Source organism: Nicotiana attenuata, unplaced genomic scaffold (assembly GCF_001879085.1).
Source record: "Nicotiana attenuata strain UT unplaced genomic scaffold, NIATTr2, whole genome shotgun sequence".
Classification (NCBI taxonomy): domain Eukaryota; kingdom Viridiplantae; phylum Streptophyta; class Magnoliopsida; order Solanales; family Solanaceae; genus Nicotiana; species Nicotiana attenuata.
In genome coordinates, this window is record NW_017670772.1 from 286,485 (window position 1) to 358,573 (window position 72,089).

Here is a 72,089-nt window from a genome sequence, read left to right on the forward strand (position 1 = left end):
AACATAAAGGAAAGTAACATGTTTAATACAAAAATATGAGCAACAAAGTAGACAGGAATATGGCAATTGTGAAGTAAACACATATAGAAGAAAGCTGGAATCAAAATTGAGACATACCAGTTTCAGGGGAAACAAGTAAGTAAAACAGGAGTCTTGAAAAGTCAATGTTGCAAGCAAAGCAGTACAAAAAGTCTCAGAAGAGAGTTGAGAGTTTGAAAGAATATTGTGATTGAGAGTATGCGTGTGAGAGTATTAGGATTAGAAGTTCAAAGTTTTAAAACCTGTGTCAATGCAGAAGGGTCGAGCCCCTTTTATATTGCAACAAATAAGTAAGAAAAAGGAAAGGAAAATATTGTAATCAGTCTCCCTTTAGTTAAGGAATTCTGATTTCAAACGGGTAAAAACAATTAAGGAAAGGGATTTAAAAAAAATATTTTCCCAAGCAGTACAATAAAGGGTAAATACATAGAAGATAAATAAGGAAACAACCCAATGGTACACGATTTATGTGAAATAAGGAAAGGGAATCAATCAAACAACCAGTAAAATCAAAGTTACAGCTTTTACTCGAATGAATCAAGTCAAGAAAACGGTAAAGAAAGGTTCAATTAGGGAAAATCAGTAACAATCAAGTAAACATCATTAAAGGAATTCAGAATCAATTAGTAGTTGGCAAAAACCTTTTGAAAGAAGAGTTCTCTTATATAAAGCACACAAATATGTGAATCAAGAGGAGACTGTCAAGTTATTTAGAAGAGAGTTTAATCCAAGAGAAGTTCAGAATCATAACCAAAGAGATACAGGTTCAATTTGCAGATTCATAGTGAGTCTGAGAGTCCAGGGTCCCAATGTGGAACCCTAACTCGAACATAAAAAATCAAAAATCGTCAAAGGAAACCCCCCAAATCCTAGGGGTTCAAATTGAATCAGACATAGAGGTGAGAAAACAAACCATTTGTTTCAGAGTCTCAACAAAACAAATATGATGGCATGTTTGAACGACCAAGGAAGAAAAATCATGAAGAGCATATTTGAAAATCTCGGAACCTAAACAAGTTCAGAAGAAAGAGATGATACAGACTTGAACACAAGCAGATGAAGCATGTAAGAACATGAACAGAGTTTAGTAAACAGAAATCAAATAACTTAACGGTAAACACATATAGTAAAAGAGTAAAGAAAACATAGCAAAGATTAACAGGAGTAACATGTATAGTAGAAAAGAAAAAGTAAAAAGGACAATACATGCGTAATAAAAGAAATCACACGAGTTGGGTATAGACAAACATACATAAAGCAAAGAAGAAGAAAAATCAAAAGATTTTTCCGAAAAATCCTTTCAGAAACCCTAAAATCGAAGAGAAACGATTTTGAAAAGAAAGTTTTTGAGGAAAACACTTTAGATGGCAAGAACAACATGTATACAGTATAGATCTAAACAAACACCAGTGAAAGAACCTCGAATAGTTTAGGGTTTTGGAGAAACCTTAGAAATGAGAAAGGCTTGGAAACAGGTCTGATCTTGGGTCGGAGAGGTCAAGAATCAGGCTCCTGAGCCTTAAATATGCCGGAGCATGGCCGGAGAAGCCATGGAATCAAAGATCGGAGGGAGAACCATCGAAGTCAGCCTTCAAAAACCTCGAACACCCAAGGTCTAATGACGGAGAGGGGTGAGTAGAGACCATCCATAGCTTGGGAAGCCATGGATTCCGGTGAAAACATGGTGAAATAAGGTAGGAGGATGCTAGGGTTCCGGAGAGCTTGAGAGGATTTGAGAGGGTTTGGGATTCAAAGGCGGCGGGCCAGGTGAGAATGAGGGATTAGGGTAGGTCTTTGGGGGTTAAAAATGGTAAGGGGATTTATGGCCGTTGATCAACGGCCTGGATCAAATAGCGGGGAACAAGGCGGGTTTTAAAATTGGGTCGGGGCCGGGTATAAAATGAAATTGGGCTAATTTAATTGGGGTAGAATTGGGTCAATTTAAGGGCTACAATTGAAATATTAAATAGATTGTAATTGAAATAAATGAGGCTAAATGTTAAATAGCCAGTTTTACCCTTTTATTTATAAAAAATAGTAAAATAATTTTTAAAATAAATTAAAAGCACTGAACCAATAATAATACATAAATATTAATTTAAAAATGCTGGAACCAATTTTATAATTATAGAAATGCTATTAGTCTTAAAATAGGCTAGAATTGCAATTATACGCAATTTAGCTTTTAAAATACCAAATAAATTTGTAAAAATATGAAAAAATCACCTTGACTATATTTTGGTATAAATATGAGAATAAAATAAGTTATTCACCAATATTGATAGTTCTGGGAATAATTGCTGATTTTTGTACTACTAAAATGGATAATAAATTAATTTTAGAAATCTTTTAAAAATAAGGAAAAATACCAAAATACTTGGGCATGCTTATATATGCATGTACATGTTATTTTGAAAGTATATTTGTGTAAAAATACGTAGGGAAAAATTGAGTATCAACAAGTGTTTTCCATGGAAAATGAGTGATTTTATCACTTATTTTCCCTTGTTTGATTGGTGAGTGAAAATCTTTTTCCGGAAAATATTTTCTAGTGTTTGTTTAGAGAGTAGAAAATATACTTTTATGGTACTCTCGTCACCCCCCTTACACAACGTTTTCAGGACTCTGTTTTCTTCTAAGAATTTATGGCCGTTGATCAACGGCCTGGATCAATAGCGGGGAACAATGCGGGTTTTAAATTGGGTCGGGGCCGAGTATAAAATGAAATTGGGCTAATTTAATTGGGGTAGAATTGGGTCAATTTAAGGGCTACAATTGAAATATAAAATATGCTGTAATTGAAATAAATGAGGCTAAATGTTAAATAGCCAGTTTTACCCTTTTATTTATAGAAAATAGTAAAATAATTTTTAAAATAAATTAAAAGCACTGAACCAATAATAATACATAAATATTAATTTAAAAATGCTGGAACCAATTTTATAATTATAGAAATGCTATTAGTCTTAAAATAGGCTAGAGTTGCANTCTAGGTAATTCATGTCCATTGAAAAATGCCTGCACCATAGCAACAACATCTTCCCCAATTATTTCCCAACATGACTGATAAAAAGCACCTGTAACATAAAAACCACAGGTTTAGGGTTTTTTTTTAAGCAATCCGCTAGGCATAGCCTAGGGCTAATTTTTATATATATAAATAAAGAACAAACAAGCTGTCATGAGTTCGTACTTAGAGTACGAGAAGGATAAAATTGAACTACTACATAAATCCTATTATCAAAGTTGAGTATAGTACTCAAAATTGATAGTACATATTGCCTCCTAAAATTTATTAAAATCAAGCTACAAAGTAAAATAGTACTAGACCATGTAACTATACTTCCAAAATGCCCAAGATCCAAATCATCAAGCCCATGAAATATTGTCCAATTTTGCTCTTCAAATCTGAAACCAAACACGCCTCTGACTTGCACAAACAGCCTCTCCTTTGCAACAACAACCAAACTACACAAATAATTGAATTGAAAAAATAGCCACATATATGTAAACAAATAATGGCTATTCAAAAACTCCATATTAAAACAATAACCATCCAGCCCAAATACAGAAGCAGATCTGCCCGAAATACCTTAGCAGATATGCTACTGTTTTGCAGAAATAGCCTCCACCTTGTACCACCAGCCAAATTAGTCAAATTATTGAATTTAACAAATAGCCACATATACGTAAACCATATACAATAGCTATTTATATAATCCAATATTGACACCTTCCCAAACCAGCCCATATAACCATCTGACGGCCCGCTAAAACCAGCCCAAATGAGAGCCATCTTGCACTGATAGCCACTGCCCAACCAATTGTATTTACGTGAGTAGCCAAATTCCCTTTCCACCTTAATAAATTGCACAAATGGCCTCTGATGTACCCTTCTCTTCACCCAACACGTGCAGCTGTATAACATATTCAAGACACCCCACCATTTCATTACACACCGACTACCCATTTCATATTCCCAATACATTTCCTCTGTCCTCAGACTCCTCAGCTCCCCCTGAAGATCATCTAGGTAATGTCGCCTCTCTCTCTCTTTCGTTTGAGTTCTATCTTCTTCATTCCTGCTCAAATCTACTGTTCTAACTTCATTTCTGCTTTGTATCTTCATGAATCTGTATGCCTCGTCTGATGGGAGTGATTTTGGACCTCTTGATTCTTCATCCTAGCTACTGCAGCTACTGTGAATCTCTCCTCACCCCCCTTACCCAACGTTTTCAGGACTCTGTTTACTTCTAAGAATTTATGGCCGTTGATCAACGGCCTGGATCAATAGCGGGGAGCAAGGCGGGTCTTAAAATTGGGTCGGGGCCGGGTAAAAAATGAAATTGGGCTAATTTAATTGGGGTAGAATTGGGTCAATTTAAGGGCTACAATTGAAATATAAAATAAGCTGTAATTGAAATAAACGAGGCTAAATGTTAAATAGCCAGTTTTACCCTTTTATTTATAAAAAATAGTAAAATGATTTTTAAAATAAATTAAAAGCACTGAACCTATAAATAATACATAAATATTAATTTAAAAATACTGGAACCAATTTTATAATTATAGAAATGCTATTAGTCTTAAAATAGGCTAGAATTGCAATTATACGCAATTTAGCTTTTAAAATACCAAATAAATTTGTAAAAATATGCAAAAATCACCTTGACTATATTTTGGTATAAATATGAGAATAAAATAAATTATTCACCAATATTGATAGTTCTGGGAATGATTACTGATTTTTTGTACTGCTAAAATGGATAATAAATTGATTTTAGAAATCTTTTAAAAATTAGAAAAAATACCAAAACATTTGGGCATGCTTATATATGCATGTACATGTTATTTTGAAAGTATATTTGTGTAAAAATACGTAAGGAAAAATTGAGTATCAACAAGTGTTTTCCATGGAAAATGAGTGATTTTATCACTTATTTTTCCTTGTTTGATTGGTGATTGAAAAAATTTTTTCGGAAAATATTTTCTAGTGTTTGGTTAGAGAGTAGAAAATATATTTTTATGGCACTCTCCTCACCCCCCCTTACCCAACGTTTTCAGGGCTCTGTTTTCTTCAAGAATTTAATTATTCTTCTAAAAATTCACACAAACCCAAATGAACTAATGTGATGCTTTACGTTTTTACGCAAAAACGACGTTGAAATTTGTGCTCCATAGCTAAAAAGTAAATACTTTTTTTTGTTAAAAAAAAGTACTCTTTCTACAACATGAAGAAGTATTCATTTTATTGAAATAAAAGAAAATACTTTATCTATATCATGAAAAGAAAATACTCATTTTGTTGAAATGAAAAAAAAAATACTTTGTTGAAATGAAAGAAAATACTTTTTCTACATCATGGAAAGAAAATACTCTTTCTAATACTTTTCCACATCATGAAAAGAAAGCAATTGTTTTTTTGTTAAAATGAAAAAATAATACTTTTATATCATAAAAAAAAAATACTCATTCGTTGAGATGAAAAAGAAAAAAAAATTCTATCTATAACATAAAAAAGAAANTGATAATTATAGAAATGCTATTAGTCTTAAAATAGGCTAGAGTTGCAATTATACGCAATTTAGCTTTTAAAATACCAAATAAATTTGTAAAAACATGCAAAAATCACCTTGACTATATTTTGGTATAAATATGAGAATAAAATAAATTATTCACAAAATATTGATAGTTCTGGGAATAATTACTGATTTTTTGTACTGCTAAAATGGATAATAAATTGATTTTAGAAATTTTTTAAAAATTAGGAAAAATACCAAAACACTTGGGCATGCTTATATATGCATGTACATGTTATTTTGAAAGTATATTTGTGTAAAAATGCGTAGGGAAAAATTGAGTATCAACAAGTGTTTTCCATGGAAAATGAGTGATTTTATCNGGCTAAATCTGCTCTAGTTTTAAACTACAGCATCTGCCACATAAGTGTGTGCTGAATTATGCAACAAAGACGGACATCATTCCGTTACCCTTACAATAACAACAACAACGACCTAGTAAAGTTCCACTCAGTGGGGTCTGGGGAGGGTAGTGTGTACGCAGACCTTACCCCTACTCCGATAGGACAGAGAGGCTGTTTCCGATAACCCTTACAATAACAGCTTTCTGAATTATGTGTCTTCTAATTGGGAGTCCAAAGTACTCTTTCAGATATTTCATAGTTAGTTTCTGAAAATTTTCAGAATACAAATAGTTTCACACATTCAAGATTGAATAATTCTAACTTCATTTCATCTCTGAGAATTCTATACAGAGCACCCTTAACATAAGACATCCCTATTCTTGACCTTATTTAACCTTTTATGATTGAAACAGCATAGTTTCTTTGAATCCTGTCTTCCTTCATTCTATATCCCAACCACAAAAAGAAGAACCCATAAGGTGAAGGAATATAAGCATGACTAAGTAATTTGATGCCCCTATAGTTGTTACAACACTGGATATTCCCTTTGTTTTTATACAAAGGCACGACTGTACTCCACCTCCACTCCTCCGGCATCCTCTTAGTCCTGAAGATCACATTGAACAACCTAGTCAGCCACTCCACACCTGACCTACCCACGCATTTCCAGAACTCCACGGGATCTCGTTTGGCCCGGTTGCTCGACCCCTACTCATCCTACGCAAAGCCCCCACGACCTCCTCCACCCTAATGCGCCTGCAGTACCCAAGGTCTCTATGACGCTCTGACTGCCCCAGCTCCCCTAACTCTATGTCTCGATCCCCCTCCTCGTTAAGCAGGTCTCGGAAGTACGACTGCCACCTCTGCTTGACTTGAAACTCACCCATCATAACTCTACCATCCTCGTCCTTGATGCACCTAACTTGGTCTAGATCCCGAGCCTTCCTCTCCCTCACTTTAGCCAACCGGAATAACTTCCTGTCCCCGCCTTTCTCCCCCAATTCCTCGTACATACGACCAAACGCCGCATTTTTAGCTTCCGTGACCGCCAGCTTCGCTTCCCTCCTCGCCACCTTGTAGCTCTCCCTGTTCAGTCTCCTTTCTTCCTCGCTCGTACTCCCTGCCAACTTAGCAAACGCCGCCTTCTTGCCTCACACTTTTCCTTGGACTACATCGTTCCACCACCAGTCACCCTGATGTTTGCCTGAATAGCCCTTTGCTACACCAAGCACATCCTGCGCTGCCTCCCTAACCAAGTTCGCCGTCTCTAACCACATTGCGTCCGCATCCCCAGAACTTCTCCAAGCTCCAGCATCAGCTACCCTCCTTTCCAACTCCTGGGCTTTCTCCTTTGACAAAGCTCCCCATCTAATCCGCGGTCGGCCCCGAGCACCCCTCCTCTTCCTCTTCACCCAGAGAATGTCGGGTATTGTATTTGGGGGTAAATCAGTTGTACTTAAGACACTTCGCTGAAGTTGTCTCCGTATGACTTATAGGTCACCGGTTCGAGCCGTGAAAGCAACTACTAATGCGTGCATTAGGATAGACTGTCTTCATCACACCCTAAGGGGTGCGATCCTTCCCCAAACACTGCATGAATGTGAGATGCTTTGTGTACTGGGCTGCACTTTTTTTTTTTTATTTTTTTTTATGACACTTCTCTCTGAAGTTGGTGAATGGATGCACAAGTCAGTACAAGTGGTGAATTGGTAGGTTATTTCAACCATATGCATCAAACCAATTCTTTCATTCGAAATTCAAAAACTTTAGACTCTCCATTCTCCATGTAATAATAGTTCTTCAGAGTAATCTCATTCTCTTTTAGTCGAAAAACAGATAAAAAATAGAAAAATACTACAAAGCATATCTGGCATGTAGTTGAACTATGAAAAAGTTTGTCCTCCAGTTATCTCTGAGAAGGACAAAGACCAGAAGGTTCTGTTAAACACTTTCTTTTCCTTTGATTATGTGACTAAGTTAAAAAAAAAATTCAACCAACAATGATTTTTGCATTTCTCTTAATGGGTTCACACTGTTTGACTATTTTAACCTAGAGTCATTTATCGATGCACTTGATCACATGTATTTTCCTCCCCTGCAGGCTATGAGGTTTGGTGACCTACCAGGGTGGGCAGTTGAGCTCTCCAGCTCTATCCATGAGGCGATTCTTTTCGATAATTGTGTTTCAGAGTTGGAGAACTGTGAAAAGGGCAAGGAAGCGTGTATCCTTCCACAAGATCTGTTATGGAGGAAACCTCTATTTGATCAACTTATAGTTAACATGTATCGACCAGGTGAGGTGCGGTTTTATCCTTTCATAGAACTGTTTTTTCATCGATCAGTGTTTTACCACAGTACCATTATGCAGCTAAAATGCTACAAACTGTTCAACTAGTAGAACCATCAAGTTAGATGATGCAGTATAAGATGCCAACAAAAAGGATCAGCGCATTAAGTATTGTTACAAATCTTGGTAATTGGTGTAAAATCCCTAGATATCGTATTATGATTTTGTGGTACTGTGTGCAGTCTACCAAATGCATGCTTGACGGTTAAGAGTCGCTCCTTGGACATCCGATAAAATTGGAACGATACAAAGAAGACTAGTATATGGGCCCTTGCGCAAGGATACAACAACAACAACAAACCAGTGTATTCCCGTACTGTGGGGTCTGGGGAAGATAGTGTGCACAGGCTTTATTGCTGCCTTATGAAGGTAGAGAGGTTGTTTCCGGAAGACCCTCGGCTCAATAAAACATTTTTTCAATAGTTTTGGAAAAGAAAAACAAGAACAGTAATAATACGACAACCGAAGCATGGGTAAGAATATGTAATAATAGAAAACGAAGAATAAAAATAATACGAGAATGGAATGATGGTGCATATACGGTTTCCCAAACTCGACTACCTACTAACCTTCTACGGTGATCATCGACATCCAAATCCTTGTATCTAGAGTCATGTCTTTGGTAAGCTGATTTTTGGTACGAGGAACTTATTGTGAATCCACTGATTTCTGCCGCTTCCGTTATTGCTACTGGATTGTCCGTAGGGCTTGCTTCTATTGGACCTGGAGTTGGTCAAGGGAAAATATGTCATGTCCTCTATAATCATTTCTCACCAATACTTCTTTGGCCTTCTCCTATGTTAAGAACCCGAATTCACAAGACAAAATAAACGAGGGAAATGATAGGTTTAATTCATAAACTCAACGAGTCAATCATTACAATTACAGAAACTAGAACTAAGGAGGAGATTAAGAGAAGGGAGATGAGAGAGCAGAGATAGTCCAGAGGAAGAAGGGAGATGAGAGGGGAACAGAGTTCTTCAACAATACGCATAATCCCAAAATCACCGACCGCTGCTCTTTTTAATAGAATTGTTCTGGGCTCATTACTCAACCCGGATCCCAAATTAACATGGCCCTATTATTTGTTCTCGGCCCAATAGCTCTTCTCAGCCCAATAGCTATTTGTGTGTTGACATCCTTATTGGCTGGGGTTGATTCATAACAATACCCCCGTCCTCAATAAGAACCTTGTCCTCAAGGTTCGAGTCATGAACAGTGAAACTAGCTTGCTCCCAATCAATTGTCTCAATATCAAGGCATGCTTTATGATGTGAGGAAAATATATGATCTAGTGCACCTGTTATGAACCAATCACTTAGGTCATTGCGGCTCCTAGTAGACAGTAACAGATTTGTTAACGGGAATGCCATTAGAACATGCCCTGCATAGTCACCTCGCCTTGCTTGCCATCTTTCGGAAACAGTTAGCGTTCAACTAAATGAGAGAACCAAGGCAAATATTCCAGTAGCAAACCTCCACAAAAGCATGAATTCAGTAAAATATAAACTGCCTAGTTGTGGCACTTGAAACTCTTCCTCCAAGCATATGTACTCCGAAATCAGTCCAAACAGTAAACTTGAATGGATTATTAGAAAATAATAAGCATGGATTATCACGCCATGTAATAGATACATAAGCAAACATCCTCAGATAGCATATCAAAATGAAAATGGTATCAGCAACAACCCTTTTTGTGCATTCTTCTTTAGCATAAATTCCTGATGAAAAGGAAAGACCAATTATGTTAGCTTGCACTGCTGGAAAGGGGCCCCAAATGAATCCTTCTTGGTCACCATAGAGACAATTCCTTCTCTATCAAAAGCACTATTCACGTAATAGGCCACAGTGTAGGAAATAGCCTCAGATAATTGGAAGTATTGAAATCCATCAAGAACGCTCCTAAAACCAAAAGGTGTTTTGAAAGCACTTGAAATATAATACAAGCAATACTCATTAACATGTTCAGACCCAACGATGCTAGAATTATCCATAAAGCACTGATAAACAGTTTTAGAGGCTCGCACGCCACCTAAGCCCATCACACCAGCTATCAACCAATTACAACCCTGATCTTTTATATTTGCAGTAAAGCTTTTTAGCAATATCAAATGGAGTTCAGTTATAACATGACCTGGAACCTCATAATTCTCACCGACGCCAGAAAATGTGTAACCAGCCCCTTGCACTACTTGAAGCTTCACTTTATATCCACTCCTTGGTTCTAATGCTTTCCACTCATGTAACATGGCAGTTAGTACAGCTGTTGCAGGCTGCGTCTTCATGTACTGTTGTGTGGTGTAAAAAGTTTCTGTAGTGAAGCCTTTCACTAGTTTAAAGAGCAGTTGCTCGCTCGCCTCACAAAAGGAAGTATTAACTCCACCAGGATCAAAGATAATATACGACGAAGTAGACCTTGCTTTATGGGCTAGACCAAACATAGCAAACAAGCGTTTAACAACGTTATTGACCCAAATATTTGGTGATTGCGTGGAGTAAGTTTCAGTGATTGCCTGGGTCATTCGCTGTATCTTTTCCTCCCTAACACGCACTCTCGATTCAAACAACAAGAATCCAGAAGGACTGCGCTCATGTACAGTATCACGCCAATAGTCTAAATGGACGTTGAAATTATGGTGGAACCACAATATATTTTTAATAACTTCATTTAGATGTATTTCACAATGAAAGCCTAAGAGTAGAAAACTCCATTCGGCGTGTCTATCTTCCAAATTGGCCATGTTACAGGTAAAAACTTTTGTCTTTGGAAAATCCTCTTGAGTAAGAACTTCAGATTCAATAGATAAAGGCACACATGAATCAACCTTAAAATCTTGCCCTGTGTCAAATCAATTGTCCCCACAACTACAAAATGGGGTAGTCCCTATTGTTGAATCAGGCACATAGTGGAGATATATGCAAGCCCTCACATGAAAGCAATAAGAAGAATCGAGCATATGGCCATCGTCCAAATTGACACTAAAAGGCAATGCGAGCATTTGATAAATTGAAAGATTAACACCTCGGACCAAACAAATAAAAGAATCCATAAGCATAGTGGCAAATTGACTGCATTGTTCAGTGGTATCTCGCTTAGGACTTTTAACGAAAACCTGGTTCACATAGCTTGTGGTGTCTTCCTCTAAAGCAGATTCAATCCCAGGGAACAAGACCTGCGCATTTAGTTGTTCAACACTGGATAGAAGCAAGGGTGAGTCGTCAAAAGAAATTGGAAAGGGAACATCGTCTGCAGAATGGTACCACAAAACAGTGCCAATTCCTTGTGAAATTTGGTCAAACACTTTGTCTTCCTTATTTGATAAAGTTGTAGTGGCACTAGCAGTATAGTCTATAGGGTCAATTTCAATAGAGTCCAGACCAACCAGAATGTCAACAGCAGGAACCGATGATGTCGAGTCTAGAGAATCACACTCGACTGCTTTGGTGAAAATTCTAGGAGACATTTCATCGAACACATGCTTGGCTTCTGAGTTACCAACTTCGGATGCATATTCTAACTCATAGAAGTTGGAATTATGGCGCAAATCAACTATAGGAGCTACCTGAACCTCAGATGAATCCAAAGTAGAGTAACTAATGTAGTTATGATAAGCCATGGAAGAATCAGCTAGACTCCTCTTTGAATTTGCGACAGGCTGTTTCCGAAATCGCAAAAATAATTTTTCCTTGAAATGGTTCCAATCATAGAATTGTTTGTTGCGAAATAGCCAATCGAACCAAGCGAGAGCATCACCTTCAAGGTAGAAATAAGGAAGAGGTAACCAGTCTTTCTCCGAAAAACCAAGGAAATTGAAGTAACTCTGTGCCCGATAAACCCAGCCCTCTGGGTTGCCATTGCTGAATTTATCCAGTATCACTGCTGCCATTGGAGTCCGAATCGATGAAAGCACCAATGTTAAGAACCCGAATTCACAAGACAAAGTAAACGAGGAAAATGATAGGTTTAATTCATAAACTCAACGAGTCAATCATTACAATAACAAAAACTAGAACTAAGGAGGATATTAAGAGAAGAAGGATTGAGAGAGCAGAGATAGTCCAGAGGAAGAAGGGAGATGAGAGGGGAACAGAGTTCTTCAACAATACGCATAATCCCAAAATTACCGACCGCTGCTCTTTTTAATAGAACTAGTATTAGTACCCGCGCGATGCGCGGACTTCAAACCATGTCAAAACTGACTTGGATTATTTGAATTGTAATAACTTTAAAATATAAACCTTTAGAAGCAGGACATGAAACTATTTTTCAAAAATGTCATAATCGGTGATCTATTTTCTTTTTCTATATATGTAACAACAGAACCCCTTGATTTTAGTATTTGCATTTCGTTTTGCTATCAACATTAAAGAATACTAAAAACTGTCATATTGTGATATGTGTTGTTTGAGTTAGAAAATTTTGTTAGGAAAGATTCTGGGATTCAAAGCGTATTTATAGACTTTCTGGCACTGTTTTTGAACAAATTTGCAACCTTTCAGAAACAGCCATGGCTTTTAGGGAATATTTCTGTTTGAAATATTGCAGGAATATGGATTTAAAATAATCTGGGAAAGAAAACGGTACCAGACCGGGTCGCGTCGCGGGTCATGAGTTATACTGGATTGAAAACTTTGTTAATTAATTAAATAATTGAAAGGAATTTTGTCCAAAAAGATTAATCAATCAATATTTAGACCTAAATCNTATAAGTACCCTCACACTATCTTTATTTTTCTCTATATATATTCTCTTTCCTACTATGAAATTTTAAATGATGTTTTGTACATTAATATTTGCCTATAATAAAAATATTATCATATTTTATTTTAAACAGTAACTTTTAATTGTCTAAAATATTAATGCATAAGTTTTTTGATTATTATGTTTCAAATCTATTGAGTTTTCTAATAAATATTTTTCTAATACATCCAATTAAATTTTGTTTCTCTTTTAGTTTGAAGATACAAATTTGATTTTTAATTTTCATATGTAAATTGCCTACATTAGATATTTATTTTGTGTTATTAAATTTTGTGGTCCTATTCATAGTTTGAGCATTCTCATCATAATATTAAGAATTTTCTAATTTTAAGTTCAAATAATATTCTCATTCCATTTTTAATTATTTTCCTTAATTTTGCTATTATTATTATCTAGTGTATAGTATTATCATGTTTTCATGTGACCTTTTATTCATTACTATCCTTTAATATAATGTAGATATATATTGTAATTATTTTAATCTTGAAATAAATATTTATTTTATTTAAAAAAATTTCTCGGAATTCATAAATAGTTTAAATTTATCGATACTATTTTTAAATATTGTATATCTTCTCTCGATAGCTCTAATTTATTTTAATTATTTAATAAAATTAATTTTTTATTTTATCTATTAGACTTGAATTATGTGGCCATATGCACAACATGACCTTTCTTATCATAATAAATAAAATAACTTTTTCAATTAAGGAAACTCCGTAACGAAATTAAAAAAAAATGATTCTAAAATTACATTTTATCTCAAATCAAGCTATGTTCTCTGTTGATCCATCATGACTTTTTTGTTAACATCAAGTTCATTAGGCAATAAAAAGGCAAAAGAATTACAGCGAAAACATGATAGGGTAATCTAGGTAGAATTATAATATCCTTCTCACTAAATTAATATTTAATTTAAACCAACTGACTCATCGTAACTTATATATAATCTTTTAGCGGCGAATGCTCTATCTACCTATTTAGGAAAATCTTCTGACGCTGCTAACAATAGATATACCCAATAATGAAATCTCTATTAAATCAAAGGTATTAGTGAATATTTTTTTTATTATATTAACCAATATTTAGTATTCGCTTTCTTTTTGTCATATATGAGAAGATTTATAATTTATTACTATTGAAATATTTTTTATTTTAAATTTTATTTTTTGTTCTCAGCCCAATAGCTATTTGTGTGTTGACATCCTTATTGGACTGGGGTTGATTCATAACATCCTACCTCTCCTTAGACCCACAATCCCTCCCTCCTTGCGCAAGGATGACATGCACAAATCGAGAAATGCGTGCCAGATGGTTAAGAAGTATAAACAGGGTTCTGGTTTATGAAGAGAAGCTTATTAGTATGATACAGATTCTCGTAGCAATGAACTAAGTCGGTCAAAGAAATTGAATAAATATCTAGTAGAGGAGAGCTTTCCTACACTAGTATTCTGAAATACTGGAATTTGTTTCTCAAAGTCTAGTCAATCAGATTTCAGCCATAGCACTTATATGACCGTACAAACAAAAGTTGTGTAATGACTGAACAACTTTGATCTGTTCCCAGGCAAAAGAACAATAGACTGTGAAGCTGGAAAGTTGTAGGATAAGATGCCTCTCTGCTGTGGATATGCTATAAGTAACACGAGCTGGTATTAACATCTAGGCTTAGCTGCTATTAAACATCATCTTTCCTTTCAGTGTTTCCAAATGGTAATATTTTTTTCTTTTTTGGGCTAAGGACTAACATTCTCATATAGTGCGCATAGTCTTCTTAAACTTAATCTCCTTACGAGTGCCTTTTAATTTTCTTTTATACTGAACAGAACAGTGATATCATGATTTCTTCCATTTGAGTCAAAATATTACTGCAAATTCTGGAGTGATTTTTATTAGCAGATTCGAACTGTATTGGATTTTAGACCGATAAGCAATGTTAATTAAGCAGCTTTGACCACATTGGATTTTAGTTGATTTAGCATCACCAGTTAAATCTGGGAGTTGCGTTTCTCATTTTAGTAGTATCCTGGTAATGAAATGGCATTGCTTTATAACAGGGTATCTGTCCACATGTTGATCTAATGCGCTTTGAGGATGGAATTGCTATCGTATCTCTGGAGTCATCCTGCGTGATGCATTTTACTCGAGTTGAGAATGAAACATGCAGAGACCAAGATCCACCACAAATCTTGATCCCAGGATGTCTTATTTTGATATGGGGATTGGAAGCATGAGATAAACCGAAAGCCTGGGTTTCAAAAATGGGAAGGCCAAGAGATTGATCAGAAGAGGAGAATTTCTGTGACACTTAGGAAGCTCAAACTCATTTTCTTGCTCGGGCCTGAATGATTTAAGTTCCCTCTTCTGATAATTCTTCCTCAACCATCACACATATTTTAGTGCCAAGCCAGCAGCTCAGGCTATATATTCGTCTTGCTTTTAAGGTTCTGATATGATCTAAGATTTTTCGATATGGCAGATTAATGGTTTTGGGTATAGAATCTGGTCAAACAATTTTGGGTACTTTGACTACGACTTACAAAAAAAAAAAAAAATTTAAGACGATATACAATTTAATTTCCAAAATCAACATTAAGAAAATATACATTCTAAAAAAATATCTACACTAATTATATATAAGTATTCCTCAAAAATTTTCATAATTTAAAAATATTTTTTATATTTTCTATTTTTTGAAATATTTTTAATCGGATTTTTGCACCCGTATCCTTATGGGGATTCATATCCCAAATCTTCTCAAAGGATCAGGTCATCTTAAAATTTACATTTCAAAAGATCCGACCTGTAGATTCGGACTCATGTCGGAGACTTGATCCGTGTCCGAGCAACTTAGGATATGATGAACATGAATTAACAAGTTTCCGCTGATCTCTATGGTTTCTGTCTCTGTACATTTTACTTGGGAACACCTGTCCCCTTTTAGATATTGGACATGTTCTACAAGGTTTAAATTCATGCTTGAAGCTTAAAGGCTCAGGTTCTCCCAGGAAAATTCCAGTATTTGCTTTTGTTCCCAAGTTAAGATGTTTTGAAGAACTCGTTCAAGAATTTACTACCTGGCCCTGCAAAACATTCTTACATTCTTACTCCACTGACACTATTTTTTTTCCCATGCATCTTTCTTACAGTACATTACATTACAGGCAAAAGAACAAGTGCGTCATGATGCATACCTTGTGGTATACAAGCTTAAGATTTGCGAGACTCAGAAGCACAGCCCATCCAAGGCATGGTTTTACCAGATCCCCTGCTATAGGATTCACGCTTTTAAAAGCCCTAGCACAAGCAATCAACACTCCAAACAAAGCCATGCACAAAACCAACCCTATCTTAGTAGTGTATAGGGTCAAATTCTGCCCCTTGCTGTGACCACGACCCTGCGCTAAACAGTGGTCGTAGTGAGGGTACGCTCCTAGAATGTCGGAGCGAAAGCGCGTTAACAAGTCTCGTCGTCCCCTCGAGGACGCACGACCTATTTTTATATTATTTTATTATCTCGAGGAGATCCTCCTGTTATATAAAGGAGGATCCCAATGTTGTAAAGGAGAGATTCTTTTCTCATACAGGCTCTCTCTCTACCTCCCTCTCAATCTCTCTCTCTCTCTCTACATTTTTACTCTCTGGAACACTCAGTATATCAAAAAGCAATAAAGGATATTATGCACATTTTCTAGGTCTCATTATATTCGATTACGATTTACCTTTGATCTATTTTTGATTGTATTTGCTTGCTAAGTATTAACTAACTTTCGAGTCAAACAATTTGGCGCCGTCTGTGGGGATTTCGGCAATCGAAATCATAGTCTGCACCTAGAATCTCAAGAACAAACCACCTTCCTTCACATCCTATCGATATCAAAAAATGGCAGAAAATGACGCAAGATTGAAAGCGATAGCCGGTGTCACAGCCAACCTCATTGGCCCCCTCAACGAAGCCGGTAGGGAAATATCTTGAGCACAACACCTGGCAGCATTCAAGAGGGAGAAATCTCACCCTCTCCATCCGAAGATCTGACGATCTTGCACGAAAAAGGAGCTTCCACGTCTGTGATCAAAGAAACCCCACCTCCAGTGGTCAAGAAACTACAAGAAGAGTGGCTGATGAACACCCTAGGCAGCTTACTCGAGAAATCACCCCAAAACAACGCTAAGAACCCATTGACGACTGATATCGCTACCACCAGCGAACACGATACTGTACGAACAAACAACAACCACTCCAATGACCACACCAGCGATGGCACACTTGCAGCCATCCTAAAGAAAATGGAAGAAATGGAAAGTGAAAATAAGGCACTTCGGGATCAAATGAAAGAGCATCAAGAAAGGGTGGACAAAATTCCCGGCGCTCCTAAGTTACTACCGAAGCACGACGTGAGAAGATTCGTCGAAGAACCCTATAGCGAAGAAGCTGCACCTCATCCGATCCCAAAAACTTTCAAAATGCCGCCTTACTTAAGGATATATGACAGGACGACAGACCCCGAAGACCACATGATCCACTATGTGACCGCTGTGAAAGGTAATGATCTGTCAAAGGAACAGGTACCATCTGTACTGCTGAAAACGTTCGGGGAAACGTTAACGGGAGGGGCGTTAACGTGGTACTCGCAGCTGCCAGCCAGAACGATATCAACGTTCGAAGAAATGGCGGATAAATTCGCCACCGACCATGCAGGATCAAGGAAAGCAGAGGCCAGGGTCAACGATATCTTCGCCGTCCGGCAAACCGCAGGTGAGGGACTCAGGGACTTCCTGGCCAGATTCAACAGAGTAAAGATGAGCCTGCCAAACGTGTCGGAGGGCATGGCGGTAGCAGCCTTCCAAAACGGACTAAGTAGAGATGGTTCAAGAGCAACCAAAAAGCTACTGAGCCGACTCATGAAGTATCCCCCCACCACTTGGGAGGAAATTCACAACGCCTACTGCGCCGAGGTACGAGCAGATGAAGATGACCTCAACGGACCAACCCAGCGGCTCACGATGATACAGTCAGAATCAAGAAGGGATCGACGCAGCGAGGGCCGGAGGGAACAATCCTCACGTTCCAACAAACAAAAGGCATCAGCCTTACACCAGATCCTCGCATCCACCACCGCCCAGACATACAGAAGCACTGCAGTGATATGTCGCCAACTTTTGCGTGTCTCCCTCAGAAATAGTGGACGCACTAGAGAAGCTGGGCACCAAAGTACAATGGTCGCAGAAGATGAAATCAGACCCCGCCACAAGGAAATCAAATGTCCTATGCGAGTTCCATCAGGAACGAGGGCACAAAACCGAAGACTGCATAGGGCTACGGCAGGAGGTAGTCAGAATGCTGAACCAAGGATACCTGAGAGAGCTGCTCAGCGATAAAGGAAAGATAAATTTCGCACGAGGACGGGAACAACCTCAGGGACCGCCAAAGCCACCTTCGCCAGCGCGCATCATCAATATGATCGTCGGAGGAGGCGATGATTCAGCGATCAATCATGTAAAATTCACCACCTCGCACAAATTAAAGCGAACAATCGCCCATGAACGGTATGACGACTTCGAAGAAAGTATCACCTTCAATAAGTCTGATGCCGACGGTTTGTCTTTTCCTCATTATGATGCTTTAGTCATAGCTTTACGTATTGCTGACACTGACGTTAAGAGGATCATGGTTGATGACGGAAGCGGCGCTTGTATTATCTATCCAAGAGTCCTCGCTCAAATGAGGCTCGAAGATAAGATAATAGCACACTGCATAACATTAACTGGTTTTAACAATGCAATGGAACGAACCTCCGGGGAGGTATCATTGCCGATTTTAGCAGGGGGAGTTACGCTGGAAACCACTTTCCACGTCATGAACCAGGAAACGGCCTACAACGCCATCATAGGACGACCATGGATACACGCCATGCGAGCAGTCCCCTCAAGCTTCTACCAAGTGATCAAGTTCCCCACCCTTTGGGGAATGTTTAGCATTCGGGGCGAGCCGCGCACAGCACAAGAGTGTTACCGAATCGCTCAAGACTGCTCACACACCAAACAGTTGAAAGGTGCAAGTGCGGAGGCATAGCAATCAGTCGTGTCGGGGACTAAGGTCAACCCGACAATGGACGCCATAAAAGATCCGGATATCATAGAAGCCTGCAAAGCAACGGTCGAGGATCTCGACCCGGTGCAACTGGACAGTACCGACCACACGAAGAAAGCCTACATCGGACACAGCCTCTGCGACCTATATAAGTACCATGAATTCCTTACTAACCACGCGGATCTTTTTGCTTTTTCTCATTCAGATATGCCGGGAATACCAAGAGACATCGCCACCCACAAACTGAACGTCGACCCATTATATCCACCCGTGCGGCAAGTCAGAAGGAAGTTCAACGCCGCAATCAACGAGGCCGTCAGCGAAGAGGTAGATAAGCTACTGGCCAACGGGTCCATAAGGGAATCAAAATATCCCCAATGGGTCGCCAACGTCGTGATGGTCAAGAAGAAAAATGGGAAATGGAGGATGTGCGTTGATTTCACCGACCTCAACAAAGCATGCCCAAAAGACTCATTCCCATTACCCCACATCGACCAGTTGATCGACGCCACAGCGGGACATGAGCTGCTAAGCTTTTTGGATGCCTACTCTGGCTATAACCAAATCATGATGGCCGAAGAGGACCAAGAGAAAACAACATTCATCACCCACCAGGGGACATACTGCTACAAAGTGATGCCGTTCGGACTCAAAAACGCAGGGGCGACATATCAGAGACTGGTCACCAGAATGTTCAAGGAACAGCTTGGCAAGACCATGGAGGTCTACATCGATGACATGCTGGTAAAATCGGCAAACAAAGAAGACCACCTCGATCATCTGAAAGAAGCTTTCGAGATACTGCGGCGGTATGGGATGAAATTGAACCCAGAAAAGTGCGCTTTCGGCGTAGCATCAGGGAAGTTCTTGGGGTTCCTCATATCACAACGAGGTATCGAAGTCAACCCGGACCAGATCAAGGCAATAGACGCAATACCTGAGACTTTGAACAGCAAAAAAACAGGTACAAAAACTGACAGGGCGAATAGCCGCCCTATCCAGGTTCATCTCGCGATCCTCCGACAGGTGCCACAAATTTTTTAACGTATTGAGAAAAGATCACGGGCTACAATGGAATGAGGAATGCGCCGAGGCTTTGAAAAAATTGAAAGAATACCTGTCTTCACCACCATTGCTAGTCAAGGCGAACCCAGGTGAACCCTTGCTGGTATATCTGGCGGTGTCCGAAGTCGCTGTCAGCGCAGTCCTGGTCCGCGAAAACAAAGGTACGCAATCTCCTATTTACTATATCAGCAAAACCCTAGTGGACGCCGAAACACGGTATCCACACCTCGAGAAGCTCGCCCTAGCACTGGTCGTAGCTTCACGAAAGCTTAGAGCTTACTTTCAGTGCCACCCAATAAGGGTTGTAACGACTTTCCCCCTGCGGAGCATCCTACACAAACCCGAACTGTCGGGAAGGCTCGCCAGATGGGCCATAAAGCTCAGTGAGCATGACATATCCTATCACCCAAGAAATGCCATCAAGTCGCAGGTACTTGCAGATTTTGTCGTCGATTTTAGCATAGATATTTTGTCGAAAGCGGAACTAGAGGCCATTCGCGCCACACCTGGTGCCGACCTCTGGACCCTTTACACTGATGGCGCTTCTAACACCTCGGGATCGGGACTGGGACTCGTACTCGAGGTCCCCACGGGCGAAATAATTCGCCAGTCCATACGATGCCCCGAGATGACTAACAATGAGGCCGAGTATGAGGCTGTGATTGCAGGTATGAAGTTAGCCATCAAATACGGGACTCGACGACTCATCCTCCATTGCGATTCTCAACTCGTGGTAAACCAGGTCACCGGGACTTACCAGATCAAGGAACAGAGGCTGCAGAAATATCAATCAGAAATCCACAAGTTGATGCCCGAATTCGACGAATGCCGCCTGGAGCAAATCCCAAGGGCGCAGAACGTCGAAGCAGACGGCCTAGCCAAGTTGGCCGCAGCCACCAAGAACATCAACAAGGGAAACATAGTCACCCTACTCCATTTAGCCATAGATCACACTGAGATACTCTCTTTAATCCTGACTTGGGACTGGCGCAACCAGTTTGTCTCCTATCTGCAGGATGGGACACTCCTACTCGACAAAAAGGCAGCCAAAAAGCTCCGTGTACAGGTCGCCCGATACTGCCTGATTAACCACGACCTGTACAAAAGAACGTTTGGCGGACCCCTCACTAAGTGCTTAGGGCCGCACCAGACAAGGCAAGTACTCGAAGAGGTACACGAAGGTCACTGCGGTGCACACACCGGTAATCGCGCTCTTGTCCGTTGCATTATCCGCGCCGGGTACTACTGGCCCACAATGAAAAAGGAGGCAGCAGAGTATGTTCGCAGATGCGAACAGTGCCAAAAGTACGCCCCAACCGGGAGAGCCCCTACACTCAGTAACATCACCTTGGCCCTTCATCAAATGGGGAATGGACATAATCGGCCCCCTGCCAGCAGGGCGAGGAAAGGTACGATTTCTGTTAGTTTTGACTGACTACTTCTCCAAGTGGGTAGAAGCAGGTGCGTACGCCAAAATACGTGAACGAGAAGTCATCGCCTTCATATGGAAAAACATCATATGCCGCTTTGGCATCCCCAAAGAAATCAGCTGCGACAACGGCCCACAATTTATTGGCAAAAAGATAACGGAATTCTGTGACAAATGGCGTATCAAACGGATACTCTCCACGCCATATCATCCCGCCGCCAATGGCCAAGCTGAAGCATCCAACAAAATAATACTGAACATTCTGAAGAAGAAACTCGAAGAAGCTAAAGGGCTCTGGCCCGAATTACCACCAGAGGTACTCTGGGCGTACCGGACAACACCCAAATCCAGCACAGGAGAAACACCGTACTCACTGGTCTACGGAATCGATGCGATTATACCAGTCGAAATCGGAGAACCGAGCCTAAGATACTCACACATCAGCGGACCAGACAACGACATGGGTAGGCTTCAAGACCTTGACGAAGCCGAAGAACGAAGGGATATGGCCCACATAAGAATGACGGCTCAAAAGCATCAAGTCGAAAGGTATTACAACAAAAAGGCCAAAATACGACCACTCAAAGTAGGGGATTACGTCCTTAAAGCAAAAACTTTGGCGTCAAAAGACCCGAGCGAAGGGAAATTAGGCACCAATTGGAGTGGGCCATATAAAATTATAGCAGACGCAGGCAAAGGAGCATTCCGGTTGGAAACAATGGAAGGAAAAACACTCCAAAAGAACAGGAACGTCGCCCACCTGAAATACTTCCACTTTTGAAGGGCATCTCCCGAGTCGTACTCTTTTTCCCTTACCCGAGTTTTGTCCCAATTGGGTTTTCTCGGGGAGGTTTTTAACGAGGCGGCGAAGGAGACACCCAGGGGCGCATGGAAACAGGTTTATCATACCGGCCAGTCGACACGTCTCTCCAGTCCGGTATAATAAAGGGACTAGCCTAGTTGCCTTCTCCATTATGTAAGCGGCTACGGCCACCTTCTCCATTATGTAAGCGGCTACGGCCACCTTCTCCATTATGTAAGCGGCTACGGCCACCTTCTCCATTATGTAAGCGGCTACGGCCACCTTCCCCATTATGTAAGCGGCTACGGCCACCTTCTCTATTATGTAAGCGGCTACGGCCACCTTCTCCATTATGTAAGCGGCTACGGACACCTTCTCTATTATGCAAGCGGCCATGGCCGTCGCCAATAATTGTCGACCCCGTTCAACGACGACGGATAAACACTTCAACGACAGTTGAAGTTACATCCCTTTTGGCCAAAGTCCATCGCCAATAATTGTCGACCCCATTCGACGACGACGGATAAACACTTCAACGACAGTTGAAGTTACATCCCCTTGGGCCAAAGGCCATCGCCAATAATTGTCGACTCTGTTCGATGACGACGGATAAACACTTCAATGACAGTTGAAGTTACATCCCTTTGGGCCAAAGGCCATCGCCAATAATTGTCGACTCCGTTCGACAACGACGGATAAACACTTCAACGACAGTTGAAGTTACATCCCTTTGGGCCAAAGGCCATCGCCAATAATTGTCGACCCCGCTCAACGACGACGGACAAACGTTTCAACGACGGTTGAAGTTACATTTTTTTAGCCAAAGGCCATCGCCAATAAATTGTCGACACCACTCGACGACGACGGGTAAACACTTCAACGACAATTGAAGTTACACCCTATGGGCCAAAGGCCATTACTAAGGATCGTCGATCTTATCCGACAGTGACAAATAGTGTATAAGCAAAAGAACAATACGAAAGGATAAGCAACACAAGTGTAACTCTTTTACTATAACAAAAATTATATACACTTAGTCCCACGAAGGACTCCCATTACATTCCAAAAAAAAAAGAGAAGAAGAAAAAACGCAAAAATCTATACAAGTCCTAAGGGGCCTCGCCAGGTTTGTCCTCGCCATCCGCTCGCCCCCTTTCTTGGTACTCACGGTAATCCTCATTAAACCACGAGCCGGACTCAAGCCGATTGACGTCCTCAGAAGTATAACCTTCTCGGTCGGGAGAGTCGGAGCTGTACCCACAGGCCGCACGGGCGGCACGAGCCTCACGCAAATGCTCTTGGACCTCCTCCGCAGAGGCACGTTCTACAGCAAGAAGTCTTTTATACACGTCCAACTTAGCTTCTGCGTATATCCACATCTCGTGTGCGTCTCGGGCCTCATTCCCGAACCGTGGCAAGGCAGCACGCTTGAGGACATCAATCTCAGCCGCCTTAGTTGCAAGCTCGGCTGTCAAAGCCGCCACCCTACCATGGAGGTTAGTTACCTCCGCCGCCACTCCGCGGCTAAGCTCCAACTCTTCCTCCCTCAGCCTGAGGAGCGATTCCAGCTCACTATTGCGAGCCACCGCCCTCATCAACTCTTCATCTGCTTTTTCCAGCTCCGCCGCCCTGCGGTTTAATTGAGCCTCCCTCTGTTCGAGGCCCTCCCAAAAAATCTGGAATTGCGGATCCTGCTGAAAAAGGTCCGCCGCCGCTTGGTGTTTGGAGCGACACCGTTTATATTTCTTGACCATCTTATCAAAAACGGTCGCTTTCTTTTTCTCGCGGCGCCGTCTCTCTACCTCCAGAACCAGGGTCTAAAAAGAAAAAGGTAGAAGAGTGCATGTACATACACATGAGTTAGTACTTATACAGAATCAACTACATAACATGCGGAAGAACGGAGAGGTTACCTGCAATGCCATACTCGCAACCCTCTGAGATAGCTCCGCGTCGCTGACAGCACTCAGTATCTTACGCTCAGGGGTCGCACAAAGTAGGGCCATCTCTAATGCGGCCCGCTCGCTGTGCTGCAGCAAGTTGTAAGCCTCTGGAATCACAATACGACGGCCAGATCCGTCTGCCATCATCTCCACCTGCGCAGGGCCCTCCGCCATCTCACCCGTGTTCCCATTGGTGACCTCAGCAGCTGTCCCCCCAGATTCACCACCAACAAGGGGCGATGAAATGCCCTCAGAAACGTGAGTCGTGCTGGTACCAACATCAGCACGTATCTGGGTGGTCGGCCTCCCAGAACGGATGGCGTCGGCCATAAGGACGGGCCTAGTTGGCTGGCGAGGCACGATCCTCTCTTCGTCTCCCGTCACCACCGCCTTGCCCGTCATGAGCCTCCTTCTTTTCCTATCCTCGGGCTCCTCTCCCTCAGAAGGCTCGTCCGCGGGGTGCGGAGACGACGTCGATGGCCTCTCCTCACTTGCGGCCATTTCCGCAGGCGCTGCCTCTTGCAAAGAGGCTACAGTCACCCCTTCCCTAACAGATGCGTAAAGTATTTCCTGCGCAGCTGGACCGGCATCTGGTTGGGAGGAGGTGGGTGCTGTCGCCCTCCTCTTTGGAGCACTTCGACCTGTCAACAACAGTGATTTAACCGATGAGGCTTACGAAAACGATTGACTAAAGTTGAGAAAAATACCTGAAGGGCTCGCAGGGCCGTAACGTTCAATGAACTCCGCCCACTTACGGGTCCCCTCCGCTAAAGGCAACAGATCGGATACCCACTGCCTTATATCGGTTATGAACCGAGGAGTGTGAGCTATCGCTGCAAAGTCACAGAAAAATTATATGGGTGGTATAATCGGAAACGCTAAAGTCCAAAATAATAAGCAATTTAACAGGAACGAATACTTACGTCTCGAATTCCACCTTTCAGGGAATCCGACGGGATTGGACACCAGGTGTTCCGTTCTAATGAAGAAATATCTGCGCCAATAGCCTCGGTTGGGCCGGTCGTCGGTTTCCACGATCAGCCCTTTTGAACCACGATTTTTTAAGTGCAGCATGGTGCCCCTCAGGTAGCTGGCGCCAAATAGCTGCAAAAGGTGGTGAACGGAGACTTCCAACCCCGCTAACTCCGCGTACGTAGACACTACCCTACACGCCTTTAGGGTATACAGAGTAGGTTGTGTAGGACATATATTATAGAAACAACACAGTTATTCCGCCAAGGGAAGAAAGGGGAGCCCATAACCGATCAGAAAGGGGTATTCGTAGAATGTACAATACCCCGGCCTATGGGTATTCGCGTAGTCCTCCCCCGCCAGAACCATTTCTACATGAGCGGGTATACCATATGAAGTACGAAGGAGGTCCAAATCGGCTTGTTTTAATTCAGACTTTTCCCAAGGCTGTTCGAGAGAATCTCTTTGAAAATCCCTCCTAGCAAGGAGTTGCTTTGGGAGTACATTATCTACGGTGATAGGGGTGAGATCCTTCCCCTTCTCCCCTTTATTACCGCCGGATGGAGGCGGTGCGTCGGTTGATTTATTACTACAATCTCCTAAAGTGTTACCACGTTTGGATTTCGTCATGATTTTCGAGTAAGAAACGGTGTATTACACGACCACGAATGTATTTTCACAGAAGCTGTGGGTTCTTATAAAGAGGAAGCACTTTCTTGAAATAGTCAGAAAACCTTTCACGAATGATCTAAAGTTATGTTGAAATTGAACCCATTCCCTATTTATAGGGTTGGGTAGCGTTGAAATCGAAGAGGCAAAACCCTAACAGGCGCGGGAAACCAAGCATCAGAACACCTTTTGTATTTCCTCGGGAACACGCGTAATGATGACGCCTGCACACGGTGACGTCATTTCAGAAAAGGGTTTACGCGCCAATACACCAACGAATTCAAATGGTCGCCCCCTTTACGTCGTCATCTCCGAACATGGTCAAAATTTTCCCAGCATGCGGTTCGAGTATCCGTCCATCGGCGACGCACGTCTCTACGTCACCAACGAACGGAGGGACTAACTGTATAGGGTCAAATTCTGCCCCTTGCTGTGACCACGACCCTGGGCTAAACAGTGGTCGTAGTGAGGGTACGCCCCCAGAATGTCGGAGCGAAAGCGCGTTAACAAGTCTCGTCGTCCCCTCGAGGACGCACGGCCTATTTTTATATTATTTTATTATCTCGAGGAGATCCTCCTGTTATATAAAGGAGGATCCCAATGTTGTAAAGGAGAGATTCTTTTCTAATACAGGCTCTCTCTCTACCTCCCTCTCAATCTCTCTCTCTACATTTTTACTCTCTGGAACACTCAGTATATCAAAAAGCAATAAAGGATATTATGCACATTTTCTAGGTCTCATTATATTCGATTACGATATACGTTTGATCTATTTTTAATGGTATTTGCTTGCTAAGTATTCACTAACTTTCGAGTCAAACAAGTAGCTCCAACCTTAAACACCACAGGATCCCAAGCCAAACTCAACCCCAATTGGCTCAAGTACAAGAGCATAGCCATAGGCTGGCGATGAAATCCACCGTCAGCCCAAACAAGCCAAGCAGAAAGGCCCATCAGAAAAGCAGAACCCAAACAAGCTAAGTGCAAAGCCCACAAACGTGGGATCCAAAAGGGTTTCTCCATTAAAAATAGTTAAATAAATACTACTAGTAGTTAATGTCAGAGTTGAATTTATAAATTAATAAGCTGTTATTATTTAAACTGAAATGTTGATATTGATGATAAAAGAAGTTTGTGTATAGCAAGATGAACGTTAGCAGCATAAGGAAAAGAGGACAGATGAGTGGAAAGAAGCAGTACACGTGGTGAGAAGTCAGTGCCAACAGTGATTGCTGCAGTTATCGTCTTTCTGTCAAAACAATTGAACTTCTGGTCAAAGGAACAACACAATGGCGTACCTATCATTAGTCTCGCTATGGTGCCGACTCCGATCCAGATGTTGCACGCTGCTTGGGACCAGTGGCCACTAACACGCATGCATGTAGGCCATGATTTAATTTTTTGTTTTCTTACAATTTATACAATTTATACTAATTATATATTATTAATTATAATTATATTTAGCATATAACACATAATTTTTCTGCTACTATTTCTAGAACGGCCAAAAAATAGAATTATTCCTCTATCTTTATGGACTTACTAAAACGTAATTAGTTTGGCCAAATATTTTAAAAATATTTTAGAAGTATAACAACACAACAATAAAAAATCAATGAAATTTTACAAGTGGGGTCTGGAAAGAGTAGTGTGTACGCAAACATTACTCATACCTTATGAAGGTAGAGAGGATATCTCTGAAAGACCCTCGGCTCACGAACAATAATAATAAAGCTATAGAAAAACAATAACAACAAGAAGGAAATAAGATAATGAAGCAAGTAATACAATGAGTAACAACATAGATCCAAGGATACGAAACTACGACGGTAGTGCAGATTCTACTGATAATAATGCCACACAGTATAAAAATAAGGGATTAGGAATAGGAAGATATACGATTAGTACTACTACTACCGGTAAGACAAGGCGAAAGTCTAGACTGTTTACCTACCCATCAGCCTAATTTCGACCTCCACACCTTTCTATCAAGAGCCATGTCCTCGGTAAGTTGGAGCAGAGTCATGTCCTGCCTAATCACCTCACCCCAGTTCTTCTTAGGCCTCCCTCTACCCTTCCCCTGACTCGCCATGGGAAACTTCTCGCACCTTGGTGACGTATAAATCTACCACTAAAAAGTAAATGGACACGGTCGCATATAATATAATTGTACCCAACTATGAGTCGAAGTCAAATTTTACAGAACAATATGAAGGCAATAAGGCGTGTAAGAGAATTATCACTTATTATGCTAAGCCAAGCACTTAGAAACGTATTGAGAAAATATTTATAACTAATTACGAAAATGTAAACTAATCTAGAAAGTAAGTAAAATTATCAACGGCTACAAGTATGGATACACGGAGAATTACTCTCAAGTAACGATCCACTCTATTTCACAATATTACAAATATGCGAGTTTATGTTAATTAGCCTCGGGTAATAATTCTATATTAGCTTCTTCCAAAGACTAACAAGACTTCCTAATTGAATTATCCCTAAAATAATTAAGAGATTAAGTACACCCGATTATGACTACAAGTAGTTCAATCCTATCCCTAGGTAGAATCTATAAAGTGAGGGTTAAAGCCTCAAGTTCTTGTTAATTAATCTTTCCCAACCCCAAATTATCTTTCCCAAAATTAATTCGAAGTAAATGGGAGATTCCTAGGGTTAGCTAATCCCTTTGAAAACATTAAAGAACAAGAATAACTAACGAAACAATAACTCACTTCATAATAAATAAAAATATTTCAATACATAAGCACAACAAGTTATTTAATCCACACTTTAAATATGAATATTCCTATAATTCAAGTGTTGGAAAAAATACTACACACATAGATATACAATATAAAGCAAGGAAATAAAGAAATGAACATAAATGGGTAAGAAATTCTCAATCAAAAGTTTCTAATCTTCAAGACCCAAGTGTATGTGAGAGAACCCTAGCTCCCAAACTTGTCTTCTCTAATCCAAAGACTGAAAAATAAGCCAAAGATGTTTTACAAATGAGCTAGGTCGTGTATTAAATGGTTTGGGGTCAAAGACGTGAAATTCCAGAACTGCCCAGTTTTTCAGCCAATTTTTTCTTAGCGTTCGCGATTATACCTTCACGTTCGCGAAGGTTATTTTTCTGCAGCTTCGCGTTCGCGAAGGGTGGCTTCATGTTGATTTGATTTCACGGTCTCTCCTTCGCATTCGCGAAGGGTTGACTTCCTGCTGGCTCGCGTTCGCGAAGGGTAATTCACTGGACATACTTCCATTGTCCATTTTAGCTCCTTTTTGACTCGTTTTCAATTGGTTTCTTCATCATCATTTCTAAATCACATACAACATGTAAAATAGAAGTAAATGGCATTAAACACACAATTGTATCACCAAACACAACAAAAATCTAAGTTTAAAGGCGAGATAAGTTGGTAAAATACCCACTTATCACACCTCCTAATCGGGGCATCAGAGTCTCACCTCTTCACATGTCCGAACCATCTCAGCCTCGATTCTCGTAGCTTATCTTCCACATGGGCCACATCCATCTTGTTCCTAATATATTCACTCATAATCTTGTCTTTTCTGGTATGCCCACATATCCATCTCAACATCCTCATTTCTGCTACTTTCTTCTTCTAGGCTTGAGATTTCTTGACTGGCCAACACTCAACTCTATATAACATGGTTGGTCTTACTACCGCTTTGTAGAACTTTCCTTTAAGTCTAGGTGGCACATTCCCATCACACAAAACACCAGAAACGAGCCGCCATTTCAACCACCTCATTCATATACAATGTGCAACATCCTGGTCAATTTTCCCGTTATTCTGTATTATAGACCCAAGATATTTGAAACTAGCTCTCTTGGGGATGACTTGTGTATCAAGCTTCACGTCCACTTCTGCTACATGCATACCAACACTGAACTTACACTCCAAGTATTTTGTTTTTGCCCTGCTCAATTTGAAACCTTTAGACTCCAGAATCTGACGCCACACCTCTAGCCTAGCATTATCCCCACAGTGTGTCTCGTCAATCAACACAATATATCTACAAATAACATACACCATGGCACCTCCCCTTGGATGAGTCGCGTCAGCATATCCATCGCCAGGGTAAAAAAATGGGCTAAGAGCTGATCCCTGATGCAACCCTATCACCACTGGAAAATAATTCGGGTTTCTTCCCACAGTCCTTACCCGAGTCTTAGCACCATCGTACATGTCCTTAATCACCCTAATATATGCTACCGGGAGCCGCTAACCTCCAAACATCTCCATAGAACCTCCCTAGGAACTTTGTCTTAGGCTTTTTCCAGGTCAATGAACATCATATGCAAGTCCTTCTTCCTCTCCCTATACTGCTCCATCAACCTCCTCACAAGATGGATGGCTTCAATAGTCGACCACCCCGGCATAAATCCGAACTAATTCTCTGAAATAGACACACCCCTTTTCACCCTCCTATGTACTACCATTTCATAGTGTGACTCAGCAGCTTGATACCCTTATAGTTGACCTAATATACTATTATTTGAGATAAAATAAGAACTTGTAAAGAACTAGTCTAAACCAATCGGCATAGAGAGAAGATGATGCAGTGTACAAAAGCTACGAAAAGAGTGATTCACTTACCAGGTTAATTACTAATTAAGTACAATTTATAAAGACATGAAAGCAAAAATTTGAAGCTTTTTATTTTCATTTTGTATGTCCCATAATTTAGTAGATTTGATCATTGCAGCTTTAACGACGAGTGGCTCTATGGTGGACATGAGTACGAGTGAGGAAATGCTCTCTACAACACCACCACTGACCCCCTCCTCTATTCCCCCAAAACCACCGAATTTAGTACCTCTCACCACTACAGATGAATCTATTCCGTTCTCAAACATCACTCCTAATGATTCAAATCCTTCCTTCAAAAAGATCCTCCTCTCAAACTCCCTTGAGCAACCTATCTCCATCCATATCCCAACAGTCCCCAGTGCAATGGAGATGGAAAACAGCTCTAAAGCCATGGAACAAGACCAGCAAAATAAGGATGAGGAATTGCAAATAAACCTCTCTTCAGGTGAAGTGCAACGTATCTATCATCCATGGAGGCATTCCCTAATTGTAAAACTACTTGGTAAAAGAGTCCAGCACCTCTATCTTAAAAAAAATTGCAGGATATGTGGAAATCCACAAAATCTTTTCCTCTAATCGATTTAGGTGCGGATTACTATATAGCCAAATTCAACCTTGAAGAAAATATGTTAAGAGCCCTTCAGGAGGGGGGGGGGGGACCATGGTTCGTTAATGTCTACTATTTATCCATACAGAGATGGTCCCCAAATTTTGTTGCCACCGAAGCAAAACCTCACATCATAGCAGTTTGGATCCGCCTTCCTAACTTACCCACAGAATTTTATGATGGGCTTATCCTCCAGAAGATTGGAAACAAAATTGGGAAGCTGGTGAAGATCGATGCTTGTACATTTGCAACCATTAGAGGCAGATACGCCAGACTCTGCCTGGAAATTCCTATGGACTCCCCGGTTAGGTCCTATATCTATATTGGTAAACATAGACAGTTAATACAATATGAAGGGGAACACTTTCTATGTAAGAATTGCGGCAGAGTTGGCCATACCAAATCCAATTGTCCATATGCAAAGATCGATACTAAAACCGCAATATCAGTGAAGCACTCAACCATGCAAGCAAACTTATCTGCACCAGTGACTAACACAATCGAAGAGGAATGGCATACATTCTCCTTTTCAAGAAGGAAACCCTCACCCCCACGGCCTCTAGCTCTTCCTGCTCTTGAAGAAAAAGGTATTAAAGTTAGGATTTTTGATGCAAATACAGGTAAGTTCTTAAATACTCTAGTTCTTAAATACGTTAATAAAGATGTCTCCGGGAAAATTGGCTCCAACGAGAATCGTTTACACTCCCACAAGCCTGACCCAAACCCCAACATCGTTGAAAATACTAACCAATTTGCAGACCTGCAAATTCAGCCCACTGATAATGCCAAAACCATCTCTAGCATAGGAAGAAACTTCGATGAGGACCAATGCATGGAGTCCGACTTGTAGCCTCTTTCCAATGGCATTTGCCATGTGGCAGCTACCCCTACTCACTCATTACCTATCACTTTTGCTAATAACCATGCTTAAATCATTCTACCTCTACTAATCCTACTACTAATTCCCCCACTCAGCAGGAAGCTTCTCTCGCCGATATCACCATTAGCCAGTTGCATGCAGTAACAATGGACAACCCGACCTCCACCCCTCTTACCTCTCCATATTTTTCAAATACCTCTACATGTATAAGCCAAGTGTCTACTAAAAATCACCAAAAATCTATTGATATCCCTCCTGAATATTTTGCTAATGCTATCACGCCTTCTCAAACGATCTGCATGCTCATAGATACTATAAGTATCCATCTACCTCTGCCTACTACTACCAACTTTTCGTCTCAAACCAAAGCTTCTATAAACCAGCCTGATAACCATGCCAAGGATACCTCTATCTCTTAGGAGAAGACTAAGGCTCATCCAAATCCTAAATTACCAGCACCAAACAGCCATGAACAACCTTCCTATTTCAATACCCAATCCCACTCATTACTACACATCTCCACCACCCCCTCAGAATCACCAGCCACTCTCTTGGTTGGAGATGGGGATCATGGGCCATGCGATCTCCTTCAATATGATGATCAATGGCCAAGAGACTGTCCTAGTCATTCAAAACCCTCAGTACCTAGTACAACTAGTATTAGAGGGAATGCACCTAGTGATGAACTATTATGTGAATCAAACTTGGCTCAGTCTTGCATGGAGATTTTTAAACTACCCAACATCCCCTTGGGCGAATCTGCTTATCACTAAATACATCAATAACACTCCCAAACACCCTTCTTTCATTTGGAAAGTTCTTAAAATAGGATAGAAAATTCGCTCAAAAGGAACGGCTTGTTCAATTGGTCACAATTCCAACATAGACGTTTGGAACTGTAGCTGGATTCCTAACTATTAGCCTCTCCGTCAAATTCTTATAAGACCTTTGAATAAAAGTAATCTCCTCCTTACTCCAAAAACTCTCTACTACTATAACTCTTGGGCTCTTGGTAAAATATCCTTTGACATACCCTCCTCAATAGCTAACAAGATTAATTCCATCATAATCTCTCAGAGTAATCTCCATGATAAAATCTATTGGAATAAAACTCCTAATGGAATCTTCTCCACTAAATCTTGTTACAACCTCCTCGATGATTCTCCTAATACCCCAACTGGGAAGAATTTTGACTGGATATGGTCCCTTAACTGTCCTAATAAAATTAAAATTTTCCTCTGTTACCATGGAAGAATTCCTACTAGAAAATACTTGCATTATATTGGCATAAATATCGACCCAAATTGTACTTGCTGTCGTAAAGAAGAAGAGAGCATTGAACATATTTTTCTACACTGTAACACAACAAAATTTTTTTGGCACTCCCTATTAAAAATCCCTACTCCTATAATCACCGCTCCCACCAATGAACACTGGCGTATCACTCTTAAAACTTGGAATCCCCCAATCATTAGTTGTTCAAATCCTCTTCCTACCATCATAAAATGGGAAGATCTTTTTCCCTTCATAATTTGGAACCTATGGCTTACTAGAAATAGTAACAACATTAATAATTCAAACCTACACCTCTCACCCTTTTTAATAATGATACATACCATAGAATATAGGTTCTATTCTGAAAAAGTAACCAACATTACTAGAACTATTCCTACTAAAATTTCATGGCATGCGCCCCCAACAGGTTGGTACAAACTTAATATTGATGGTGCTTTTCAGATTACTACAGATTCTCAGGTATCGGAGGATTGAATAGGAATGCAGAATCTAAATGGATCATAGGGTTCATGAAATCAGTCCATGTAGATTCCCCAATCCATGCTGAACTCCTAGCCATACACCAAGGATTGAGCTACGCAGCAACAAATAATCTAACACCAATAGAAGTGAAAACTGATTCCACGGATGTTATACACTATCTTGACAAAGGATCATAACTTACAATAATATTATTTTTGCTTGCAGATGGATAATGAACAAGCTGGGACAAGTAACCCTCAGATGTAGTTGTAGAGAAGGCAACACAACAGCTCACATTTTGGCAAAAGAAGGATCACGACAGCCAATCATGAATAATCTAGTTTGCTATCATAAACCTCCCATTTTTGTCGATTCCAGGATGTTGGGGGACGAAAATGGTGATGTAATAGTTCGTAATATGTCTCTTATTGTTTGTAACAAACTAGCAGCCCTAGGTGATAGTGATGCTATGATAAGCATCACTGAAAATGCCACTATGGCTTGTAATGACTTTATCCGTACTTAGTATTAAACAAATTCTCGTGCCTTTCCAAAAAAAAAAACAAGTGGCTTAAGCATCTTTCAGTACGTTTTATATTTAGGACAAATACTAAAATGCGATTCGCTTAAACATTAAATTAATTTACACCGGCAGAGAAACGCACTGGCTACCGTGTACACGTGATTTTTGCCCTATGTGAAATACTCCTACAAATTTAAAAATAGATTTTGCCCAATTCTTTGCAATTTTATAGGATTTTTGTAGGATTTTTTATTAATTGTTTGTATTTCTGTGCATGTTTACTCTTATTAAAATAATAAAAAATACCATGCATTATATTTAAATTTTGTTTTCACATTTAGGATTAATTAATTAATTAATTTCTTTATTAAAAATGAAAATCACCAAAAAAATGGCTCATTTTTACATTCTTAGCTTTTAATTTTGGATTATTAATTTTCTCTTTTAATTTAGGATCAACTAATTTTTATATATATTATAGTTTGATAATTAACTTATTTTACAGTTTAGATTAATTTATGAATTTAATTTAGGATTTTAATTAATTTAAGAAAGAAAAAGGAAAAAAAAGGACTTGGAAAATGGCTTAAATCAACTTTGGAGTTGGGCTGATTTTATGCCCAAACCAGCCCAAGATCCGGCCCAAAAATAAGTTACCCGGTCCAACCCCCCTCCCACTAAATTAAACGACCCCGTTTTTATTTCCTTCATCACAACCGTTGGATCATTGTGATCCAACGGCTGGGAACTAGCTCTCATTTTCATATATCAATGTCCGAATTAGAGCCCTCCCCCCATTCGAACTCCCTCCATTCAGTCTCACCCAAACCCTAGAGAACCCTAGCCGCCCTAAAATTTCCCGTCGCCTCCGCCATCAATCACCCACCGAAAATTGCCTCACGGAAGTTTTGTGCTCCAAACTTCCCCAAATTGATACCATGCAACCCATGTCCCCTCCTCTTCCTAAATCCATCATCAATTTTCCAAAAATACCCTTAAATTCCCCGAATTTTAGATCTGAGATTTGGAAGAAAACCCTAATTCTTCTAATTCCGATTCTTTGCCTCCCAGAGCTCGATTTGACTCAAGACTCGCGTTAATCAATCATTTTCAATGAGAACCCTTGACTGATACCCCACCGAGTTCTTTTCCCTCCTTGTTTGTTGGTTCAATTCCATCACCAGGCTCTTTCCGGTTAGCCAGTACCTCACTTCTTCCTCTTTGGTTTTGTTCTTTGATTTTTTTATTTTTTTGATTTTTTTGGTAATTCTAATTGTTTACTTGTCTGAATCAGCTTGAGTGTTCATTTGTCCCAATTCGTTGTTATTGTCCACTTGTTTGAATTAATTAGGTGTTATTTGTTTTACTATATACTTGCTTAGGTTAGTTTAGATTCTTAGTTGTTTAGGTTAGATTTGTCATGATTTTCTTTTCTTATTCTGGTTCTTCTTATCTTTCTGTTTCCTTTATATTCTGGTAGTTTAATTGCATGCTTTAGTTAGACTAGTTTTATGTGCAATACTTAATTAGATATTTGTTAGGTTTAGCCTATTAATAGGTTTTTAATAATGTTTCTTTGGAAACTTTGATATTAGGTTTAAATATTTCTGTTTTGTCTCATTTTTTATTTCAGTTCATGCTAAGAGAATTTAGGTCTAGTTAAAGGTTTAATTGAATTAGGATTTATGCCATTTGATCTTTATTTTCGTTTGATTCTGGTTTGATGTTGTTTGCCCTGGTTTGTAGATTGTTAGAAACTCCTAGGGTCTTAATTGAACAAATGAAAACTTAGGAGGTTAATTTGGAAAACAGGAATAGGATTTTCAGATAAGGTTAATATTGGAAGATTATAGAATAGGGGCAGCTGGCCTCATTTGGTTAGCACAGCATGCTTAAACCAATGAGGGGCAGCCATTTGTCCAAGTTGGTTAAAAAAAATGCCTTGTGGCTGAAGGAATAATTCCATTATTCTCTTCAACACATGATACACCTAAAAGGCTATATATAGACCCTTCTTTCACTCCTAAAATCAGAGATTCTGAACCCTAAAAGAACAAAAAAGGGTTTTGCATTACTTTCACGAAAATTAGCTCAAATTGTCTCTGATCTTTCCTTATCAAGAATTTTTGAAAGCTTTCATTGGGTTGTTGGTTTTTTGGGTTTGAATATGGATTAAATTGAAGTTGATGTTGCTGTTGACTAATTGTTGATCCTTACTCACTCTTGGTTTGAAGTTTTTTTTATTTCATTCTCTTTTGCTCACAGGTATGTTCATGAGCTTGAAGTGATAAAAATTTAATTGTAGCATGCTGATTTGGAATTTGATTCCTTATTTATACTTAATTAAATGTTCTTTTTTCATATTTATTTGTTTTTCTTCAATCTGAACCTGTAATTTCTTTTAATACCACTTAAGTACTGTCGATATTGATGTTAGCATATTTAGATGGTGCAGGCATTTTAAGGCTGTTTTAATTCATCCATATGTGATTTAACAATTCACTATACTCAGTAGTTGTAATTTTTGAGACTTTGCTGAAGGCTGCTTAATGTACATTTATGTATTTGAACTGTTGAGCATAACAGAATGCATAGATTTAAATTAATCCATGAATGAGTTTGAATTACAGTTTGAATTAAAGAGCTCAAGCCTCGATTGAGCTTGACAGTGGCCTAGATGAGGCAGCCCAGCTTAAGTTCGACTTGGGGTTTTTGACTATTATCTGATTCACGTTATGGGATAAATTTCAAGCCTTGTTGTATTTTTTTTTTGTTTATTTAGCTTGGTATAATGGACGTGAGCCTTAGTACTCAAGGCATGGTTATGCAGAGTTGGGCCTGGCATTTGTTGGCCCATGTGGAGCTAATTGACTGTCTGCTTGGCTTCACTTCTGGGCTTGATTTTGAGCCCAGTTTTCTTTCAAATAGTTTTGGGTTTAAGCTCAAACCAGGATCTGCTTAAATAATTAAAGGCCCAGCACATGTACCCCAAATATTTTACAACTAATATTTATATATTAAGTCCAAACCATTTGTAAATAAGAACATCCTTAGGACTAATTAAGTACGATTCTTTAGAGATAGATTGAGATGTTCCATCCATAATTGAGTCACCTATGGCCCTCACATTAGTATTATAACTTAGATATCAAAAATGAATGTTCGTAGTTTGCTTTAGGCACGTTTAATGTATTGTCATGATTGTGGACACGTTCGCGTGACATAATTACGATTTTAAAAACAAAATCGGAGTATGCGTTCGCGCAAATTCGACTAAACATTCTTAATAATAATAAAGCGTTATTAACCATGGACACGTTCGCGTGACATGATTTTTTACGCCCCAAATAAATGGGTACATGTACGTGTGACCTGTTTTAAGATAATTTCTTAATTAAAAGAGGCAAATGCACATAGGTTCTAAATTGAATAATTAGACAATTTGAGTAAGCCAAGTATGATCAAAGCGACCGTGCTAAAACTACGGAACCCGGGAATGCCTAACACCTTCTCCTGGGTTAACAGAATTCCTTACCCGAATTTTTGTGTTTCGTGGGCCATAGATAAGAGTCAAACTTCCTCGATTCAAAATTTTAAGCCGGTGACTTGGGACACCATAAACTATCCCAAGTGGCGACTCTGATTTTAATATAAATAATCCCGGTTTGATTGTTACTTAAATTGGAATAACTCCCTCATATACCCTTTCGGGGTAGAAAAAGAAGGTGTGACAGTTCTGGCGACTCTGCTGGGGAACAGAACCCAGAATCTCTAGTTCAGGGTTCAACAATTCAATTTTTTAATATGATTTTACTTGGATTTATTTATTGTTAATATTGCTGTATTTTGTGAACTTAATGTGCTAATTGCTGTTTATTTGCCATTTCAATATTGCTTGAATTTTATGCCTTTTTGCACCACCCTTCTGAGTCTTCTAAAATATGGTGCACACGTACGTGTGGCCCACTTTCTGTTAGAAGTCATACTAATTAGAACGAGGCTTGGGTCAGCAACAAGGCCGAGTAGACTTTCGTGCTCCCGGTAAGTTGCCCCCACCTCGGCTCGAGCTGTCCGCTCGGGTAAGCCCACTCTAGAACACAACCCCAGGTTTAAACCTAGAATAACATAACCTCATGTCGGATCCTTAGTAGGAACGTTTGTTTGCATCATGTGCATTTGACTTAGGGACTCAACAAAGGGGTTGAGTCCGTCTAGGACACGTGTACCCAAAATAACTGACCATCTTGATACATCTTACGTGCTATGTGAACATTTATTTGTTTCGGCCTGCATGTTGACTGTCTAGGAAAAGACAATCAGGGGAAAAACCAAGAGTGACGTAGAAAGGAAATAAACCCGATTCTAGAAATCCTGGTATTTGAAAATGTCCCGAAACTCTGCCGAATTTATTTTAAAAAAAAAGAGGGGTTTGAAAAACAAAAGGAGAAAATAAAAAATAAAAAAGAGTCATTCCAAAACGAGTCACTCATGTTTTTTTTAAAATTATGTCAAAACTGCCCGAACTACGCAGGTCTGATTCTCACCGGATGTGGGATACGTAGGCAACTTACATAGGGTTCAGCCTCTTTTTGAAAATTAACCAAATAAAACAAAGTTTAGATAGGTCTCTAGTCAAGGAATAAGCCGACCCAGCTTCGGTTATGTCTTAAGTCGTTCTGGCCGAGATAGACTTAGAATATTTTTCAGTTGTCGAAGGGCTATTTTTGTAGAGAACGAACAAGTGTGTCAGTGAGGGGTCATTTTCAAGTGTCTTCCCCCAGCCTCAAGGGGCCACATTTACAAAAATAATTACTTTCGTGTAGAAGGGGAAATGGTCATTTTTCTTTTGATTTTTATTCATTCCTTTGGGAGTCAAGATCTGTTTCCGCAAAAGTCCACCAGAATCAACCCTAACCTTAACCATTCACAGGTACCAAGATGAACACTATTCAGGACCCGAAACTACTGGTCATAGAGCAGGCTCAGTTGCAGTTCCGGATTTGGTGGTATGATTTGTATAAAGATTGTCAGGATTGGGTGAAAGAGCAGTTGGGTGCTCTTACAAACATTTTGGAAATCAAGCCACGGGAATATTTGATCAAAGCTTTGGTCACCTTTTGGGATCCTGTGCACAATGTCTTTCATTTCTCGGATTTCGAGCTCACCCCTACGCCAGAGGAAATAGCTGGATACATTCATTTTGGCCGAGACTTGAGAAAACAACAACTGATATTCCCAAGGGCCCTATCTGTGCATAAATTCTTTGATCTTCTTAATATGAAGAATGCTCATGTGGACAAAGGATGTTGTTCCTTTCAATTTCTGTATTCCAGATTTGGGCATTCAGTCGGGTTCGAAACACAAGAAAAAGGATTGAACAACAAATAGGACAAGAACATTTGGTAAATTCATCGTAGGTTCACTTTCATAGTTGCGTTCTTGGGAATCATAGTCTTTCCAAATGCAGAAGGGACGGTAGATACCCGCATGGCCAGAGTTGCACAAATCCTCACCACAAAGAAAGATCACACACTTGCTCCTTTAGTGTTGGCAGATATTTACGGGGCATGGACCTTGTGTAGAATCGGGGCTTAATTCTTTGAAGGCTGTAATGTTCTTCTACAAATGTGGTTGATCGAGCATCTCCGCCATCACCCCAAATTCATGAGCTATGGTTCAAGCAAAGATAACTTCATCAAGGGCTACGAGGAAAGGGTGAAAGACTACAACGCTCCCGAAAGGGTTTGAAGCCTGGATCTCCCATCTAAAAGCTCTAAAAGCAAGTCAGGTCAAGTGGACCATAGGATGTCTTCCGATGATAGAAATCATACATATGACGGCTACAAAAGGCTACTTAATGTTGACGGGTTAGAGGAGTGTCCAGCCATACGCACCACAGAGGGTCTTAAGGCAGTTAAGGAGATATCAGGTGGTTCTTGAAGATGAAGATCTAACCACCCAGGTCATTGAGCTCCATCAAAAGGCCATATTTCCTGAAGCTTTAGTCTAGAAGGATTGGAACAGTTGCCGGTATTTGAAAAATGGCACCCAGGTACCAGATATTGCAAAAAGGGAAGTGGATCCGGATTATGCAGTGTGGTTTGAAAGAAAGTCTTGTGCAAGTAATGAGCCAGAGCACGAACCAGAGCCCGAGAGACCAGCAAAGAGACCGCATGTGCAGGCTTTTGACGACAAAGTCAGAGAAAGGTTGGCCTGGGGGGAGAAGGAGAAAAAGTATCAAGCCACCATTCTCACTCTGGAAGAGAAATTAAGAAACGTTGAATTCAATAATGACCTGAAAATGCAAGAAGCTGAAGGAGAAAGAAGGAAGTTGGTCCAGGAAAATGAAGCCCTACGGCTCAAATTCAAAGAATGAAGATCGCCGCTGAAAATCTGTCCAGAAGTAGACAACATGAGAAACTCATAAACAGTCTTAGGCGAAAGGTGTGTGATCACGGGGCTGACTTAGAAAAGGGTAAAGAGGAATTGGCTATGACCCAAGCAAGGTTGGCACAAAATGCAGAAGGGCGGGCAACGTTTGTTCAACGACTGAAGGAAAGATATGACAAAGAGGTCACGATGCTAAAGAAGAAGTTGACCCTAGAAAATGAGATGGCCCAGCAAGCGAAGAACTTCAAGGCAGAAAAAGAGCAATGCTATGCACTGATTAGCCAACTAGAGGAAAGCATGCAACAACCACAGGATCGAAACAGTGCGAATACCCAAGTGTTGGAAGCACGGGCACACAAAATAGGGCGTTTGCTTCAGGAGAAAGGCATCATCAGAGCGAGGGTTAAAGAAATAGCCGACTATGTCATGGTGAAGTGTCACGAGTGTGAGCACATGACTAGGTCATTGTTTTTTGCTTCTGTGATGACATTCGTCCGCCAGGTAATGGCCGACTTTGACCGGCTTCAGCAAGATATTGCACAAAGTCCCGTGCGAAGACCGGATGATGTTCCATAGGCTCCTAGGGCACTGGTGGAAGCCCTTATGCACTCCTGACTTTCTGTTGATTTCAGTCTGTAGTTCATTAGTTGAGTCTGTTAGTTTTTTCTCAATGTCTAGTCTGTTTTCATAATTCAGAGTCTGTATGTCGGAGTCATTGTAATAGAAAATCCAAAAAAAAAAATTTATTTTTAATAAAATAGTTAAAAATCCCAAATATTTTCTTTCTTTTATTTAACATTTATCCCCTAAACTACGTAATGATCTGATTCATGCAGGGTCATGATACGTAGGAAATCCCCATAGGATTCGATCATAACCCTAAAATGGAAGTAGAGGAAAGAAACTGAGTGAGAAGTGAGAGTGGCAAAACAAGAGAGGAAAGAAAATGCAAGAATAAAAAGAAGAGCAACAAGAACCAAGCAAAGAAAGGCAGGAATGAAAAGGAAAGAGAGAAGAAAAGTGCAAAATTAAAAGAGTTAGTTAAGGTCGGGATGAAGCATGCAGCCGTTCAAGTGCATAATAGAAGCGGTTAACTGTTTAGGTGCATTTCATTCCCAACGTGCGGTTACCTATCTGTTAAGCTCTTAATCGCTAACAAGTTTGCTTGTTGTCATCAAGTACAAGAAGGTGGTTAGTTTGTTTGACATTCTGGCAAGTCACCCGTACAATACCAAATCTAAGCACAAGGCGAACATGGCTGGCAAAGAATTGGACTCGAGTGTTATTGACCCGCCAAGGGAGGTAGAGGAGTCTGAGCCCGGTTTGAAAGAAGAGTTGCATAAGCTGAAACACCATATGACTGAGATGAACTAGGCATGGATGAAAGGGCATCCTCCACCATCATACCCCGCCAACCCCATTTTCGTCCCACCATTAGCTCAATCTTAAGAATCCCCCGTTATTGATATATCCCCACAACATGCTCCAAGATTCAACCCTTATCACCACTATCTGGGCTCTACTTCCCAAGCTGTCCAAGCTTCACTAGCCAAATCGACCGTATATCCTCCTCCACCGGCTACCCCTATTTTTGTAGCACCTCAACCAGCCACCCTCCATCAATCTTCCAATGAACCGGAACTCCAAGCCCAAGATAACCAGTACTACGCCCCGGAGCCCACCTTCAAAGTGCCGGATCACTACACATACACCCCTCATTTTGACCTTCCTGTCGAGACTGAGAAACCACCCAAAAACCCGGAACAGGAGGAGATGTTTAGGAAGGTGAGAATCCTAGAACAGACGCTCAGAAATATGCAGGGGTTGGGAGGCCAAGTGAGTCTAGCCTACAAAGATCTGTGTCTATTTCCCGATGTCCAGTTACTTGCTGGATTCAAAATGCCCAAATTCAACTTGTATGATGGGCACAGAGATCCCGTGGCCCACTTGAGGGGATTCTACAGCAAAATGAGAGGAGACGACGGGAAAGATGAGTTGTTAATGGCATACTTTAGCTAGAGTCTTAGTGGCGCGGCGTAGGAGTGGTACACTCATCAAGATCACAACAGATGGTATACTTGGGATAATTTGGCCCAAGCATTCGCGCGGCATTTTCAATACAACATAGAAATTTTTCCAAATCTTTTGTCTTTGACTAAGATAGAGAAGAAGCCTGGTTAAAGTTTCAGGGAATATGGTTTTCGCTGGATGGAACAGGCAGCACGAGTCAACCCTCCGATGGAGGAAAGTGAAATGGTAGAGTACTTTCTTCAGGCTTTGGAGCCTACTTACTTTGGTCATCTGATATCGGCCATAGGTAAGTCTTTCAACGAAGTAGTGAAGATTAGAGGTACGGTAGAAGAAGGGCTCAAATCGAGCAAGATCATGAGCTATGCAGCTATCAAGCAACTACCCAGGAAATTCAGAATGGTACTAGAGGAGTAATAGGAAAGAAGAAGAAAGAAGATGTTGTAATGGTCATCTCGGGATCGTGGCATGGTCCGAGGGGTACACCACACCATTACACCCAGCCTCGACCCCATCCCCGAACCTACACCCAAGCCCTATATAATCCACCTCAACATTACTTTCCATCACCAGACCCTCAGTATTCTGTCAGGCCACCTCAATACCATGTCCACCACGCTCGGTCATACACTCAACCTCCTTCTTACCCACAATGGTGTGCCCCAGCCCCACAAAATACCTAGCCTGATCCACAAAATGCCTACCCACCTCCACAAACATACCGAAACCCTACCGGTCCAGGCTTCCGGCCTAGGCCTGAGTACAAGAAAGAAAGGGTACAGCGGAAGAAATATGTTACCCCGCTTGGGGAGTTTTATACCAGTCTATTCCAGAGATTGAGGCAGTTGGATTTGTTGAGGACAATTGAGTCAAAATTGCCAAACCCTCCTCCAAAGAATCAGGATTACTCTCTCAGCTTTGAATATTGTTCAGAACCCATTGCTAGCCCATGATGAAACGAACATGATCGAGATAGTACACAAGGATGGGGAGCCCAAGAGGCCTTCGCAATCCATTATGATGATCCAGTCTAGTGAGGTTAAGTCACTCAAGGGCCCAATTGTCACAAAAGCAACCTCTTCGATAGCTGAAGGATCAGCAGATAAGTTGAGCATGCCAAAAGATAAGCCATCTGTGGTAGTTGAAAAGAGATCCCCGAGTGATGTTCAAGCAAAGCAAGAAAAGCCAAAGGTGATCGTGCTGGGGGCAGCAAGAAAGCCTGTCATAATTGTGGAAGGAGCCCGCGCAACCCCTAATATTATCAAACATGTGACCCAGCTACCGGTAATCAACACCAAGGCTGTCCCATGGAACTATGAGCGGGTAATAGTGACCTATATGGGGAAGGAAGTGAAAGAGGAAGTTAACGAAGCCCAGGGATTAACTCTTTGGGGAAGATGCTTTGCCCCTGAAGAGTTAAGGAAAGCTAAGCCACTCAAAGATAATCCCATTCTAGTGAAGAAGCCAGTCACCGAAGAGGAGGCAGAGGAGTTCTTGAGGAAAATGAAAGTGCAAGATTACTCCATCGTAGAACAGTTGAGGAAGACAACCGCTCAAATTTCTCTTCTATCATTGTTGATACATTCGGATGAACACCGCCGACCCTTATGAAGATCTTGAATGAAGCCCATGTCCCCGACAAGATTACAGTGAATCATTTGGAAAAGATTGCCAATAAGATATTCGAGACAAATAGAATCACCTTCTCAGATGATGAGTTGCCTTTGGAAGGTACGGAACATAATCGGGCTCTTTATCTTATAGTGAAATGCGAAGATTCTGTGGTCACACGGGTGCTAGTTGACAACGGTTCAAGTGTAAATATTTTCCGCTCTCAACTCTACACAAGTTGAACATTGATACTGAAAGGATCCACAAGAACAGTATATGTGTCTGAGGTTTCGATGGAGGGGGGAAAGATTCTTTTGGCGATATAGTGCTCGAACTGACAATAGGACCAGTTGAATTTACCATGGAATTCTAGGTACTAGATGTGGCCGTTTCTTACAATCTATTGTTGGGAAGACCCTGGATACATGTTGCCAAAGTAGTCCCTTCTTCCCTTCACCAGATGGTGAATTTCGAGTGGGACAGACAGGAGATCGTCGTGCATGGTGATGAGAGCCTGGGTGCTTACAATGATACCTCCATCCCGTTTATTGAGGCCGAAGATGATAAGGGGCCTTGGGTCTTCCAAGTTTCTGAAACAGTTCTAGTTGAGAAGGTTCCAGAATGGGGTATTCCAGGTTCGAAGTTAGCCTCGACATTGTGGCATCTGAAATGCTGAAGAATGGTTTTGTACTAGGTAAAGGTCTGGGCGCATCTTTACGAGGTATCGTGCACCCACTGTCTCTACCTGAAAATTTGGGTATGTTTGGTCTAGGATTCAAACCCACAGGGGTAGATGTGAAAAGAACTAAAAGATCGAAAAAGAAGGCATAGGCACTCCCGAAACCTATCCCATACCTCTCCAGGTCCTTTGTCAAATCAGGGACCGTGAAGTGCCCAGTGTCAACAGTCCCAAATCCTGAGGTTGACGTTGATGAAAAATTAATTGAAAGGTTCCAGAGATTATATGATGAGGTGAACATGGTAGAAGTTGGAAAAGGTTCCAGCAAAGCAGATGTGCAGTTCGTCGGGCTGAAACTGAAGCTTAACAATTGGAAGGCTACTCCTCTCCCTGTTCGGAAGGAGTTTTGGTAGTTTACTTTGCTTTCCTTTCAATCTGGGTTATTCCAGGGTTGTAATCCAGATTTTTATTTTTCGCTTGTTTTGATGTAGAAACCCTTCTATCATTTATTTTCAATGGAATGCAATTTCCCTTTTCCATTATTCCTGATAGTTTTATTTTTGTTTTCTTTTCTTATTAGTACAATTCTTTTTATGCTGGTTTCAATGACATGACATGCATGAGGAATTTTCGGCCAAGTCTTAAGGGTCAATCTCACTTTGAAATAATAATTCAAGAAGTAGAGCGTGATGATGAAACAAAATACGATGAGCATGAGGCATTTGAGGAAATTAGTAAAGAACTAAATCATTTTAAAGAAAAATCCAAGCCTAATTTGAATGAAACTGAAGTAATCACTTTAGGAGATCCAGATGATGTCAGAGAAACCAAGATAAGTGTACATCTTGAACCACAAATCAGAGAAGAAATAATCAAAGCATTATTTGAAAATAAAGATATTTTTGCATGGTCGTATGATGACATGCCGGGTTTGAGTACCGACTTGGTAGTTCACAAATTGCCAACTGATCCAGCTTTCCCTCCCCTCAAGGAGAAATTAAGGAAGTTCAAAACTGACATGAGTGTGAAGATCAAAGAAGAAGTCACAAAGCAGCTTGATGCAAAGGTCATTCGAGTCACGCGGTATCCCACTTGGTTAGCTAATGTTGTGCCTGTGCCGAAGAAAGATGGTAAGACCTGAGTATGTGTTGATTACCGTGATCTCAACAAAGCAAGTCCGAAGGATAACTTCCCATTGCCAAATATCCATATTTTGATTGATAACTGTGACAAGCATGAGATTGGTTCTTTTGTGGATTGCTATGTGGGATATCATCAGATCTTAATGGATAAGGAAGATGCGGAAAAGACAGCATTCATCACACCGTATGGAACATATTGCTACCGGGTCATGCCATTTGGTTTGAAAAATGTTGGGGCAACTTACATGAGAGCAACGATCACCATATTCCATGACATGATACACAAGGAGATTGAGGTCTACGAAGATGATGTGATTATAAAGTCCAGGAAGCAGTCAGACCGAGTCAGGGATTTGAGAAAGTTTTTCCAGAGGCTCCGCATGTACAATATTAAGCTCAACCCTGCAAAATGTGCATTTGGTGTTCCATCAGGGAAGCTGTTGGGGTTCATAGTCAGTCAGCAGGGTATCGAGTTGGGTCCGTCGAAGATTAAGGCCATCAAGGAATTACCACCACCAAAGAACAAGACTTCCAAACTGCTGAAGGAAATGAAGGCGGACATCTGGCCAGAGCTTACTTGCTACTAGGACTGCGCGAGCTGGAGAGCTATTCGATGGATCCAACAATGCCGAGTCTGGGGAAGGTCCCTCCGGGACCAAATAGATAGGAATTTCCATTTTCGCTTTATAAGATGTAATAAGGCCGATGGCCATTAGTGACTTTTTATTTTCTTGTTATTTAGTGTCGTTTTGGGATTTGTCTACCTTTTATCAATGAAATGAGGCATTTGGCATTCTATGTTCTCCAATTTAACTTGTCGCTAGGCCTACCTCAGGCACAATGAGGTCCCCAAAATTAGGACGCGCATTATATTTCAGCACTACGTGTTTAAATATTGCAACATTTTTTTATATAATCCTTACTGACTTGTTACCTTTTTGTTTTTACCTTTTTTTTATTCCCCTCCCCAAAGGTTAGTTCGTGAACTCTGGCAACATCATCATATTTTACGAGATCTAGGGGCCCTCCACCTACTCCTCCTCCCAGTCCTGTCAGACACAAAAACAAAGGGAAAATGGAAGATTCGAACAACTCAGCTGAACGGGTAGAGGTCACTCATGGTACTCTCGTCCCCAAGGAAAATGCATCCAAACTAGAACAGAAGATGTTGAAGTTTCATGAAGAACTTGATCAAGTCCGAAATTTGGCAAATCTGTCATTTTCCCTCACCACTCCAGAGGTTACTTTCCCAAATACTTAGAATCCTGTACCTCCACAAAATATCCCAAAGCAACAAAACCATCCCATTCCTCACCACCACTGCAATACCTGCCATACCTCAAATAATACCCCACTGCTCATCCCAGAACTCCAAAACTCCACAAATGACCACTGCCACACCCAACACAATACCCCCATCTACGTGGAGACTGTGCCATACTCCACCCAGCCCATCTCAAGCACACTCGAGTTCAATGATATGGACTTGCTCATCAGAAATTTGGCCAAAGAGCTTAAAAAGTTGACTAGCAGAATTAAAGGCGTTGAAGGTATTAAGGGAATTGAGGGGCTAAACTATGAAGATCTTTGCATACAGCCCGATGTCGAACTGCCCGAGGGGTACAAACCTCCCAAGTTCAAGATGTTTGATGGAACAGGGGATCCAAGGGTTCACTTGAGAACATACTGTGACAAGCTAGTCGGAGTGGGAAGAGACGAGAAAATTCGCATGAAGCTTTTCATGAGGAGCCTGAAGGGAGACGCTTTATCTTGGTACATTAGCCAAGATCCAAAGAAGTGGTCAAACTGGATAAGCATGGCATCCGATTTTATGGACGGATTCAGGTTCAACACAGAGAATGCACCAGATGTGTTCTATATTCAAAACTTGAAGAAGAAATCCACAGAGACCTTCCGTGAGTATGCTACTCGAAGGAGATCAGAAGCTGCTAAGGTTAGGCCTGCTTTGGAAGAAGAGCAAATGAACAAATTCTTCGTTCGGGACCAAGACCCACAATATTATAAGAGACTGATGCTGATCGAGAATCATAAATTTTCTGATATCATCAAGCTAGTAGAAAGGATCGAGGAAGGCATCAAGAGTGGTATAGTTACGAACTTTGAAGCCTTGCAGGCTACCAATAAGGATTTACAATCTGGTGGTACGTCCAAGAAAAGAGACGTAGGTGCTGTAATGGTTGCACAGAGGACCAAATCCCCTATCAAATACCAAACCTATCCAATGCCTCCACCCCCATATCAACATACTCCAAACTACTAAGCACCTTCACCCTCTTACCATACTCCACCACCCACTTATCAATCAGCTCCACCTCCCGCATATCAGCCCACTTCACCTAAATACTCCCAACCGGCACATGTTTACCAAGCCTACAACACCCAACCATCCCACTATCAATCACCTACCCCACGTCAAAACTTCCCTAGACCACGACTAAATTTTGGCCAGAGACTTCCTAAACAGTATACCGCCATTGCTAAACCAATTTACCAACTGTACGAAAGGCTCAAAGTTGCTGGTTATGTCACCCCTATCCCTGCTATAACACCTGAAAACCCTTCTCAGTGGGTCAATCCAAATAAATCCTGTGCATACCATTCCGGCATGAAAGTACATACCATTGATGAATGCCGCTCTCTAAAGAATAAGATCCAAACTTTTATTGACAACAAGATCATTGTAGCAAAGGAGCCTGCTCCGAATGTCTGCGATAACCCTCTGCCAGACCACAAGGGCGGAAGTGTCACATGATCGAGATGGAGGATGACTGGGACCCCAAGGGATCAATTGGTTTAATCACAGAAGGCGACGATCGAAAGAAGCCAGTAATCACCCTTAATCTGATTGTTGTCAAGATTCAGCCTTCTGGGGACGCCGAGGTAAACATTTCCATACCACTCGAGTTTGAATCACCGCCCTCTGCGAAGACGCCAGCACCGATTGGGGTTGAGTTTATGTCACTAACAACACACCTACCCCCTTTGAAGTTGTAGTTTTACCGCCTGAGAGGCCCGCTCCGTTCGAGGTAAAGATAGCCACGCCAATTCTAGTGGCAATGTCGGTAGTAACACCATTCCACACAAAGGACATACCTTGGGACTACACAGCCGAGGCCAGAAGAAAAGGGAAGGTCATGTTCGGGGAAGCTATTGCAGCACAGGGTATGACGAGAACTGGTAGAGTTTATACCCCGGAACATCTGGCTGAGTCAAGCAAGCAGGCCTCTAGTCGGCCAACCATCACTGAAACTGGGCCCGACGATCTCTGGAGAAAGATACAAGTGAAAGAATACTCAGTCATTGATCAACTAAACAAAACACCGGCACAGATTTCTATCCTTGCTTTGCTATAAAGTTCCGATGCACACAAGAAACACTTGTTAAGGGTGCTGAGCGAAGCATATGTGCCAAGCAACATCACCGGCGGAGAGATGGCTAACATGGTAGGACAGGTATTGGAAAGTCACAAGATGACTTTTCATGAAGATGAGCTGCCACCGGAGGGATTGAGTCACAACTAGGCGTTGCACATCATCGTGCAGTGCAAAGATTATTTTATCACCAGGATCCTGGTCGATGGAGGGTCCAGTCTCAACATTTGTCCATCGGTAACACTTAGGGCATTGGGAAAGGGGCTGCATGAAATCAAGGATGGAGCCATCAGCATCAAAGCTTTCGACGGTTCTCAAAGGTCTACTATTAGGGAAATTAGCTTGTGTTTGCAAATGGGGCCTGCTTGGTTTGATGTTGATTTTCAAGTGATAGACGTGCCGACATCTTACAATCTGTTATTGGGACGACCATGGATTCATGCCGCGGGGGCCGTAGCATCAACACTACATTAGGTAGTGAAGTTTGAGTGGAATCACCAAGAGGAGATCATTCACGGCGACGATAGCAATCCCATATACAGTCTCCAGACCATTCCAATAATTGGAGGAAGAAGAAGGATAGGCGGGGAAACTTACCACCACATCGAGCTAGTTAACGCCGTCGATAAGGATAAATGGCGGGATAACAAAATTGAAAGCATATTGAACTGGAGCGGGTATGAACCTTGCAAGGGACTTGGCAAGAACCTCCAAGGAATCGCTAAGCCCATCAAGCTCAAGAAACATGGCACCACCTTCGGATTGGGATATGAGTATACTTGGGAGGAATTCAACCACTGATCGCCACCATGGCGCGGTCCTTACTATCCTTTGGAGCATCCCATACCCCGTTTGGAGCAAAACTTCCAACCGGCCGAGGTTATCTACGGGTCAGAAGAAGAGGAAGCACTGGCAGCAGTGAGGAATTTGTTCCTGGAAGACGATGATATGTAGTGTTGTGTCGTTCTCGAAGAGGAGGGGGATGAAGGCCTTTCCATACAGGTTGTAAGCAAAGGAGCATGCCTCAGTAATTGGACTATCAGAACCACCAGAGCCCGTCGAGCCTCGGGGTAGCAAGGCTGAACAAGCATCATGCACTATTTTATTTTTACTAGTTTACTTTCCTTTCGCATTTTTATTTTTTGCAAGAAAGAGCTCCAATGTTCGAAAATAGTTATGGAATTTATCAAAGCATTTCAGTTTTCTTATAAATCTTACTCTTATTATTTTCTCTCATTACTTTACTTATACAGCATTACTATTACTTATCTTGATGAACCAATGACTGTGACATGCAACGAGACAACACAACAAACGGACATAAATTCAAAGGAAGACGATATGCCGGAAGAGATTGTTAAAGAAGTTGAGAATTTTGAGAACAGACCTAAGTCCAACATGGACGAGACTGAGATTGTTAACCGTGGAGATGCAGAAAACATCAAAGAAACATGAATCAGCGTTCATTTGTCACCATCAGAAAAGGAAGAATATACAGAGTTTCTAAGAGAATATAAGGACATATTCGCCAGGTCGTACGATGACATGACTGGTCTGAGTACATCTATTGTGGCTCACAAATAGCCAACCGATCCAACCTGTCCGCCAGTAGAACAGAAGCTCAGAAAGTTCAAGCCAGATATGAGTTTGAAAATCAAGGAAGAAGTCACTAAGCAGGTCAAAGCTAAGGTTCTCAGGGTAGTGGAGTATCCCACATGGTTAGCCAACATTGTGCCAGTACCGAAGAAGGACGGGAAGGTTAGAGTCTGTGTCGACTACCGGGATCTCAACCGGGCCAGTCCAAAAGATAACTTCCCTTTTCCAAACATACACATCCTGATTGACAATTGCGCCAAGCATGAGTTACAATCATTTGTAGATTGTTTCGCGGGGTATTAACAGATATGGATGGATGAAGAAGATGCTGAGAAAATGGCTTTCATTACGCCGTGGGGAATGTACTGCTACAAGATGATGTCGTTTGGGTTAAAGAATGCAGGGGCCACCTACATGAGGGCCATGACTACCATTTTCCATGATATGATACACAAGGAGATCGAAGTATATGTGGATGATGTCATCATTAAGTCCAACAAAGCCACTGATCACATGGAAAATCTGAGGAAGTATTTCAACAGATTGCGAAGGTACAACCTGAAACTGAATCCCGCAAAATGTGCATTCGGGGTTCTAGCTGGAAAATTGCTTGGGTTCATTGTGAGTCGCCGGGGAATAGAACTGGATCCATCGAAGATCGAAGCCAGAATTGCCACCACCAAGGAACAAGAAAGAAGTAATGAGCTTTTTGGGGAGACTTAACTACATCAGCCGATTCATAGCACAATCCACAGTTATTTGTGAGCCGATCTTCAAGATGTTGAAGAAGGATGCCGCCACCGAATGGACTAATGACTGCCAGAAAGCTTTCGACAGAATCAAGGAATACTTGTCAACGCCACCAGTCTTGGTCCCGCTTGAACCAGGGAGACCTTTGCTACTCTACATGGCAGTGTTGGATGGTGCCTTCAGTTGCGTCCTGGGGCAGCATGATGAGACAGGAAAGAAAGAACATGCCATTTACTACCTCAGCAAAAAGTTCACTCCGTACGAGGCCTGGTATTCTCTATTAGAACGCGCCTGTTGTGCTTTAACTTGGGTAGCCCTGAAGCTGAGGCACTAGTTCTGTGCCTATACTCCTTCAACAAGAAAGTCAAACCAAGACGGTTCACACCAGGGCAGCTGGTGATAAAGAAAATTTTCCCACATCAAGATGAATCCAAAAGGAAATTCTCTCCTAATTGGCAGGGCCCATACATGGTTCATCGGGTTCTGACAGGAGGAGCCCTTATACTTGCAGAAATGGATGGAGAAGTTTGGCCACAACCAATCAATTCAGATGCACTCAAGCGCTACTATGTGTAATCTTTTGCTTTCCTATATGATGTAATTTGAGCTACGTCTGACCTGATTCCCGTTTAAGAGGGGATACGTAGGCAGCCTTATGGGTTCGGTCACAATTCAATAAAATTTTCATTTCCCCCTGCAATTGGAAACTGGGGCAGAATTTTGAGGAGGACCCTAAAATTTCCGAAGTAACTTCAGCCGATCATCGCAAGCAACCGTCAGAAGCAGCAACCCAGTAAACTGGTGCGGAATTTTGAGGACCCTCAAAATTCTGAAGCGAGAGAGGTTGCAATGTCCTGAACCACGTCACAGTCATCGATTCATCTAAAAACTATTTCTTAAATATATACTCATGTCATATTTTTTACAAACTCATGCATGTCTGTTACCAAAATTGCTCTGTTTAGCAACGCTACCCCCAATGATACGCATAGTATCATCAAAATAGAGCCAATCAGGTCAAGCAAAGTCACCGGGGACACGAACTAACCTTTATATTATACACTCATATTGTTCAGGAATACAACTCTCAGAAACGTCACACCTATTCAGTTGCTATCCGCACACAATATCCCCAGCAGCCACAATATCACAATCAGCTATCAGCTATCAGCTAAGAAAATTTTATTACTATTCTCCTTTTATCTCTTGCATAAGGCTACCATTCTGCCTTCCGAGACTAAGCTCCGTCTCCATCTGCATTCCTGCATTGTATAAGGCTACCATTCTGCCTTCCGAGACTAAGCTCTGTCTCCATCTGTATTCTTGCATTGCATAAGGCTACCATTCTGCCTTCCGAGACTAAGCTCTGTCTCCATCTGCATTCTTGCATTGCATAAGGCTACCATTCTTCCTTCCGAGATTAAGCTCTACCTCCACCTGCATCGGCCGAAATATCGCCACTTTATTTACACCTGCATCGGCTGAAAGATCGCCAATTTATTTACACCTCCATCGGCTGAAATATCGCCGCTTTGTTCACATCTTGCATGGCTGAAAGATCCTCACTTTATTTACTTCTTGCATGGATGAAAGATCACCACTTGTTGCATTTCATAGGCTGAAAGATCGCCACTTAATGCATTTCATGGGCTGAAAGATCGCCAATCTGTCCAAAGGCGTCATTGTTCAGAGGCACCATTTTCATAGCCCGAGAACGTCATGCCATGGCCTGAGGACCCCTTTAATCTCTTGCATATCATTATTCAAAGGCATCATAGTTCGGAGGCATCATTCTCATGTCCGGAGAGAATCATTTCATAGCCTGCGAATCCTTTATTATACGCTTCATGGCCCGGGACATCATGGTCTGAGGACGTCATCCTAACCGTCCAAAGACAACATTCATGGTCCGACGAAAAATTGCATCATGTTTAAATCTCCGCACAATATATACTCGCATTGCTTATTTGCAGGTAAACCAGCAAGCAACGGCCATCTCAGCAGGAGCGATCCCGCTCTAATTCCCGCAGCCCTATTAGACTTTAACCATTCATCCCAACCTGAGTATTGCGTCCGTTCTTGAGAAATCTCCGTCGGCCTATTCCGCCAACGGATCCCGAACTACATAAGGCCTGATTCCTGTAAGACTAGGGATATGTAGGCAACTCATGAACCAGAGCACGGTCAGCCTCTTCAAACCATTTCATTCGGTCAAAATTGGTCATCATGTCTTTACCCGACAACTCTTTCATCCTTCCCGGGTAAAGAGGGGCAGTTGCTGATACTCAATTTTTCCCTTTATATTTTTATATGCAAAATACTTTCAAAATAGCATATGTATGCATACATAAGTATGTCCAAATGTTTTATTATTTTTTCCAAATTTTAAAAAGATTTTTAAATTAATTTATTGCCCTATTTTATCAATAAAAAATCAATAATTATTCCCCAAATTATCATTTTGGTGATCCATTTATTGTATTTTAATACTTATACCAAAATATAGCTAAGGTAATTTTTTCACATTTTTTACAAATTTATTTAGTATTTTAAAGCTAAACTGCATATAATTGTTATATTAGCCTATTTTAAGAATTAATTGCGTTTATAATTACAAAAGTGATTCCAGTATTTTTTATTTAATATTTACATGTTATTAATCAGTTTAGTACCTTTAATTTTGTTTCCAGAAATTATTTTACTATTTTTTATAAATAAAAGGGGGAAAATTGGCTATTTAAACACTAGCCCTACTTATTTCAATTTTAGCCTAAATCAGCCCCCCAATTAAACTCAATTTCAATCCCAAATTTCCCGACCCAATTCTCAAAATTACCCACCCCTGACCCAATTGAATACAACCTGCTTGGCTCCCTGTTTAATCTAGGAAGTTTATCAAAATGATCAATGGCCACGCTTCATTCTTTCCTTTTTAATTTACCAACCCCCCCTTAACCCTAATCATTTTTACCAGCTCGCCGCACCTGAAACCCTCCACTCTCTCAAACTCTCTCGAACCTTCTCTGAACCCTTGCCGCCTCTTACCATCTCCGACCTGAAATCCACCGGAATCTATGGCCTCCAAGGCTACGAGAGTCCTACACCGGCCTCCTATGGCTCCTATGTGCGTGATCTCTGAAGATTCAAGGCCTGAACTTGAAGGTTCATACCTAGACCTCTGTTGATTCGGAGTTCCACAGTCATCTCCGGCGTACCATGGTCGTTTAAGCCTGATTCTGACCTCTCCGACTCAGATCAGTGACCTTTCAAAGCCTTTCTCATCTCTAGGGTTCTTGTGAAACCCTAACCCTTCGAGGTTTTCTCCGATTTCTTTAGATACGATGTGTATCTACACTTTCCCTGAGTTTTCAAACAATTTCCCTAACTTTTCTTTCAAAATTGCTTTTAAAATCTTTCTTTTTTCGATTTAGGGTTTTCTGGAAAAATGTTTAAGTGTTTCTCTGACTCTCTTTCCCTTTTCTTTTGTGTGTATTTGCCTCTATTGTGCTCCTATGTTTTTCTTCTACCACGTTCTTGTATGTTCTTCTACTGTGTTTTTATACCCCGTTCTTGTATGTTCTTTTATTATGTTCTTCTATTGCGTTCTCGTATGCTTTTCTACTATGTTCTGGTATTTTCTTCTACCATGTTCTGGTATGTTTTGCCTACTATATTTTTACTGTGTTCTTAATGTTCTACTATTTTCCTTCTACTGAACCTTGTTTGAGTTTCTTCTAAAAGATCCTCTTAAGCATGTTTTCCTACTGTTCTTAACAGTCTTTTCTCATTATGCTTTGAATTAGTTTCTTCCACTCTGTTTGCTTCGAACCATTCTACTGTGTTTGCATGTTACTTTGCTATCATGTTTCTCATGAGTTCTGTTGCTGAAAGAAGCATGTTAGAAGTTTCAGTTCTTTTCTGAAACCCCTAAACATATTTTCGATTCAATTGCTTGCCCTTTCATCTTTGCTTCGTGATTTGCTTGAACTGGGGTTTTTTATTTTAGAGCCCCTAACTCTTTCAAACCAACTTCGAGTTTGGACATCCGTGTTTGCATATGATTCTGGATTTTACCAAACTCTTCTACACTGGATTTTCTATTGATGGCATGACAATTTTCTTTCATGCTTAACATGTTCATATGCTCTTTATATATGAGGAACTTCCCTTTAAAGTGGTTTTCAAACTTGTGATTAATTCAGAATCCCTTCTACATAGGTCTAATTGATTCCCTTTCCATTGTTTGCTGATTTCCCGTAAGTTAAAAACTTTTCCCATCTTTTTAACTCGGTTCATTCATACAAATCTCAGACCTTGTGATGTACTGGCTGTTAATTGATTTCCTTACCTTATTTGTACAAACCATGTACTTCAAAACCCTGTCCTTAAATAACCTTTTTGTGTATGTGCCCTTAATTGCATGTTGTGCACAAAGTGTTTATTCAATTTCTTTCCTAATTGGTTTTCACCCGTTTGAATCTGAATCCCTTAATTAAAGGGAGTCTTGTGTAATTGATTGACAATCAGTTCTTCAACTATTTTCTTACCTTATTTCTGCCTGATTTTTACACTATAAAATGCACGACCCTCTTTCACAAACACACACGATTAACAATCCTTCACTACATACTTCACAACCCTTCAGAACTCTTACTTACACATAATAGTACTCTCTCCTCTTGTCTGCACTGTGGCTTTTTTCAAGACTACTGCATTTTCTCTATTTGTTTCTTTAATACTTGTATGTCCTAATTTAAGCTTCAGCATCATCACAATGTGTTTATTTACAGCTTTTGTATACATGCCTACTTTACTGCTTTTGCAGAGTTAAATGTTTAAACTAGCATGTTGATCTCTTTCTGCTTATGTCTGCTATGAATCCTTGCTCCCCACCCCCTTATGTGTTTTTAGTTACAGTTTAAAGCATGGCAATATGTAAGTTATTGTCTATGGATTGAACTTGATCCCTTAAAAGATCCTAACTTCTAAACAATGTGTTCTAACGGGCTTATGGGTATGCAAACATTTCTCATTGCTGAGTATGCCCATCAGCCTGTCTTTGTCCCTGTTCAACTTCCCTATACCCCTATGTGTATTAATGTGAATTGTTTCCCTTTCCCTTTCCCCTTTCATAATTCCACTTCTACACTTACACTCTCTCTTAGTCTCTAAGTTCTACCCCCCTCCTGTAAGCCTTGCCTTGGGACCTTGAGTTCCCTATGAACTTGGACACTTGAGGGTTGGCCTTTCCACACTGCACTATGTCTTAATCTGGTAATGCATTTGGGTGTAAGCACCGCCCGGAGTTCATGTGAGGCTCTTAGAGAACCCTGACACACCCCAAATGAGAGAAAGGCTTTGAAATCTGATCTCTTGGAGTTGGTTTACTTCATACTTCAGATAAGAAGTCTGAATCAGGCTCTCCTTGGTTGTACTTTTAAGTTCTGATGTATTTCTTTACTTTGTTTCCTTTTTCTAGGCTGTAATAACTTTGTAATAAAACTCTCGGGGATGGCTAGTAAAAAGAGGAAGGGTAACCATGTATGCAAAGGGTAGACAACATGTCTATTGGAATTTCTGATTTCTGCACTTTCATATAGATACCATGTCTATAGGAATCCTGCACTCTCATATGTAGATAACCTGCTTATAGGAATTTCTTATTTTTGCATTCTCATATATAGATACCATGTCTATAGGATGCACATGCATGTAAAAAATATGCCTATAAGTCCTTTCTGATCCTTGCATATCCACTTCTCACTAGGCAAACATGTTCATAGGTATTAAGCAAATTTCTGCACCTAGATATCATGCTCATAGGTCTTCAGCTAATTTTGCATCTAGATATCATGCTCATAGGCTTAAAAACGAGTCTTCTGCATTTTATACCATGTCTGCAAAGGCTTAAAATCAACAACGCCTAGATATCATGTTCATAGGACTTCTGCATTTCTCTATGTCTATAAAAGTGTTCTAAAGTCGACAAACGCATAGAAAGCATGCCTATAGGAACTTTAACCAAATCTGAATCGCGTCTCGTTCATAAGTCTAAAACCAATAACAATAATGCATTACCAGTCGCAGAATTCATGATCGTTTGCTAAAACTTGCCTTTCTTTAATAAACTGATGACTTCTCTTAAATCAGTATGCGTTTAGTTTATTTCGTTATTTCTGAGATCAGTAGACATCATGCCTATAGGATCCTCGCCCAACACCTAGAACTATAGGGTAAATCTAATAAACTGAATCAGATTCTATTAGTTACAATCAGCAGGCAGGCCTGATTCGGGCTTCTTATCTGAACTATGTAATAAATCAGTCTGCCTCAAATCTTTAAGTTTTAATTAGACCTTACACAGTACATGCAAGTCATGCTACATTATGTGCTATTCTTTGGTTTAAAGGAGGTCTGTCTGAGCCTTTTTATTTGTTTATATCTTCCCCAAACTTGCTATATGTGTTTTGTCTGTCGCCTTAGTATTTTTACCTTTTGAAACCACTAATAAGCCCAACATCTCCTCCCTTTAGGATTAGTAGTCCCAAGTAACTCTGGGACTGATAGGATTGGGGCGGGTAATAGCATGCAATAAGTAAACGAGACCATTCCACGCTTTATACCTTAATGGGGCGGAAAAGGGTAGATATGGATATGATGACCACGCGATAATATCACGTGTAGCCCCTCACAGAGGAGTGATTACCGGATGTTGTGTGGGGTGATCTATATTATTAATAAACCTAGGACCCCCCCTTCCCTTTGTCCTTTGTTTCTTTTAAATCTTCTAAAACCATTTCTTTTTAAGAAAACTCTCTCTTTAGTTCTTTCCGACTTTATTTATTTGTGGCCATCTCATGAAAATCCCCTCTTATTTGAAACTATTACTTGCCTATGTGTTATTTGCATTTAAGTCACAATAATAGCTTGGCCAGGAACCGCACTAGTGGATCCTAAGGGGTGCCTAACACCTTCCCCTTGGGATAATTTCAAGCCCTTACCTAATCTCTGGTCACTTGACTCAAATCTTTCTTAGTATCCTAATGCATTTAAATCATTAGGTGGCGACTCTTCAATTCACAACCCAATTCCCAAAAGGGAACGAGTTGTCTTCCCAATGTCATAAACCCAATTTTGCGAGAAAATGGGGGCGCGACAGGCAGTACAGTAAGGTCAGCAGCCTATGGTTTCAGCACCGGCTGCCCCGCCACCTAGAGGTGGAGGGTAGAACGGTAAGGGCCGTCCTAGAGGTAGAGGCCAGGCAGGGAGAGGTCAGCCAGCTGCTGCTCAGTCAGACAGAGGCCAGCCAGCGGGCGCTCTAGCCAGATTCTATGCTCTTCCAGCCAGGCCAGATGCATTGATCTCAGATGCCGTCATCACAGGTGTTATTTCCGTCTGCGGTAGAGATGCTTTGGTATTATTTGATCCAGGGTCCACCTATTCATATGTATCATCTATGTTTGCTCATTTCCTGGTTATTCCTCCTGCACCTTTGGGCACTCTTGTTCATGTGTCCACTCATGTGGGCAATTTTGTAGTTGTAAACCAGATCTACTGGTCCTATGTGGTTACATTTTGTGGTTTTGAGACTAGAGAAGATCTCCTATTGCTTGACATGATCGACTTTGAGATCATCCTGGGCATGGATTGGCTATCTCCATATCACGCCATTCTAGATTGCCATGCCAAGACTATTACTTTAGCGATGTTAGGGTTGCCAAGGTTGGAGTGGAAGGGTTCCACCGTTGACACACCTAGCCGGGTTATCTCTTTTCTGAAGGCTCGGCAAATGGTCGAGAAAGGGTGTTTGGCGTACCTGGCTTATGTTCGGGACACCACCGCAGAGTCTCCGACGATTGATTCAGTTCCAATGGTTCGGGAATTCACCGATGTGTTTCCTTCTGATCTTCCTGGCATGCCACCAGATCATGATATTGATTTTTGTATTGATTTGGCTCCAGACACCCAGCCTATATCTATCCCACCGTACCGCATGGCCCCGAAGGAGTTGAAGGAGTTGAAGGAGAAGCTTGAGGAATTGTTAGCAAAAGGGTTTGTTAGACCCAATGTATTGCCTTGGGGTGCACCAGTGTTATTTGTGAAGAAAAAGGATGGGACTATGTGGATGTGCATTGATTACCGCCAATTGAACAAAGTCACCATCAAGAACAAGTATTTGTTGCCTCGTATTGATTATTTGTTTGACCAGTTGTAGGGTGCTAGGGTGTTCTCTAAGACCGACTTGAGGTGGGGTTACCATCAGTTGAAGATTTGGGACTCGGATGTCCCAAACTCTGCATTCCGGACTAGATATGGCCATCACGAGTTTCTGGGGATGTCCTTCGGCTTGACTTATGCACCGACGACATTCATGGATTTGACGAACAGGGTGTTTATGCCTTATATTGATTCCTTCATCATCGTCTTCATTTATGACATCTTGATACACTCACATAGCCGGGGGAGCATGAGCAGCATATGAGAGTAGTGCTTCAGACCTTGCGAGAGCAGAAGCTATATGCTAAGTTCTCCAAGTGTGAGTTTTGGCTAGAGTCAGTGGCATTCTAGGGACATATTATGTCAGGAGAGGGTATTAGGGTGGATCCCAAGAAGATTGAGGCAGTTCAGAGTTGGCCACGCCTTACTTCAATGACCGAGATCAGGAGTTTCCTGGGGTTAGCAGGTTATTACAGGCGGTTCGTACAGGTCTTTTCATCTATTGCATCACCTCTGACTAGATTGACCCAGAAGGGTGCTCCTTTCCATTGGTCCGATAATTGTGAGGCGAGCTTCCAAAAGCTCTAGAGAGCCTTGACTACAGCACCAGTACTTGTGTTGCCTTCCGGTTCAGGAATGTATACAGTATATTGTGATGCTTCGCGCGTTGGCTTGGGTTGTGTATTGATGCAGGAGGGGCGATTTATTGCATATGCATCCCGTCAGTTTAAGATTCATGAGAAAAATTATCCTGTACACGATCTAGAGTTGGTGGCGATTGTCCATGCTCTTAAGATATGGAGGCACTACCTGTATGGGGCGTCATGCGAGGTTTATACTGATCAATGCAGCTTGCAGCATTGTTCAAGCAGAGGGATCTTAATTTGAGGAAGTGCAGGTGGCTTGAGTTACTGAAGTATTATGTCATCACCGTTCTCTATTATCCGGGAAAAGCGAACGTGGTCACGGATGCCTTAAGAAGGAAGGCAGAGAGCATGGGTAGCTTGGCATTCATTCCAGCTGAGGAGAGACCACTAGCTTGGGACATTCAGTCCTTGGCTAACAGACTAGTAAGGTTGGACATTTCGGAGCCCAACCGGGTTCTTGCGTGTACGGTTGCTCAGTCTTCATTGTTGGAGGAGATAAAGGCCCAGCAGTTCAATGATCTACATCTGGCGATTCTCAGAGAGACGGTGCTTCAGGGAGGTGCCAAGGAGGTTTCTATTGGCGAGGATGGTGTTTTGCAGCTCCAGGGTCGTCTCTGTGTTCCTAATGTTGATGGCCTAAGGGAGAGGATACTAGAGGAGGCACACAGTTCCCGGTATTCCATCCATCCGGGAGCTACTAAGATGTATCGTGACTTGAGGTAGCATTATTGGTGGCGGAGGAAGAAGAAAGACATAGTGAAGTATGTGGCTAGGTGTTTGAATTGCCAGCAGGTCAAGTATGAACATCAGAGGTGTTCATATCCAATTTTTCCCTACCTATTTCTATACTCAAGATATTCTCAAAATAGCATGTACATGCATATATAAGTATGCCCAAGAAGTTTGACATTTTTCCTAATTTTTAAAGCTTTTTAAAATCATTTTATTATTTTATTTTAGCAGTACAAAATCCAATAGTTATTCCCAAAACTATCATTTTGGTGAGTAATTTATTTCCATCCTCATATTTACACCACAATATAATTAAGGTGATTTTTGCATATTTTTATAAATTTATTTGATAATTTTAAAGCTAAACTGCATAAAATTGCAATTATAGCCTATATTACGATTAATAGCGTTTTACAATTATAAAATTGTTCCCAGTATTTTTAGATTAACGTTTGTATATTATTAACTAGCTCAGTGCTTTTAATTTGTTTTTAAAATTATTTTAACTATTTTTATTAAATTAAAAAGGGAGAAATTGGCTATTTAATACATAGCACATTACATTTCAATTTTAGCCTAAAATTAGCCCCAATTAACCTCAATCAAACCGACCCAATACACTATCTGAACTAACCCAGCCTAATCCCTGATTGACCCGGTTCACTCCCGTTTTAATCTGAGTCGTTGATCAAATAAGATCAACGGCCCAGATTAAGTTACCTTAATTAAACCCTCACCTACCCCCTTTCCCCCGTCTCATTTTCGAGACTCTTCATCTCTCTCTATCTCTCGTTCTCTCTCTACCTATCTGGTACTCTCTAGAAGCCCTTTGGCTTCTCCCCCTCCGATGGGGTCTGTTCACCTTCTCCGACCAATGTTCTCACCGGATCCTATGGCTCCTCACTACCTCTTGGTCATCTACTCGCCTCTCAATCCCTCAGTGATATCCTAGGCTCCTCAAACGAACCTGGAACGGTTCACTCACCCCCCCCCTATGGGTCTCTTGCCATTTTCCGGCCAATCCCCGGCCGTTTGAGTAAGTTTGCAGTATCTCCAGCTAAATCTATGTCGTTCATGAGGTTTGCCCTCTTTTCTGGGTTCCACAAAACCCTAGTTCTCTATATTTTAGGTTTTCTTTTAAGATCCGTTCTATATTTACGGTTTTATGAAGTTTCTTCGTGTTTTTCTCCGAAAAAAATCCGTTTTTAACGATTTCAAGAACTAGGGTTTTCTCGACCATATTCTCAAAAAAATTCTTTGATTTTTAAACGCCTCTACTGTGTTTAATCGGTTGTTTTATGCTTTCTTGTTGCCTTGATTGTTATGCTGAACCCCAATTTTAGGTTAACCCTTATTATGTATATCTTCTTGTTACCCAATCGTGTGCATTCATGTGTTCTCCGTGACTCCTGTTTAATTCGCTACTATGACCTCCTCCTGTTGATTTCTATGAATGTTTCTTCCTGTTAATTATGTGACTGCTATTTAAATGCTTGATAATTCCGACCTTTACCCTACTCGCTGTTATTTGATGATTTGTGCTGATCCTTTTGTGTAAAAATCTCGTGCTTGTGATGCTTTCCTTAAATATATGATCTCGTGTATTCTTTATGCAATGTTGTACCAATTTTGAAATTTTTCTATAATTATGTGATGCTGTCCTTAATTATTTTAGGATTCCCTAGGATTACAATCTAATTAAGGATCCCTTTACTTGATTCTCGAACTCATACCCTATTTTTTACACGGTTATTTCAACTTTTCCTTAATTACCCACTATGTATTTGGCCTTGATTATGCACTATGTGATTCCTTGCCTTAATCAGTCTTGCGGAATTGATTTCTTTCCTTATTCTACCTTGACTCACCGTTTGAACTAGACTCCTTAATTAAAGGAGCCCAGTTGTCTTAATTGACATTGATTGATTGCTATTTCCATGTTTGTGCACTCTTTGCCTATGTACTGCTTGTTTTCAAAACTATATAAAGACCTCTTCACACACAGACCTCTATACAGACACACACTAAGATTCACACGAACCAATACACTGACACAAATTGCCTTTGAAATCACTGATCAAACAAACGCACACAAAACTGAGTAGTCTCTGCTACTCTTGTGCTTTTGCATATTATTGCTGCTCTCATCCTGTATATTGTTGTCCTGTAGCTGTTCTCCTTGTCCTGCATACTGTTACTGATGTGTTATCTCCAGCACTTTGCTATCCTTTATTCTCAAACGGGTATGTTTTGCTATTTAGCTTTGTAGCATCTACACAACATGCTCCAGTTTTTATTTACTTACTTGATGTTCCTTATGTGTTTTATCCTTTGGTTCCACTGCTTATCATGTAACTAGTTTAAGTCTGAACACGTGTCTTATTTTCCATATGGTTCCTTGTGATTAAGTCATTACTACACCCATATTCCCCCTTTCTTTGAGTCTGATGTATCACCAGTTCCTTCTGAGATTTTAGTATCCTTATGTGTTCATGATTTGCTGATCCTGCATGTTGTCACCATGTCCTCATTATGTGCTCAAACCTGCCTCTCCTGTTACTTGAGTGTTATGTAATCCTAACCCTATTAATCTGTGCTATTATTGTGGCAACTATGTGATAATTATGTGATAACTATAACTCTATCTAAGTGCTAATATCAAAGTTATTTGCCTCCAATCCCTTACCCATGTTTGTGTTTGCTCTTTCATGAGTTCTTTACCTGCTGGCTGTCATTGTATTGTTTCTCTCTATGATAAAATGTTTTACCAAAATTCTTCATCACTTTCTGAAATCATCTTCAAGGCTTTTGTCTCACTTACTCTTTTCAAACTCAAAATTCTCTTTAAAAGCTCTTCTTCTCACACTTCACACTATTCTTAGAATCTAGGCTCTGCCCCCTTCGAGTGAGCACTGCCTTGGGGACCTCTGAGTACCCATTGAACTCTGACACTCAAGGCTGGCCTTCTACACTGCACTTACTAATTCTTGGCTAGGGTGCCTGGGTGTGAGCATTGTCCAGGGTCTTCTGAGATCCTTAGAGACTATGACACACTTGGGTTGTAAGGCCATGGCAGATGGTTAGTGGATTTGGTACTTTGGGCCTACTGTTAGGCTCTCTATAGTATAGCTTCTTGATTTTTCTTTTATTCAGTTATGTAATTCAGCGATTCTGGTCTGTAATAATTATTTGTAAAACATTTTGGGGCTGGATAGTGAAAAGGGTGGGGATGATGCATGCTTAGCATAATCTTGGGTAGAAATCATGCTTTAGGATTTATTTCACCTCTGTGCGCAATAGAAATCCTGCGTAGGACATGTTTGCATTAGATATCATGTTTCCTTAGGTCTATTCATGTATGCATATCATCACATCCGTGTTCATTTAAGGATCCACGTTAGGTATTAGTGACTACATGCTTCACCAGAAATAGCACTAAATAACTTCTTCTTTTGAAACAATATTGTCTCCGCATGCATGTAGATATCATGTTCTTAGGTGTATTATCGAACTATTTTCAGCATGTCTACCTTTAAAATCTGGGCTAAGTATTCAATAAAACACCTAGGCAAACCTTAGGCCTAACGTTTGTTAAAATCACTCCAAAACAAAACTCGATTAGTTATGTACCGCCTGTTCAAAACAACAAATGGATTTTTTTTAAACTAATCAGTCATATTTCTGGAGAACTTGTTGTTTGCCACTGTTTTTCACATCTAGAATCCATGTTGAGGTTCTAAATCTGAGACCTTTATTGTTGTTTGAAACGTGCTAGTTACATGACTTATTTGTGGAGGGATATTTGAGCCATATAACTGTTTATGTGTATCCCATCTGTGCAAGTCCTAATTGTGTCACTACTTGTCGCTAGGATTTTATCCTTTAAAACCTAGGGGTTCAGCCTAGTACTCACCTAATAGGATTAGTAGTCCTAATCACCCTCCGAGACTTATAGGACGGGACGGGTAATAGCACGTAATAAGCCTCGTGACCAACTCATGCGTTTTAACTAACCTTTACGGGGTGGGAGGGTAGAATATGGATATGATGACTGATGCGCTAATATCACGTGCGACCCCTCTTCTGAGGAATGCTTGCCGGATATTGCATCGATGTGATCCATATTGATTGTAAACCTAGGACTCCCCTTCCTTATGTGTTTTGCGTACTTGTTTTTCTCTACAAGTTATTTAAATCTTTTTTTTTTACAAAATTCCACCTTATCTTTTTTAATAAGTTTAAACTTGCATGCGGGCCCCTTATTTGAGCCCTAATTGCTTATTTGTAAAGTCACAATTGTAACATGGCCGGGAACCACACTGGTGGATCTTGAGGGGTGCCTAACACCTTCCCCTCGAGATAATTTCTAGTCCTTACCCGAACTCTGGTTTTCCAACTAAAAACTCTTAGTGTCCTAATTCACCTAATCATTAGGTGGCGACTCTTCAAATCCAAAGACCCAATTCCCAAACGGGAATAGAGTTGTCTTCCCAAATATCGTAAACCTGATTTCGCGAGAAAAAGGGGGCGTCGAAAAGAGGCCAGGTGGCCTACTTCAGCAGATGCCTATACCAGAGCAGAAGTGGGAGCGCATTACCATGGATTTCGTAGTTGGGTTGCCGCGGACCTTACGGAAGTTTGATTCATTATGGGTCATCGTTGATAGGTTGACCAAGTCGGCCCACTTTATTCCAGTGGCGACTACTTATACCGCAGAGAGGTATGCTCAGATTTACATTCGAGAGATAGTCTGGTTGCACGGTGTGCCTGTTTCCATTATATCAGACAGAGGCCCTCAGTTCACTTCCCATTTTTGGAGAGCTATTCAGAGTGAGTTGGGGACCCGCGTAGATCTTAGCACAGCATTCCATTCCCAGACCGACGGACAGTCCGCGGACGATTCAGATTCTGGAGGATATGCTTAGAGCCTGTGTGATTGACTTCGAGGGGCAGTGGGACCAATTCTTGCCCTTGGCGGAGTTTGCGTACAACAACAGCTACCAGTCCAGCATTGAGATGGCCCCATTCGAGGCTTTGTACGGTCGGTAGTGTTGTTCTCCTATCGAATGGTTCGATCCGGGTGAGGCTAAGTTATACGGTACAGATTTGGTGCAAGATGCCTTGGACAAGGTGAAGTTGATTCAGGAAAGGCTTCGCACGGCTCAGTCCAGACAGAAGAGTTATGCGGATCAGAAGGTGCATGATATATCATTCATGGTCGGCGAGAAGGATCTCTTGAAAGTCTCGCCAATGAAGGGTATTATGAGGTTCGGGAAGAAGATAAAGTTGAGCCCAAGGTTTATTGGCCCCTTCGAGGTGTTGAGAATAGTTGGGGAGGTTGCCTATGAGCTTGCTCTGCTCCCCAGTTTATCAGGAGTTCATCCAGTTTTTCATGTATCGATGCTTCGGAAGTATCATCCTGACCTATCCCATATGTTAGACTTCAGTACCATTCAGCAAGATGAGAGTCTAGGTTATGAGGAGGAGCCAGTTGCCATCATAGATAGACAAGATCGCCAGTTGAGGTCCAAGAGGATTTCTGTAGTGCGGATCCAGTGGAGAAGCCAACCAGTCGAGGAGACGACCTGGGAGTCCGAAGAGGACATGCGGAGCAGATACCCTCATTTATTCAGCACTTCAGGTACTTTTCTATGTTCATTCAAGGACGAACATTTGTTTAAGAGGTGGAGGATGTAACGACCCGACCCGTCGTTTGCCTTTTTAGAACCCCGTTCCCCCAAATAAAACTCTATGTGCTCGCTTTAACTAATTTGCGACCTGCGGGGATGGTTGGTTCGGGATTTAGAAGAGTTTGGATTGAAATATGCACATTTAACTCTTTAGGATTTTCTTAAAAGGCTAAGTTTGACTTTGGTCAACATTTTGGGAAAACGGGCCCGGATTCATTTTTACACGGTTCCGGAGGGTCCGCAGGAAAATGTGGGACTTGGGCGTATGCCCGGAATCAAATTCCGAGGTCCCTAGCCCGAGTAATGAATTTTTATTAGAAATTGTTAATCTAAAATATTAAGAATTTAAAGAAACTAACTAATGATGGATTTCATGGGTATCAGGATCGTATGTTGGTTCCAAAGCCCGGTACAGGTCAGAAATATCATTTAAGACCTACCCGCAGAATTTGGTGTCAATCCGAGTAGTTTAAGGGCGTTTTGGCCCGTTAGAGGAAACTGAAGAACTTGAAGTTCATAAGTTTGATTCAATTGGTTTTAGGGAGTGATTCTTATATTTAGCGTTATTTCGGGTATTCTGAAGGTTCGAGTAGGTCCATTTCGTAATTTTAGACTTGTCGTTATGTTCGGGCGGGGCCCGGGAGCCCCGAGCATCAATCGGACGAGGCTCAAGTGAAGTGGAAAAGTTTGAGAAGTGCTGAAGTTGCTGCTTCTGTCATAACCGCACCTGCGCTTGGTGGACCGCAGGTGCGAGACCGCAGATGCGATCCAGAGCTGGCCAGGCCCCAACCGCAGAAGCGGCTCCCTAGCCGCATACGCATGTGCGGCTTCAAGACCGCAGAAGCGGTCCCAGCTTTTTTAGCCAATTTCGTAGGTGAGGTCCTTTCTCGCAGATGCGGTCCCCTGACCGCAAAAGCGAAAACTGCTGGGCAGTGAGCTTCATTTAATTCGAGCTCCATCCATTTTTGACCATTTGGCACACGGGCATTGAGCAATTTTGGAGCTCTTGAGAAGGGATTTTCACATAGCATCGTGAGTTTGGGATCGTTCAGCTCCGAATTGAGGATTTGGGCTCGTTCTTGGTATTGGAAGTGCACTTAGAGCAAGGTGAGTCTCCTATCTAACCTTGTAAGAGGGAATTGTCCCCATAGGTGATATAATCTAATAAATTGTCATTAAGGCTACGTACGCACTAAGTGACGAGAGACCGTTCATAGCTACTATTGTGCTAAGTCCGGGTAGTTTAGGACCCAAAAGCATGTTTTATATTGTATCTTTGCAACTCTATGTTTAATTTAGATTGTTTAATCGTGGTGATTATGATAATTGAGATTAATTAAGAGGAACATGACTATACTTGGTTTTTAAAAAGGGAAGATGATAATGCTTCTCTAGTTATATGTCATTGTTTGTCTGTTGATATGTTTAATTATATGTGACCGCATCGCATGATTGATTCGCGAGCGGGGTAATAGATGCATCCATGGTTGGTACCGCTCGACCCTCGGCAGTGCACAATTTACTTTATGTTGGATCGGGTCATACGACCTCGGCACCATTTGCACCTGTTTTATTCAGAATTTCTATGATTTAGATTATTAGTTGCCCTGAGATGATGTTGCCAGTGGTGACATGACTTAGGAGAGAACCTGTTAGTTCTTGCTACATACCGTTATTTGATTGCTTTTACCCATGCACAATGTAATTTATACCTTATATTATTTTGACCATAGTAAGTGTCAAGTCGACTTCTCATCTCTACTTCTTCGAGATTAGACAGGATACTTACTGGGTAAATATTATTTATATACTCATACTACGCTTCTGTACTTAATTGTACAGGGTCTGAGGCAGGTACATCTGGCGATCAGTCTGGTGCTTATCACTGAGCCTATTCCGAGATTTCCACGATGAGTTGCTCCCCTCTTGTACTGTTCAGCAGCTTGATGGAGTTTCTCTTATTTATTTTTGTTGTCTATTCCATTTCGGACAGTAGGATAGGATTGTACTTTTGTATATTCTACTAGTTGCCTGTAACTTGTGACACCAGGTCTTGACACATACTTTAGTAGATTATTCTTTTGGAAATTATATAATTATTTTGGGTACCTTAATGGTCATTACCTGTTTTAACCTTAATTTAAAGATTTTTGAAACTAATTGTCAAAAAGGTAAAAAGAAGAATTTATTTATAATTCCACGTTGGCTTGCCCGTCAATGGTGTTGGGCGCCATCACGACCTATTGTGGAAATGGGTCCTGACAGAGCCAATACCGACAACGAAAATAATCTTGCTCATTAAATAAGAAAATAGAAAGAAATATTCAAGAGAATAATTCCTCCTATTTAATTAAAAACAGCAACCAGAGTAATTTTCAATACTACAATTTATTCAGAACTAGAAATGAAGCCAGTGTAATGGCTAAAAGAAGAAACCGAAGCAAAACTAAATAACAAAAAGAAATGAAAAACTTTCTGCTTAATATTACACTTCTCAGATTTCTTTTTCCCTCCCCTCCTCTGGTTTCATGATTGATGCCTCTTTTAATAGCCAAGCCATGACAAACTTTTCAATACACTCTTGGATATGAACTTGTCGTGGCTGGTTGTGGCCTTGTTATGCTTGGTTATGAGCTTCTGTTGTAGGTTAGTTATGGATCGATTATAGTTTGTTGTATCCGGTTGTGAGTCGGTTATCCTTTGTCATGGTAGATCACGTTTATACAATCTTTCTTTGGATAATTAAGTATTTGAACTTTTCTTGTCTGATATCTCCTTCGTTGATGAACTATGAATTTTCTTATTACATTATGATATTTCGTGCAAAGAAAATTAAAATATTAGTATCTAAAAATCAAATAACAGCTTAAATTATACATGAAATTTTGTTTTATCACATACAGTACAATGTCCAGAATATATTTGAATACATAATTAATCTCCTGAATATATATATATATATATATATATATATATATATATATATATATATATATATATATGAATATATATATATATATCTAAATACATATATACATATGAATACAATCTACGAAAGGATTATTTTTAGTCAACTGATGAATGCATATTGTATATATACATCTGCTGAATACATATGACTATAACCTGCTCAATATTAACTTCTGCACAAAACATTAAAACAACATGAATATTTGAACTTATAAATTGATGAATATCCTCTTTGATACAGTGCATAAAGTGAAAACATGAGTTTTTCTTAACTGAACACCATCTTTACCAAAAATATTCAAAAAACTGTATTCACATAAAATTATCTTTCAAAACTATATTAACCGAAAACTATTCTAAAACTATCTTCATGGAAGTATCCGACTTTGTGATTTGCCTAACAATCTTTTAGGGTGCTTCATTCTCGCTTATGGCATCAACGTCTATCTTCTGCATAGCATAGTCCCAAAGGAGGGCACCATATCTTTGACGGTGTAAATTGGCATGAAATGTTGTTTGTGGAACCAAACCAAAAGTGCTCATATACTCTGCATATGCCGCGACATGCAACCCACAATCCCTGAAAATGTAAATTGACACAATTAGAAATAATTCATATTATTAGTTTTATAAATGATACAAGCAAGAGGATTGAATACATACATGCTCCTAGAATTTTGTTGAGGCAGAATCGAAATAAAAAAAAAACATCAAAGGGATCAGTTTTGTACTGCTCTGGAGTAATTTTTTCTTTGAGGTTGGAGACTATGTCTGTGTTACTGTAGGAAATGATATTCGGTGATGCAATAGGCGGGTATTCCACAAATAATTTTATTTCCTGCATACAACAAAAATTACAAAAAGATTTCATAAATCTGTTGCAAACATAATGTATTAATAATTATCACAAAAAATGAGAGTTATGGCAATGACTATCGTTTTAAATACAGCACATACAGTTGGCTTGAGAATACACATGAAAATACATAGTTGAAATACATAACTAAAACTAGAACAAATAGTGTTCAAAAAAACTGTGGAATGAACTTTTGAATACCTCAAAATACAACTAAATACAATTTGGAAAAGTCACTGTAATAAGTACAAATTAGTGAATGAACTTTTGAATACATCTAAACACATCTAAATAAAGTATTCAAAAAACACTGGAATAAGTACAAATCAATGAAGGAGCTTTTGAGTACATATAAATACATTTACATACAATATGCAAAAGTCACTGTAAATAAGTACAAATCAGTAAAGGCACTTTTGAATACTTATGAATATATCAACATACATCTAAATCAAATCAACATATAAGAAGAGAAAGCAATGTACCCACTATTCCACACATATAAATGCAATAACACACAATAAGAGAACCCCATTGGAGAAGGTAATACTCAATGTATGAGGACTCAAATACATATAGTGTAACGACCCGGCCAGTCGTATCATGAGTTACTGCTCCATTTCCCCCATTTTTGCTTCTTTATGCCTTGTTTATCCGTATTTTGTGGTATCTGGTTGGTCGAATCGAATCCAGAATGATTTTGGTGAAGTTTGAGACACTTAGTCTCTTTCGAGTGAGTTTAGGTTGGAAAAGTCAACCGGATGATGACTTATGTGTTAGAGGGATAGGATGTGAGTTCTGATGGTTCGGTTAGCTTCAGAAGGTGATTTGAGACTTAGGAGTGTGATCGGAATGGGTTTTGGAGGTTCGGAGTAGATTTAGGATTGAATTGGCAAAGTTGATATGTTGGCAATTTTCGGTTGGTGGGTGAGATTTTGATCTAGGGGTCGGAATGAA

At 40.6% G+C, this 72,089-nt stretch overlaps 1 protein-coding gene and 1 pseudogene across 1 annotated transcript; one reads left to right on the plus strand and one right to left on the minus strand.

The window, feature by feature from the left end:
* Window positions 1–8,066: 8,066 nt before the first annotated feature.
* Window positions 8,067–15,420, plus strand: LOC109243177 (annotated as a pseudogene).
* A 713-nt stretch (window positions 15,421–16,133) lies between these two features.
* Window positions 16,134–27,065, minus strand: LOC109243179 (translocator protein homolog). Its single transcript, XM_019410089.1, has 3 exons — window positions 26,866–27,065; window positions 16,266–16,425; window positions 16,134–16,154 (listed from the first exon to the last, which is right to left on the minus strand). The coding sequence occupies exons 1-3, from the start codon at window positions 27,063–27,065 to the stop codon at window positions 16,134–16,136; spliced, it is 381 nt and encodes a 126-aa protein (XP_019265634.1).
* Between the last annotated feature and the right edge of the window lie 45,024 nt (window positions 27,066–72,089).

Excerpts from the sequence above, each read along its gene's own strand:
- LOC109243179 (XM_019410089.1), bottom strand. The coding sequence starts at position 27,065 with ATGGAGAAACCCTTTTGGATCCCACGTTTGTGGGCTTTGCACTTAGCT. Across the intron at positions 16,426-26,865 it reads GTGTTTAAGGTTGGAGCTAC|TAAGATAGGGTTGGTTTTGT; the intron begins TTGTTTGACTCG and ends CCTATACACTAC. Across the intron at positions 16,155-16,265 it reads TTAAGCTTGTATACCACAAG|GGCCAGGTAGTAAATTCTTG; the intron begins GTATGCATCATG and ends AATGTTTTGCAG.